This window comes from Cydia amplana, chromosome 14, assembly GCF_948474715.1.
Source record: "Cydia amplana chromosome 14, ilCydAmpl1.1, whole genome shotgun sequence".
Taxonomy (NCBI): Eukaryota; Metazoa; Arthropoda; class Insecta; order Lepidoptera; family Tortricidae; genus Cydia; species Cydia amplana.
The window spans coordinates 5,650,070-5,722,158 of record NC_086082.1 but is presented as its reverse complement, the minus strand read 5'-3'; the positions used below and the strand labels follow the sequence as shown (position 1 = coordinate 5,722,158).

General features: G+C 36.2%; 2 protein-coding genes across 2 annotated transcripts; one reads left to right on the top strand and one right to left on the bottom strand.

The window, feature by feature from the left end:
- Nucleotides 1–39,398: 39,398 nt before the first annotated feature.
- On the bottom strand, nt 39,399–41,633 carry LOC134653976 (uncharacterized). Its single transcript, XM_063509344.1, has 2 exons — nt 41,012–41,633; nt 39,399–40,869 (listed from the first exon to the last, which is right to left on the bottom strand). Exons 1-2 carry the CDS (start codon nt 41,093–41,095, stop codon nt 40,501–40,503), a joined length of 453 nt encoding a protein of 150 aa, XP_063365414.1. The 5' UTR covers nt 41,096–41,633; the 3' UTR covers nt 39,399–40,500.
- Nucleotides 41,634–60,061: 18,428 nt separating this feature from the next.
- Nucleotides 60,062–61,510, top strand: LOC134654276 (uncharacterized). Its single transcript, XM_063509742.1, has one exon. The coding sequence runs from the start codon at nt 60,062–60,064 to the stop codon at nt 61,247–61,249; it is 1,188 nt and encodes a 395-aa protein (XP_063365812.1). The 3' UTR covers nt 61,250–61,510.
- Nucleotides 61,511–72,089: the final 10,579 nt, after the last annotated feature.

The window sequence follows — 72,089 nt, the reverse complement described above, 5'->3', positions numbered from 1 at the left end:
TGTTTAATAGCCTTGAGGTATTGTTTAGTTTTACTAGGAATGCAAAATTCAATAACTAGTATATTTTTATGTTGGAAATTATTTTGCTAGTCATAGTCGTCGTCAGAATTTCAGTATAGAAAGACGACCCAAGACATAATCAATCTTTTTTTTACAACTTTAGATATGTTATCTTCCATTGTAAAATCTTATTGTATTTAATTTTGAGCCTTCCTATTACATATACCGGGTATTGGATTTTACAAAAACACAAAGTAAACCATCATTCCCTTGGACAACCATATTTGCACAATATCATAATCACATCACGCTACACTTGACACCAATACTATCTTGTAGTTTTGAAACGTCATAAGTTACGTATAATATCTACTGCATATACAACATTTTGGGTATAGGGATGCCCTTGCGCATTGACGGAGGATTACGCGATGTTTATCTGCGAAGTTTCAATCTCATCGTTCACCGGACTCTCGCGACAGAAAGTCCAATATAACATGAGCCCTATTTACTCATATTTGTTACAGATTTAAAACACAGCTATACTGGTACTTTCCAGGTTACCTCGGTAAGTGTTACGAGAATCAATCGATCCTGTAAATATTTGTCGAATTGCAGATCAGCGGTGTGACATGCCGTGACAATGACGGCATAATATTTTGCATTGTTGGTGAAGCATCGGAGTATAATCTAATGCATTGTGCAAGGTTTATTGTGATAACAGATTGTATTTTTTTGAGAACCTTATGTAGTTGCTGCGTCATATTTAGTGGGTGTGTGGTAGTTTAGAAAATATATGTATTACCGCGTGGATAAGAATTGTAATGCATATTTTTTGATTTTAATACGTATATGAAGGTCAAAATATTTTAGCACTGAATATTATTACTTATTTAGTGTTAAATGCGTAGGTACCTATGCTATGCACATCATGATCATGTTATCATGTGCTTGCGCGTTTAGCATGGTTTGCTGCTATAATACTAAATTTACTTGCTACGGCGTAGGCCGTAGCACTTCGTAGTTAAGCTGCGCATAGTTTTTTTAATACTAAATTTTTTATAGTTTCATGCTATGTAACTGATAAACTAACAGCAACTAAATTATTTATTTAGTAAACTTATTCGTAGGTATTTATTTTACTCAATACCTTTACATAGCACGACAGCTTATATTTTTATCCTATTGACATCTACACAAAACTTCCAAAAACCATTTCTATTACCAAACATTTATACAACCTTTATACAGACTAAATAGAAGCAGCAAACCTCACCCAATGGGGCGAGTCCTAAATCCTCCTTATCGCGCGCAGAGAGCCTGGTGTAGAGTTACAATGAGACAAACTACCAAGAATAGGAATTCAGAACCAACAATACCCGTTCCATTTGACCCTTAGAAGAGAAATTCACGCGTGACTTAATTTTCTTAACAGAAAATGCGAAATTGAATCTTTTGTGCCCCCAGATAATATCTGCTGGATGTTTTAATAATAAAGTTGTAGTAAAAAGTTTTAAATCGCAACGTAGTGTGAAGATGTAATTATTTGGTTATGTGTTTAAGATGTTACGGGATGGTTGGTTAGATTTCTTTTAAACTAAGCTGATAGTTTTTGTTGTAATAGCAAATAAGAAGGTTTATAATTGGTTTTATTCGGGACATATGTTGCTCTTATTAATTTAGCATTGTTGTTCAGGAAGCGTATTCGGATCGTGAAAATTCATAACCTAACCTGTTATTGCAACCAGAATACGCCTCCTTATGATACCTAAGGCCTTTTCTCTAAACAAGCAGATCTATCTTCACATGATTTTCAGCGATTCATGAAAAAGTATCCTTATCGGAAACAGTTCATCATAAGCCAAACTGTAAGCGTAGCGTAGCTAATAAAATTCGGGTCGATTTTCAAGAAAAAAAAACATCGCAATATGAACATCTCAAAGCACTTTTTGCGAAGAATGCTCCATCTTAGTGTTGGAGTGAATTCCGGTATATCTTCGATAACTTATGAATAGCACAAAGTTGTAAGTGACTGAGTATCTACTTATAACATGTGCTTATTGTGCAACATGCATCGGTGGCGGTGGCGGCCCTTCGACGGTCGGGCGGGCGGCTTCACTTACAAATATTTTGGAAATATTTCTATAACTTGTCGGCATTTTATCTACCGCTTCTTTCCGTTTAGTTGCCTGTTGCATACTGTATAAGTATGTCAGGATTTTTAACACAACTTCGCCTTTATAAACATACAAATTTAAACTAAACTGGTTGATGTTTAAGGTTTGATTCTGCTCAAAACAGATATGACTTTATAACGTTTTAAATAGAGTTGATAGTTATTATCTAACTGTGAGATATTTACAAAAAAAGTAAAAATAGATGCGCGCAAAAACGCACGATGCCGATTTAGAATTAGGGATGTCAATAAATTAAAAGTTAATAGGGTTTAATTCATGTTTTGATATTATTATGTGAATTAAATTAGCAATAATCGTTTCCGTTTAATTCTTTTTAGTGAAGTATTTTACCGAATATTAGCATTTTAATGAAAATTCTTAATAATCAGGATATTTTCAATACCCGTTAGATTTTTAGTTTTTGATTAGTTATATTACATTACTTATTTTAAATCTATAGACAGAACTACTGATTGTATCTCAGCAGCAACCGTCATAATTTTTACAGTAGGTACATATGGTTCTAATTTACCGCCCTAGTGCGGTAACTAGCACTATACGTGCGTACGAGTATGTCGAAAATTTAAAGGGCCATATGTACTGTAAAACGTTGTACAATACACGTGCGAAAATGTAATTCACATTTCCTACTTTTCCCACTTGTATCCAAATGTACCATTTATTAAGTGCGTGTTTATTTGAATGTTAGCATTCAAATGAAAGAAAATAATATAGCGTAAGAGTAGCAACCCTGGCGTCTATCTTCCTCCGTTCTCTGTAATTTGACACTTTTCTTTGACAAGGCCCACATTTGCTCGACACTGCCCGACCTACGAACCGCGCAAAAACCCCCGAACATCTACAAAAAGCAATTAGGGTTTTTTGCGTGACTTCGTTTAAATTAATATTTAGAGGAATTTGTAGAAAAAAGAAGGTTCAGCACGTGTTAACCGAGAATATGTGGACTGTAAACTATGTCTTATTTTTCATAATTAGGCCGTGAAGTTTTGAGGATGTTGGGTTTTGTTTGAGAGAGGGTATTTGGGGCATTCTGGAGTGTGCTGGGGTGGTCCGTGTGTGATGGCATGCGTGACGGACATAAGGGTTTTTATTGACTTCATGACGTCCAGTCACGATTCTGAGGGTTGAAAGGCGAGGGTTCAGACCCTTTTCAGAAGCATTTGATTAGATGATGATAAAGTCGTCACGGTGTCAGATAAAGAGTTTATTTTAGCGGCATAAAAAGTAATTGTTTCTGACCTTGGTCAATTTTACCTTTTCGTGCGTTGGCAAATGGCCTTTTCAACTGCTCATAGGCATTTATTTAATAACATAAATATCCTCGTTTCCATAGTAAATAAATAAATAAAAATAAATATATAAAGCATGGTTCGTAAAATTAGTAGCACTAGTAATCTAAGATCGATCCCTTATTCTGGTTTGATGAAATTAGGCAATAAGGTTACACCCATATAACCTTATTGGCTACTGCCCCAGCAAGAGAAACACTTTTAGGGAATCCTCATACTGTTTCTCTTAACCGGGAAAAAATAAACTAAATATGGGCCCAATTCCGATTTTGAACTAGATATCTATTAAACATCACCAAGATATGTCAGTGTCAAACAAGTGTCAAAAGTAACATGTTTGTTTGAAGAAACGTCACTATTGACACTTGTTTGACATGACATAATAATTATCCAATCCATATCGTTTCAATATCTAGTATTTGACGTATCTTAAAGTTCGAATATGGCTGTTTTTCTTACCCCACAGGCCTTATACTGAATGTGAGGTCACTGAAATCGCCATCACTGTAGAACTTTCCTTCTTTGTATTTATATCTAAGGCTCTGCAAATACATTGTATATTACCAATATACCCTAGTACCATCAATACACTCATATTTTATGTCATGTATTCATTCAACGCATTAGAATATTACACCGTAACATAATCAATCAAACTCGCGAATTCGATTGCAGATACAAAAACATGTCTCCGGGCGAGATCCGTATCTCATAATCCGAACAGGAAACTCATTGTACATCATACTACTGCCCCATTTAAAACAGATACAAGTACATTTAGACTGTTCTGCAGATAAGCCATTTTTACAATAGTACAATAACACTGTGGAGTACCAGATGCGAAATTCCGATCTGCCGTAATTGTCAGATTGAATAGTGCACTTGTGGGCGTGGTCGGATTGCATTCGGAATATCTAGTTTCGATTATAAATTGAATTTTCTTAGTCATTGTTGGGGAGATAAATAGGTGGAGAAAGGTTTTTTGCAGTTTATATATGCTTTTTATTTGTAAAGATATAACGGTGGTGCTCAAAGGGACGCAATTTTAATTCCTGCAGCTCAAATGTAACATGCAATCTTTCGCAATAACTCGGTAGTTACTATTCACTATTGTGTCATAGTTCGCTATTAATCTCTAAATAGTTATGTATTATATAACTTATATACATTGGTGGCCGTAGGCACAACATATGAAGCAATTTACTATTCTCATTATTCCTCAAAAAATAAACCTTTCATGATATGCGCGGTAGGTTGTAGTAAAGCCTTTTTTATTTGCCGTGTTTTCTATTTATTTTGCCATAATAGCTGGCAAAGATGCCGATACACTCCTTTCATTCCGATTATAAAAAGCCGGCAAATTATAAAAAAGTTATAAAACACGATTCAATATCCAAAAAAGGAACTAGAACGGAATAAGTCAGGCGTCAAATTGGTAACCAAAGGATTTCCTAATACTGTTTTGAAAATAGAACGTGCAAGGCGGTGGTGTTTGAGAAGGATTAGGCCGGGGCACCCGGTTGTCTTTTATACGGATTGTTTTTACAGCTTTGTGGAACCTTTTGTCGGTTTTGCGGACTTACGTAGTATTGAGGCAGAGCATAATGCGTCGGTTAACGTGTAGTCCTTTAATAGAAGAGGTATTTTACGGTTCTTGAATGGTTCTGGCCCTTTGACGCTGAATCTACGTGACGGTGAATAGTCTTGTTTCTGTTTCATGCTTGAGCCCTCAATGGGGCTGAAAGGTTTCCTATTAGTCGCGCTACCTACCTTTGTGAGCCAGGAAATGGTTAACGCAACTTTAGTTAGCCATTGAAATCGTCGGGTTAAAATCGCTTTGGCGGTTTTGAGAGTTATTCTACGAATTCGAATTTCTTGGTAAAGCAAGATGTTTATTGGCTACCTACTTTTCGCAGGGAAGTGCAATAATTATCACCTTATCTAAGCCATCACTACTCTTACAAGATGATTCCCCAAGATGCCAAAACATATTAACTAAAACATGATAAAAACATAGGGTTGTAAAAAATGTCAAGTTTTTTCCAAATCTTTTAGCATAACCCACTCGAAATAGCCGGAAGCCATGTGTACAAATATTTAAAAGTGGTCTGCCTGCGGACATTTTTTTGTCTAAATCTATTTAATGGTTACTAAGTATAGGAATCAGACCCTTTTCCGTTTGACAAAGATTTTTGGGCCCAAAAAGATTAGCGTCAGCATTGTGAGCCATTTTTTGGGCACGCTTTTTGTCATATTCCTGACAGCGATTTTAATAAATAACAAATAGTCTAATAAGGATGCAAAAAATGTTTCCATTTTAATACAACTCTTATAGCGGAGCTCGGAGGCTTTTGTCATGGCCGTGACTTTGGGTTATTGGATATTTATGCAAATAATATTTGGATTAGAAAAAAGTTTTTTGAAATTTTCATATTTTTAGAATTTGCTTCACCTGTTTGTTATGCGATGTACCTATACTAACTACCTATAAACCATCCCCAATTATTAAATAGATGACTCATTTCGGACACTACCACAAAAATGCATGTTTGGTAAATTAAAATTACTATAAAATCAGGATTTTAAGAGTTGATTTTTCCTGGACAACTAATCGTAACACTAGCAATGAGGCCAATGAGTGACACCAAAAAACGTAATTTACCCATTTACTTTCACTTTTAAAACGATTCACTTTTGACTTACGTAGCTCGTGTTTCAATGTGAGTTTTTACCATCTCATAGCAAGGCTCTCATCCAGAAATGTAAATATTTTCACAGACAATTGAACGTCTTTGCGGTAGACAACACAGAAACTAGCCACCAATTTCAAAAACTCCAAACATTTGTCACAGCAGCCCAAGTTATATTTCCGTAACAATAATCCTAGATCAATTGTGAAGAAATATTCTGATTGATGATATACCGAAGGTACAATTTAGTACTGCGATACAATACCTTCCATTGGCCCCAAATGCGCCTTCCGAGTGTGTGCTATAAATAATACATTATACACCTCATTGTTGTCAAACTGAATGTAAAGCCTTAAGGGTGGATGATCTCTTAAAATAACAAGTGTTTGCTTCAATGATTATTAACAATACAGATACCTTTAGCTGCCTATGAAAGCCTTAAAGTCGCTTGAGCATATAAACGTCCTAACCTCCACAACTGTTATAATTAATATATACCTTATGATAGGAACTTTAGAGTTGCAAATGACTAGCTTTTAACTTCACAGCTCTTGCGTTTAAATTTAATCTTTACTCCGAGGAGACAAAGTTTATATTAGGCTATAGAATTATTTCTGATATTTATAAAATTGGTTTCAAAATAAAATGTGCGTGAAACATCACGGCCAAGTTGGTTCACCATAACACAATGCAACATTCATCCATTGATACTTACTATTTAAATGGTTTTACACATTTATAATATGAGTTACGGTAAATAGGGGCCTTTGTGATCGGAGTTCTTATTTTGTGCCGAACTTATTGTATGAAAATAATGCATTAATTCTATTTCAATATTTGAACGATAGGTTTGGAGATGCTTGTAGATGTATAATTAGGATCACAAGTGTCAAGTGTTTACAGATTATAAGTTTAACGAGAAGGTCGTCTTTGAAAGTAACCTGAGTCTCTAAAGTTTAAATTCATTTTTGCACAAAATGACACCTTTGTTATATGGGATTATGTACTTTGAAACATAATTTGGTTGGTAATATGTAATTGTAATTCAATAACTTAAATTAAATCCCGGAATGGAGTTACCGTAAGGCGCGAGTAGGGTCCAACCTGAAATAAGCGGCAGATTCCTGCAGCCGACCTGCCTCCACACGTATTGGCTCGCCTTTCCTGTGGGTTAAGTTAAGACAGTGAAGCCGAGAGGGTAATGCAGGTGCTGGGCATCCCTGCGTTTCCTTAATTCCGTCCCAGGCGGTGTTAAGTCTGGAGAGATCATTGTCTCTCTGATTTGCACCATAAATCGTCTGCAATAGACGCAAAAGGCCAATGGGGGGAATTCAATAACAGTAGCCTAATTTACTAATACTTCATATTCTTAAATAAACTTTAGTAGAGTAGGGAATATACAGCAATAAACTGTAGTTTTGAGACATGTTAATTGTTAGAGTAGACATATTTTATACACGTAGATACCTATAATGCTGTAGATAACACCCTGCTTATGAATATTTATTTACTAAGTAAATGTCTGCGGTAGTTCTTTCACACAATCTGTGAACAATGAGTTGCTTGTTACAGTTACATAGTTGTTCCCCGTTCCACAAAACAGTTAAAATTCTCTCAAGTGTCTAATTATGGATCGTTATAACGTACGAGGTCATTCATTTAATAATGTTTTAGAGTTCCGGAAAAATGTTATGGGCCGTTACGAAATTTTTGTTTACAAAGTTGTCTTTTAACGACTTTACCAGGGTCCTTCTTAGCGACCAAAGTTATTGCAAAAGAATTGCTAAATAATGTGGTGACACACCATTGTCTAAATTATCAATATCCTAAGAAAGCCCCGAGCAATAATCTAAAATTGTGTCTGTTTGTATCAATCACTCTTCCTGAAATAGGTACTACAAAAATAGCTAACAATTTCAGAGCACCTACATTTATTTGTTATAGTTATCACAATTTTAACAAACAAAACACAGCATGGAGCCTGTTAATTTGACTGGGTTTTTCAAATAAATATCCATTAAGCACTAACTATATTTGAGAAAAGGTAATTAATTCTCCTTAATCAGTCCAGCTGCATAAGAACCACGCCTAATATTAGTAACATGAAATTGGCTTTTGCCGGCTTATATGGACTTGTATGTGTACGGGCCATTGAATGGTCTCCGCCCTCAGCCGGTGCCCGCCCAAATGACGCCCGGTGCTTGTTAGTTTGAGGCGTTATTGAAATTTTATGATGGTTCTAAGAATTTGCCAATTGGCAAAAAGTTAGTTAGCAAAACTGAAACGATTAGATTTAATTACTGGTTGTAAAACGAATAACGTTTGCTATATCAATATTTTTTGAATGACCATTAAAATATGTACCTATTCAAAAATTTAACAATGAACAGACTGCAATGAAATTGGATTTCAATTTGATTTCACTGGGTTATACTGTGGTTTATAATCACACATTTCAAAATTTGGGCAGAAGAGCAATTTAAATAGCAGGATCTGAGGGTTAATCAATATATACCTAATGTAGGTAATAGTAAACACGTGACGTCGCACCACCAAAACAGGGCTTAGAGTATACAGGGTGATTCACGAGACGTGAGCAGGATCAAGCCTACGCATACAGTAAGTTATAAACAACTGTTTAGTACCAGTATTTGTGAGATTAACTTTAATTTATTTTATACTGTTTAAAAAAATGTTTTAATTTATTTACGACATTCATGGTCACCCTCTTTGTTTTATCCATAACAAGTGCCAAATTGAATGTCATCGGAGTCTGGTTACTTTTGAAAAATCGTATCTCACTCAAGTGTGACATTTTATTTTCTTCATACTGTAAGTGCTGTCATAACCGTTAAAAAGGTTTTATCTTTGTTAATTAAATGTTGTAGGGTATCCATGATTGTAGATAATTAAATTTGTCCTTACCAAAAAGTATAACAACAGAAAAAAGCGTGATTGTTTTACTTAAATATTGTGGTGAACGATTCTTTTACATTTACTGATTGTGTCGGCTTAGTCCTGCTCACGTCTCATGAATCACCCTGTATACCCATGTATTTCGTTAAAAAGTATAGTCAGTTTGGTATCTTTGGAATTCAAGAAATCTTTAAGTAGGTACAGGCAACGGTAGATAACTGCTTATGGTAGTTATGGTTGTCAACAGTTGCTTATAAAATGTTCTTACTTATAAATAGAAGAAGGAGTTAAGCCTCGTTCTTGCACTCTGCTGCTAGATTTAGTTAGATCTGCAGGCAATGCTGATTATTTCGTGTGTCCAATGAAAGCTGCCAACACCTAGCAATTTCAAATTGGCACCATCAACATGACTTAGCACTTTAAAGACATCTGCCTTTCTAAAACCCGCCCATGACATTAATTTCAACAAATTGGCTGCCTCACTAGTTCATTCTCAGAACGAAAAAGGCAAGTGTCCGCCCTTCTGATCTCCTTGAGCGATTCCGCCTTATCCCGCCCGGTGCTAGATTTGATGCTCGACACATCAGTATAAAAAGATCCTTTGTATATTTGGTTTCAAGTATTAAAACTGCCTTTTCTACACTAGGTGCCAAAAGCGGTGTTCTATTAAGGACTTGACATGTAAATTGTTTGGCCAAACGCCTTTGTTGTGTGGAGTATCTTCGAATTCGTGGAAATATTCAAAGAACGGGATGTTTCGTCTAGGAATGGTAAGTTACTAGGTAGGTGTAAATGAGATTCATGAATGGTTTTGGCGAAGTTTTCTGACTAGGTCACTATTTGGCGGTCCTTTTTGAAGTGTTAGGAGTAATATAGGGCGGAGAAGTATTGATCAGCGATAAATCTGAAATATAAAAAAAATATCGACATATTTATGTGTCTGCGATTAACTTAACACTCTAAACTAAATTAATGGTAGGTATTACATATTTATTTTACTGGATTTGAGGTTGATCAAATGCATCTAATTTGACCATAAGCTGATTACCAATTAATCATTTCACATTTTTGATGAAGCGGCGAATACCTTAACTCAGGACAGTCATATTGCTGTAAACCTAAGCAAACTTAACCATAAAATAGTTTTAAAAATAATTTTTTTAGAGAGTGTAAAGGCCATCTGCATAAGATTTTTCATAAGAATAAGGCTCAACACCACTCTATTTCAACTTCAAGAAATACCATTATATTTGCCAATCAGCTGTCTCACTGAAAGCATTACTTATAGAACTTTACTGTCCCGGCGCCTAAGCTCTAGAAAGCCTTATTGTACAAAACAGCACGACGTATTTTCCCCGCACAAATAACTGACCATAGTCTGCAAATACCGTTACAAAACAATTGATTGAAACGTCTGAAACGTCATTTACTACTCTAAAAACAAATGAGCATCAAGTATACAAGTGTTCATACTCATTTTCGACGCTATTATGTTAATAATAGGGATCAAATTGCGACATGCTTGTCGTGAGACATACATCAAATCACTTATATACTTAAATGCTACTTTGTACTTCGATTCACTTGTCTTTTTTGCAGATCTCAATTTTCTTTTACTAAGGAGACTCTTATCGGTTCGATCTTGGATCGCGAGCTGAAAGGGCCGAGATGTTATCAGCGTAGTCTTAAGACCCAGAAGGGCCCTTTAATCCCATAGGGGCCCAAACAATGGGCCGATCACGACACGTGGACCGCTATTCAGACCAAACAAATTGGGCATTATGATATTTTTTTGGATATTGTTTTTTGGAGACTGCTTTTTGGTTGCGTTGGTATTAGGTTTTTATAAGGGTTGAATGTATGTATCATCGCTTAGTTATCTTGAGATAATAAGAATTGGTTGATGACGTTGCAATTGTTTAGGAAAAGGTTAGACTCGTCATCGACGGCTTACAATCTTACATGTAATAAAATAAATCATGTTTCTCAATAAAGTGTGTGTAGTGGGTTAAAATAGGTTAGACTAAAAAAAAGATAGTGAAATCTATACAAAGGAGTGCGCAGAGAATAGTTTTTCTGACTGTACAAGTGTACATGCAAAGGTATACTTGTAAATTATTTATTCTAATTTTCTTTTCAGATGAGATTTTTATTTTGTTTGGCAGGTATTAGTAAAATTATATTTAAAACTTTCGCGTTTTGAACACATATTAACTCACATTTATAGACGGGTATAAATTTCGCGTTAGACCCGTCTATAAATGTGAATTAACAATATTGTTATTAGTAACGAAACCGACGACGTATTCTATGGCGGTTAAAAGGTTAAATTCCCATGCAGTTTCGGGAATTTAACCTTTTAACCGCCATAGAATACGTCATCGATCGTGCTCGTGTCGCCGGGGGGTACGAAGTTACACGAAGTTTTGTCTTATTTATCAGACAGCGGCGACATGAGCCCGATTTTGTATGTCTTATATATCAGTCTACGGCGGTTAAAAGGTTAATTTAAAATATGTGGATTTGCCTACCGCAGGGTTGATTTGGTTGTAATTAGGTATTCTAATGATTTATCTAAAGCTCGTACAATGTAATGCAATATATCTATCTACTTAGTTATATGTATCTGATTTTACGGACGTCAGTTATCTTCACCTTGAGGGTGACTTTGGAGTTTTATTGAACACTAAAATTCCAATAAAACGTGCAGATGTCACTCTCTTAATTCGACAATGTTGTTAGCACGCATCACCTACCATCCACAACATTTTATTACTCATTCCTACCCATTCAAAAGAGCATTTGTTGAAAATCAAAAGGTGTCTAAACGGTCGGTCATTTCTTAATGTATCTTAAAGACGATTAATATGAATATAACCTATATTTTAGAAGAAAATCATTGGAGCACGAATGAGTGAAAAAAATGTGAACCGTCATTTCTTGAGTCTATTATGGATATTATTATGTCTTTTGTTGCTTTTAGTCGCTTGATGTTTCGCTAAACGACTTTAAAATGCGTACAGGGTGTATTTTTACGTATATCCCGTTAAGCGACAATAATGACTACTATGATGGTGATTAAAATGGTGTATATATTACACATGTTTTACTCAATAGTTATGTAAAATTTTGATTATGGGTTTAAAAAAATAGAAAATCGAAACACATGATGGATTAAATTACTGTATCCCGTTATGAATCACTTGTATGTTTGCCCTTTTATAATTATAGTTCTATCTTTAAAACTCTTCATTCCGCCACGCAGTACAAGTACTATTTACCTAAATTAGCTCTTTTGACTAGTTGGTAGTACTCCTGCCTTAGTTAGTGTAAGGCCTGAGTGGACGCTCGAAGCGGAGCGTTCGGCGGGGCGTGCAGCGTGGCGTCGGGCTTCCAAGTGATTTGAACAGCGTGCACTAAGGCCGCTCCTATACGCTTGCATTTGTTTAACATGCACGCCGCCCGCCCCGCCCCGCTGCACGCTCAACTCGAGCGTCCACTCAGGCCGACACTGAAGCTGATGGTTGGAATCCTAGTTAGATAAACATGAACGTTTATTCCTGAGTTTGAGGTGGTTTTATGTTGCTATTTAAGTATGTACGTATTACCTAATTTATATCGCCCTATCTCTCTCTCGGTCCGATCCCTCATGTCTGAGGATCGTGGTCAGTATCAGGGTTGCATCTGGATCGGTAGGTATTAATCTATCATATGTGGACGTACTTAATCACTACATAGTATAAAACAAAGTCGCTTTCCGCTGTCTGCATGTCCCTAATGTATGCTTAGATCTTTAAAACTATGCAAAGAATTTTGATGTGTTTTTTTTAATAGAGTGATTCAAGAGGAAGCCGTGGCGGGTCGCTAGTATCCTTTACAAATAAGTCTTCCTTATTTTAAGAGTAGATATTTCATGGACAAAATAAACCCGTAAACTACCTATTTTACCTGATATCACTCTCCTAGCTCATCCTGTACCTGAAATCGATTGTAGTCGCAGTCAACTACAAATCAATAGCGAACAAAGCACCATTAAACGGCCCTTTAGCGCCTAATATGGAGACAAATTCACTTTAAAAGCCAATCCCGATGCAGTCGCGGGAAATAATAGTTTATTGTTAAACCATTGTTGTTTAACATTGTTATTGCATGATATAAACACGTGCAAGATATGGGGTAACTATTTTTATTTATGTTTTAATAGTTCTATGATTCTTGTACACTGGCGGGAATTTCTTAGCTGAAATGTGTTGCAGCGTTAAACATCTGATATTGGCACTAGGTACCTAAAATATACAGAATCCCTTGAGGGTGAACATTGAAATGAATTAATTTTCCAAAATAACTATGAATTTAGTTATTTTTTAAATATTTAGTTTGTATTTATAGTTACGTCAATAAAACAAACTATGAAATAAAAATAAAAACCTCAACGCAATGCTCTATCTCTATGCCAAAAAAATCCATTTTGTGCCAAAAATGTATTAGATTATTTTTGAAAAGAGCTGATACCCATCAAACTGCTGAATTGATTTCCATGAAACATAGCTAAAAACTACCGCAAGATAACTCAATTTTACGTAAAAAAAACCGCATCGAATTCGGCCCGTCCGTTGGAGAGCTACGATGCCACAGACAGACAGACAGAAAGACAGACATTGGTGTCAAACAGACTTTGGATAATTATAAATTTTATTGTGACATAAAAATACAAACTAAACTAAGTACATGCATTATAAAACTAAAAATAATCTTAGAAATAAACTTATAAATAAACTTATAAATAAACTTAAAAATAAACTTATAAATAAAAAATGCTCCCTAGTTCGCTGTCCTGAGTTATGGTGCCCAGAAGACTGGCAGCGTTACCTCTTTGAATGGCCAGACTTAGTCTCTGGCCGAAGTAGCTGCCAGCCCTCTGAGGGCCTACCGCGAACCACGTTCGACGTGTTGCGTCCCTGTCACACTTATGTACGAATTTACAAGTGCGACAGAGAGCCAACACGTCGAACGTGGTTCGCGGTAGGCCCTCTGGTCACCAGACGCATCTACGAGACGCTCGGAAATCTCTTTGTATAAAGATTTCGCACTGGGCCCCAGAGTTTCGACTCCGAACGGCGCAAATATGTAACCCTCGCCGAGGACAGCATATTTGCGCCGCTTGTTTAGTTCCGCTGTTGTGGCCGCAGCCCCCGCCTTGATGGAGGTCGCCTGTAGGTGGGACGGCGCGAGACTTTTGCGTCGGGGGTTACAAAACCAAATGTTTCAGATCTCATCAATATCTATTCATTAAATTGAAAGTTCAAATAGGATTACCTACCTCTACTGAGATAAGTGGCCGCTATAGTCTTACGGTGCATTTAGAACTTACCGTACCGTATGCTCTGCCTATGTTACTTATCTATAATACGGAGTGAAAGGATTAAACCTAATTTATTAACCTGATCGCCTTATAAGTGCACCTTGCGTTAACATAAGGAACACAAATTCAATTGACATTTAATTTTAAGCCGCTTTATCGTCATTACAAGAGATTCCATGGATTATTGACAACGATAATAATGACTTGAAATTACGCCGCCTATTCACGATCTTAATAAAACTGTGTAGTATAAGATCAGACATTATATTCACATGTTACTTTGCTCTACTAAAACTACAATGACTTTATTCCTTGTTCAAATCTGTCTGGGCACTGCCTGGATTCAAGTCTTAACAGTTATTTTTAGACAACCTGAGCCTTTTGACTTAAGACTTAAGAGTTATTTTTGATAACACATGTTGCCTCCAATAGAGCGAATGAAACTATAATCTCATTAAGGAATAATCATTAATATCTGCATTATCTATTATGAACCGATTTGTTCCTGCCCGATTACCCCGTCGTCTTATCACTTAATAGCATTACTTAATGCAAATCGTAGGATTTAGCAGATGCTGTAGCACTGAAGCGTACAAAGTTCCTAATTGTTCGTTTTAATATAATATACTTATTTTTATAACTGCGTTTTACCTCTTGACTATGGGAAGAGGTGTTAAGTTGTGAGAAGTAGTCCGATCAAGCCCTGCTACTTACTACCTATGTATTTATCGCCCTGCAAAATATACATCCGGCATAATTTTTATGATCATTAAAATAGATTGCAAATACATAGGCACCTTATTGACTTATATTATATATATGTCACCGTAAAATTGTAAACACTCGTCAGATTGTAATCTCGCTTATTAAATTATAAACTGACGGTAGGGAGATTATAAACTAACCTAACCTACGTTAGATTATAAACTAACGGGTTCACAACCTTACGGTGTTATATATAAATTTCAGCAGCTAATTTCTTCAGTAGCCATGACCGTGTAATGCAGTAATAAAACTAGGGTTATATTTAAAGAAAAACCAACTTCAACAAGATTGATATATAATATATAGTAATACATACTTAGGTACATATATGCGCCAGCAACCCAACAACCAGAGGAGTTCTCTCAAATCGTCATGAATCTCATCATCAGAACTGGGTTTTGACAAAATGGGACCAACTTTAAATAAAATAAAAAAATAGATGAATCCATATCATATTGTCATGTACCTATGTTCGTAAAAAGTATGCCTTTGTAGTAATATTACCTTGCATTACTTCATTCCACGTTTCTAAATTAATCCCCTTAACATATGCTTACATGTTTACAAGCTGAGATAACATTTCTTGACATCATTTGACGTCAAAACCTTTCCGGCTAATATCCTTCGTCCTTTTAATTATTGTCAGCGCATGCCCGCTTCGGCGATTCTTCGCAAAATATAGAAATTCCTTTCGCTCAATGCACTAAACTGAATAGATTGAACGTAAGAATGAGATCGCCTTTTGGAGGCAATTCGCTGACAAAAGGCGACGGGATAAAGCATCATATTTATTTCATAATAAATGACAATTATCGTAAATTGATTTTCGGGCCGACAATACACGATGCAGCTAACCAAACATTGGCCAGAAAGGATCGGTCGATGTCATTGTGGAGTGATCCAGAAAAAATGTTGCGAGCTCGAAATCTTAAGAAACGGTTTGTATTTATTGTTAGGTAAGGCAACAAATATTATGTAGGTATTATATTTCTGTTATTCGAGTAAATATATTCATGGTTAGTTAAGATAAATAAGCTATCGAGGGATCAAAATAGCATTTTATAAGAGTGCATTAGAAAAGTTATTTAAGGTTAAGTTCCTGGCAAACAAATACAGAAATGAAAATGATACGTTTCTACTCTAGAGCACTGTACTTTCTAAGTACGTTTTTCTCTTTTTTTACGATATGCAATTAAAAATTTGGTTTAAAATGGATTTGTTGTACAATTTCCATTCTGATAATTAACTCAGAGGAGACTGAAGAAGAGGAGAAGGTAACTCATACTTACTCCACCGACAGGTCGATTCTAATTTAACAATTTTTTATGGTTTTGCGCGCATCTCACGCACGACTTTTACTACATTTTGCATGCACCAATCAGCGTGAGCGATCTACAAGGTCGTATCAAAATAAGATCAAAACCGTAATGAATTGTTTTATCTGAATTGGGCTTCGGGATTAATATAATATTTACACTAAACTAATCTTGGGATAACCTGGATACTAACATAATTAATTTCTTAAAATTTAGTAGTTGTAAGGTAAATATCAGTGGTATAATATCCTAAACAAAACATCCAAGTTCTTAGATAGCTATTTAACCAACACCACCTGCCTATAGTGCTCACCCACTCCACAATTTCCATTTCCCGATGTTCGCGACTTTGTACCACAAGTGGTTATCAATTAACCACCGACAGCTCCATTGCCCCAAAATATGTCGTCTCCGCTAAAAACTATATAAAAGCCCAGGTGTGTAGACAATTAGAGTATAATCAGTGCGTTTGGAGAGCTGTCACGATTCGAGGAAGTGGTCTACCGGGGTGATATAAAAATGGCGGAGTTTGATGGAGTTTTCAATGGCGCATAGGTTGTTTTGGAGTTGAGATGAGCTTTGTTGGTAGCCACCCAGAGTGTTTGCTGTGAGATGAATGCGCGCGTAATATTTGCCTTACGAATGAAGGAAACAATGCGGTGGGACAGTTAGCGTTTTCTTGTGATTCATGGGGACAATGTTAGGGTTTGGTTTCTTTGGCGCGACAGTTGCATTTTGTTTATTGAGTTTTAAAATAACCTAATCTAAGTTATGTAAAATTTGAAGCACGATTGACTAAAAGTTTTGGAAAATCATTGAAGTCGCTGTACTCGACCCTCATAGAATTGGCCATACTTAATATAAATCGTTTGTTAAAGGTTTGACCCTGCTAGCTGCTTATGACTGAGAATGCTGGCCGCGTAGCCGACGTGCCAATCTTGTTAACGCTCTGTAGCGTATCGTTGTCATCTCTCTGTATCACTCTTCTGTATTAGTGCGACAGTGACAGTTGCGTTTCGTTCGCTACGGAGTTGCGTTGGCTACGCACTCTGAGATGTTAGTCTGCTGAAACCGTCCTAAAGTCGAAAATAAAGATTTTTTCAATTAAAAACTACAAGAATACTGTTATCACTTTATCAGATACATTTGATGAGACACTCAGAAACAAGGTGTAACTTAAACTACGTTCCAGAGAAACCGCACCCTAAACCTTTGCGATTCTGTTGTCATCCGTGTTGGCACGTCGCACGCCGCGGGAGGCTCGACCACCTCAGCTCTTTGTCACATCTATTTATTTACCTTTCCTATTTTTCTAACCAGCACGTGATTGCTGGCCCCGTGGTCACTAAAAGCTCCAAGTCTCTTAGCTTTACTAAGGTTTGTACGACTTTTTCGAATGAGCCTTCTAAATCTGCAATTCAAATGACAAAGACGTTGACTTGGCAAGACTCAATTGTTGATTTTGGATTTATTTGTTAACCACGTATGACTTTGTTGGTAAAATATGCATTCGTCCTATAGTTTTTTTGGTTAAATGTGGTGCCAACATTGTCCACTTAAATCTTTAATAATGGAATTGAGTTACAAAGTAAGGACAATTCTGTGAAACTGTAAATGGGTTACGAAATCTCCTTGTATATTCACATTAAGTTCTTAGTTCTCATTGTAACACGTTAAGTATATGGTTCACACCACACCTGGCGGTCTAGCATGAGTGGCATTCTCGCGCGCGACTCCATACATCTAGCGCGACTTCAAGTATGGACTCGCGCGCGAGAACGCAACTCATGCTAGACTGCCTGATGGATATATACGCACGTTCTTACTCTTGAGCTTTATGTAAATACTAATTACAGTCAGAATGTCAGAAAAAGAGTGGTGGGCATGCAATTCTGCGTAGAAATCCACGCAAAGGGGTAAAACTTCTACAATCGTACATGTGATGTGTGTCTGTGAGCTTTTAAGGACCTTTGATACATACTGTTTACTCGAAAGCTTTCAACAAGCTGCTTGTCAACAAAAAAGATACCAGCTTAAGCTAAGACATTATAGGCCAAAATTGACACTCTCGTAGTTTGTTTATTTAAATCATTAGGTTAAAATATATTCTTTTAATTTCATTTCAACATTCAATAAAAAGAAACAATGAATTTATTATTGTCGATCGACAACAACAACTGGGTAAACAGTAAGTGACCCTACTATGTATATGATGAGAAGCTACATAAGGTAAATGTGGCTAAGACCGTCTATAAGGGAAACCGTCTACAAGCTCTTTCGTCGCTTTTAACTCTTGCGTGTGTGCCAATAGTTACGTACTCCACTTACAGAAGGTCGGAAGAGCAGAAAGAGTGAAGCTTTTCCTTGGTTAGATATCAGTCGCTTCTCAAAAACTAGAGCCTATGTCAATTCTTGGGATTAGGCCCACTGAGCCATAGCAAAATGCCGGGACAACGCTAGGAGGAGGATGATGATAAAAAAATTAATATGGTAAATTACCATTGGTAATTAGCCACTTTACGTGTTTAGCAGTAACACTATGAATTACTGCGACATAAACGCATATTGTGTCAGCGCAACGCAACGTCTGTATAATAGGCAGGTAAACTAATTTTTTTTTAATTTTTTTCGAAGCTTAATAGGCAGGTATTTAGAGAATATACGTTCTTATACTATCAAACAATAAGGTGTTGCATTCAATACATACTCCCTCCCTCTGCTCGAAACGATATAACAAGTTCACATCGTGTTATTTGATGGTTATAATATAACAAGTACCAAACTAAAATATTTTTTTGGCAAAAATTTCATTTTTGGTACAAGCTTTTATCGAGACAATTCTAAAAACCCCTAACACAATTAGGTTGCGTTGTTTCATCACAGAGTTCCTATGGCCACCTCCTGTCTCCATCATCAGATCAGCTCGATGGTACCATAATATTGCATTGTCACCTGACTTACATGTGTATGCAAAATTTCAGCGCAATCGGAAACTGGGAAGTGGATCAAATTTAACTTGCAAGATTCCATTACATAGTTACATACAGGGGCCTATTTCTCAAACGGTATTAGTCTAATATTATTAGTGTGTTGCCATAGTAACCCATACGATTTGACAGTTGGTGGACTAATAATATTAGTCTAATACCGTTCGAGAAATAGGCCCCAGGTCGACCTAATAAAAGCTTGTTAATATAATAATTTATCATTGGCTAGTGTCTATTATATGTAGTTATTCAGCCACATTCAATCACCATCATAACAAATGCATTCCAGAACACTTACATAGTCCTTCAATACACTTTAAACTCCATACTTCTTGCATAGGTACATGCATCACCGTCTAATCACTTCGATACGCACCTCAATAATTTACAGTGAATCGTTAAGAAGGCTACTAAAGCGGTAAAGAAAACACATTAACCAAAAAGCCTCATACCGAGTTATTATACCTTACAAACCATCACACCTATACACATTCACCAAAACCAAAGTATCAATTATTTTATCTACCAAAATCAAAAAGGCGTACGCACATTAAAATCAGACGGAGATACGATGTTTTGTTATGAATTGCAAAGGACATACGTTCATTTGTTCCTAAAGGATTGCATGCAGAGTCCTGTGACACTATTGTGAAATTTCTCACTTCGGACGCCCGCAGTGCTTCGAGCATTGTAAGAACACGTGCGCTCTGAATGGACCCTTATACCCCGTAAAATAGAACACTTTCTGACAATGACTTTAATACAACTGACTAAGAGTCATAGTCGAATGGCGAGAGGATGTTAAAGTTTAAAGATTATGGACAGTCTTGGATTGACGACCCATTTGTGTGAGACATAATTGAATTATAGGGCCCATATTAATGCGGGATGGGCTTGTTGTAGTATTTAATTAATGTGTGATCCCATGGTTCAAAGTGTCACAATTTATCATAACTTAGACTGGATTAGCCATAGTACTCGTAGGAGGTTGACTAATACGTCTTGTTGCGGGATTCTATTAAGTTTCATGGGTAAAAAAGAAAATTCCATAACTTATTATTAAATTGGTTCACTGCAACACCCGTGCCATGTTCGGTATCCGAGGACCTAGCCTAGAATCACTATAGTACGCTAATGGGAAAAAAATGTATGGAAATTGTAGCTTTATAAATTGAAATAGATGTCATTGATGAAATAGATGAATGGGTGCGACTAAGTACATAAAAAGCATAAATCAAAATATTCAATAAAATACATATATGTAATTTGATTTGTTCCCTAAGTGGCTTTATATCCGCGTCTCGATTGGCGTTTATCTATAAACGATTATGATCTTGGCAACGGCCCCTTATTTAACCCCCTTATACCCTTATAACTACAAGCATACATCGTTCAATGTTGGCTGAACATAAAATACTTATTGAGCTTTGTTTACGTTCCTGTAACATGGAGTGAATTTCGATTTCAGCAGCCTTTGCACAAGGTTCACACTCAGTTTACATAAGGTTCATAGTACCCATCTAGAATTTCATAATAATCATCACTACATAGTATAAAACAAAGTCGCTTCGCGCTGTCTGTCTGTCCCTATGTATGCTAAGATCTTTAAAACTACGCAACGGCTTTGATGCGGTTTTTTTTAATAGATAGAGTCATTCAAGAGGAAGGTTTATGTATAATTTGTTAACATGTGCGAAGCCGGGGTTGCGCTAGTAATAAATAATACAAAAAGTGTCGTCATTGCGACGTTTGTCACCAATTTAAGGAACTAAAGCGAAAACTGACTTTCTAACGGACGGGCCGAGGAAAACTCACTCGCTAGAGTCTGAGCGGAAAGAGAAGAGTCGTGGAATGTATGGGGCCCAATACAATCCACGACTCTTCTCTTTCCGCACAGACTCTAACGCGTTGAACTCTGTAGAGTGTACCGTGGACACGGAAAATTGGCATCGCTGCAATATTTCCATATTGTCGCCCATAACTCTTGCGATGTTATCTTAATAAAATAACAATAAATTATGGCACGCCTTATTTATGGCCTGCTAGCTCAAGGATCGTGTTTACGATAAACATGCAATGACGCGAATGTTACTTGCGAAACTGGTAAAACATTTTATGCCTAATAGCTTTTTTTTCTATTTATACATAATTAACATAGAGTGTCATTCTATAGAACTTGCTAACTATATAAACAAACCGCCATGTTGAAAATTGTCTCTAAATGTCATTTTACTAGTGATTTTTGTTTACATAGTTAGCAAGTTCTATAGAATTACACTTTTATTTTATAAAAAATGGCACTGCGGTAATACTTGACATCCACTGAGCAGCAATGACAACCACGTTAATATCCTCTTAAACTTCATTCACACAGCGATTTTACGCAACGTATTATGGACAGCATGTCCCTCTCAAGGATGCACGCTTGGGCGAGCTTATGAATGAACAGCAATCGATTACATAACTCACGCAGTCATATATTATCATTCGCTAATTTCTTATCAACTGTACCCATCCCTTGTATAACGTGATCTCGAAACTAACAATAACTACGCGTAAACAGAGATCAAACTACACAGGTCCAACTGAGATCATGAGACTCGCATTTTGCATAACAAGCATCTCTAAGGCCTCCCGCAAACCCGTGAAGTATGTGAAATCATTCATTCACTGATTCATTCACTCACCGTGAAAAGTATTTCCTTATTATCTTCCATATCAATGGACAATTTATACATGCCTGTATGTATGTTACTTTTGATTTTGAACTGTAACTTAATGAAAACAAGTCTGTATTTCCAACAACTGAAATGTAGACTTACAATTTGGGAAGGTAACCGTTTGATGTACTCTTTGTAAATGCCTTGTATATTTGAGTTGAAGTGATTTGATGCGGCTGTTTCGAGGATTTTTAGAATCTACTTTGTGTAGTGTCATCAAATCGTGTCAGTGTCACTGGTGCCATTTAAAACGTTCGCCAGTGAGCTATTCAGGAACACCCTTGACAAAAGTCATCTATTTGTGGTACCAACGCATATAAAATTCGTAACTCTATTGTTACAATTTTAAATCCAAGATAATTATATTTTTAACTGCAGACCTTTTATAAGAGCTGAACTCGTCTTGTTGATTTTTGTTCAGTCATTTTTTATGCAGGTACCCACAGTAAGTGTAGTACAGTACCTACCCATACATATGTAAATACATACATACGAAGATAGCTTAAATAGATACAATATGAATATGAATGTTAATTCATCATGTAGTTAAAGATTATTCCATTTATTTTGATATGAATTTGAAACAGATACACTATACATACTCATAGTGTATCTGTTACTGTCCTACTAATGTCGTACGAGTAAAAATAGTGTTACCAAAGTTAATAAGTAACAGTAATATTTTTCGAAAGATTATAAGATATAAAGATCAATAATTGTCTTCCTTTACCCACATCAATAACTAATAATAGATACTTACAAAAATACTAAATTTTATATTGACAAATTCACCCTAAACTTCCTTCTTAAAACATTAAAGTTACCCCACTTTGCCGCCATTTTGAAGCAAACAACCGAGCTAGCCCCCGCACTTGTTTGCGGAGATAACAGTCAGCCCTCGAGCCAGTTGAACCAAAACAAATATGTGCTCAGCTCTCAAGGACGCTGCAATCTTATTGAGATTAGGGTAGGGTTGTCAAACGTCAGATTTGAAAAAAAAAACCAAAATGTTTATGTATTTTTTAAGACTAGAAAAACTTGGATATTAGAAAAACCTGGAAAAAAATGAATTAGCATCCATTTCCAAGGATTAAAATGTTTAATACTTGTTATATTTATTGATACATATTAATAATAAACAAATGATAAGAGTTAAATAAATCGTAAAGCGTGGTGAGTGACAACCTTGCTTTGGCTACCTACCTATCTTACTTAGCTAAAGGGCTGACTTTTAAGCAAACTGAAGATGCTTTCCTTCCAAAATTACAAAATAGACGAGATAAATACATATAAAAAAGGGTAGGGGAGGCAATCTGATGGTAGTGACTTTAAACAGAAGGTTTACTTACACCTAGGCACATGATTGTGTGTAGATAATATGTAGGTACTTACCTACGTAAGGTAAGTACAGTCGCGTCAAATATATATTTAGTATATATTTTACACTTGTATTATATTTGCACCTTATTCACTTGTAATGGCGAGAATCGTAAACATAATTATACGTCACTAAAAGCACCAAATAAGTTATTCATAAAATTCATACAAATATTAATTCATAAAATTATTTTGCAATTGGCCATTTATCTTTTTTTCCGTCGTATCAAGATTTTAGGACATGACAATCGTCTTCAAATTATCGAAAGCATAATTATAAAAAAAAAGCTAGAAATGTCCGTGATTTCAGAAAAAAAAAACTAAAATTATCGTTTCTATAATAAGCCCCTATACGTCAGGACCAGGACCCATGCTGGGAGAAGGGCCGAAATTCAATCAATAGAAATTTATTGCCCAGATTCGCGAAGATTCCTTTGAAGCTTCGATTGTGAGGCGGGCTACTTTTTCTATTATTTTTTTTCATTTTTTTTCTCTAATAAAATGGCGATGGCGCGAGCGCCCGCCGGCTATTGTGCACTAGGGCAGAAATGACAGTCAAAGTTACGCCCACTCTTTTTAAGCTTTTTGTCCGAGTTTGAAAAGTTTTTAAAGATTATAGAATAAGGTAAGGTTCGGTTACCGGTTAGTTTGGTTGGGAGAGAGTGGATGCAAAAATATTTATTATAACTTGATCAAATTAGTGCGCAATGAAAAAAATGATTTTGATAACAAAATTAGGAAATGATGAATATTTATGACTACTTTTTGAAGACCTAGTGATTTTTCCCGGTGTCCATATCAACACTAAGTTTAGAATAATTGTGACTTTATGACATACGATTGATACGATCCTTCAAACAAATGACAGAGAAAAACCTGCCTTTCTTACTCTGAACTATACCTAGAATCTTTCCTATTTTAAAACATATCTAATTTGTGTCGTAATTTTTTTTGGAATAATCTAACTTTATCAACTACCTATCCAAATATCTTTAGGTTACCTACCTAATTATCAAACTACATATTATAAGTTTTCATGAATTGAATTATAGAATCCAAGCACTCCCACAGCGTGATAACACCGTCATTATCGGAGATAAACAAGCTCGAATGCCTCTAGTGGCCATCTAAACACGTGTTCAGACTATATTGTTACATCACCACCCAATCCGTAAAGTTACATCTACTCATTAACACACCAAGCTGAATTAAACTTTAAGTAAATGATATAAAGTTCCATTTCGATTATTAACTTAGACTAAGTTTGGTTGAACTTCAGTTGGAAATTGCATCAACGAATCGTGTAATTTTGAATTATATTTCTGACGCCATACGGTTGCATTTTCTTTGCGTTAGTAAGTTAGCCGTAATAGCCGTAAAAGTGAAAAATATCACTTGATTTTTAAGGGGCACTTTAAGGCTCTCCTTAGTTCTCTCGTAGCGAATGATTGTGTTAAGGCGATCCATCAAATCGAAGACGTTCCGAAGGCTTCTATTGAGGTTTTTGCCGCTCACTCATTTCCTGTACCGGGGCTAAGGTTTCGGCTAAATTTTTGCGAACACAATTAGATTTTTTGAAACGTGTTTTCGATTGGGTCAGTGTTATATTACCGGTTGGATGAAAATGTGGACTTTTTAGGTTGAAAGGTACCTATGGTCGGATTTTTACCGAATCTTTTTGGAATTTCGTTTTTTTTTCTTGACAATAGGCATGGCTATTGGACGGGTTTTGGCCAAGCTGGATTTTAACCCAAAAAAGTAGACCATGTGTGCGCCACAATTCACGTTTTTTTTCCAAGATTTATGTCAGAGCTTCACCTAATTCTAGCGCATCGTAAAAACTGTAGGCAACCTTTTTGTCGTCACCCAAAAATTCGCAGTTTCCGGCTAAAAAAGGAATGTGGTAATGTGAGCCTGCAGCGAATTGCCAGTTACACACGTGCAGATAAGTGTATTTTTTCCACTTGTTACTATATTTTGAGAAAACAAACTGGAGCTGCAGCTTTTTAGGGATCCCTTAAGTTACGTGAATGTTTTGTTAGGGCATTCAAAAATAAATGTGTTTGTTTTCACAAGATGCCCCTTTTCTCATGAATACTAAAGCAATTAAGGGTCTTTATAAAAATTAACGAATCTCAGTAATTTATACATACAACAAAATAAATATCATACCATCAGATCCACAGCGCAGGCCTCGTACCTATTACCTACCCCTTTTAGTGGAGTCAATATAAAGTTAAAGTTACATTAATTGCACAGTCAAATGTTTCTACACGGGTGAATTATATATCATATTGAATACCCGGCTGCGAATTAACAACTTGATATCTGTTCCCGTTTTTGAGAAATAACATTTTTTTTATTTTATATTTTATACTACCTAAACAGTAATTTCACACTAGAGATTTTTTGAAGAATGGGCTATGAAGCTTACACGACTACACGGTCAGAATTTCTCCCGGCAATAATATTAATTATAGATTTAATGAAAAAAACAATAACTTTGTAAGTATTTCATGACCGAGAATATCCCACACTGAGAGAAAAGTTTACTATTGTGGTTAATAGTGTTTGTTTCGATCATGTTTAATTTATCTGCCTGAGGAACTGCTATATTCGCAGAATAGCAGCATGATATTGGAAACAAACAGCAAATAATGTTCTACACAATTAATGGACACTTCTAGTTTTTTGACAGTAAGTGTACAAGTTATTGAAGAATAACATACTTATTTTTCTCGCAATTATTAAATCAATTTCCAGCATAAAAAGTCAATGAAGTATGCTGTATTTCCAGGCTTCCACAGAGGCCAAGTCAAACTTTGTTTAAGATGTCAAAAAGATATCATTTTGTTATCATTCGCCCAACCGTCTCGCTCGCACCAATACATATTTCATCTAGTACGAGTGAAATGCACGCGCGAATGATATAAAATGACATCTTTTATAACAAAGTTCGAATTAGCATCAAGGTATATTAGGAAAATATACCTTATGACTTATGGCATTGCGTTAAGGTTTAATAATTCAATGCATAAAGTGTCTGTGTTTATGTGAAAAATGATAGGTGTCAATTTTTATATCTATTCACAAAACGTTTAGAATACAGGATGCACAGTCAGATATAAATAGACCCTTGAAGTCTTACAACTATCTATGATACTGGATCTCAAGCTTATTTGGTTAGTAAGTACCGTCCACCAAGTTATACTTCGAATAGCCACCCGGACAAATTCCAAAGCTAATTTCGAATTTTAAAATTTGACAATTCACGAGAAGAGTAACGTAACGTCAAAGGATATGTTTGTCCCTTTTCAACGATCCTGTCATCAGATGCTTGAGTAGAGTGAAACTAAAAGAAGCAAATGTCAGCAATTCGTAACGCTTAGTTTTTGTTAGCGTTAGCGCATCGCGACATGAGAACTAGTATGAGCCTGGCCCTCGATTACGTATAATTGTAAGGAAACTTGGGATCAAGTTATCTTAGTCAATTTAGAGCAGTTGGAATTCAACTCATTGTGAAATTTTTGAACGTTTTCAAATAATTTGTTGGATTAAGAAGTAAAAGTGTTACAGTGTGTTATATATTTGTGATCTACTTACAAGGCCCTTTCATTTGGTACCCCACATGGTATGTTTAAAAGAAAAATGGTAAAAACTTTGCGTCATAGCAACTACCCTCACCACTTTCGCGCTTGTCATCTCATATATTTGTGTTCAGGTAATTATACTGAATGCACTGATACCAAATATACTCATATCCGAGACGACATGAGCGTATTTTTTTCTAGAAGACTTTTCGAGAAAAGGCCAGGCTACAATATCTTTACAGGTTGATTGATACTGAGTGTATTAACACCATGTTCACCCATATCCAAGACGATATGAACGAAAAGTAACCTAAAGCCACCCTACCAACATTTTCGTAACAATGAGAGATTATTTCTTGGAAATAATGTTGTAATATAAACTCCTTGTAGAGCACCTACCTGCGAAGAGATCGTGCTGTCAAAGTTGTTAATGATTTAATATAATATTGTTAATTAAATAAAGTTTTATTAATGCATCATTTCATTTTATACACCGCGGGATTTAATAACCCGAAAGATTTAAATCACGTATTTTTGACGACAGTACGAGTAAATAATGTTATATCAACATGGGTCTAATTATATATTTTAATTAAACTACTATTTCAGTACAAATTAAATCATATTAATTTACCGCTTCTTTGTGAACAAACCTTTATTCAGAGAGTGAGCGAGTTTAATTAATCTCAAGTAGAGAAACAGAGAGCGAGCATGACATTTCATGAATCACTCCGATATCATACGATGCACGGCGAATGCAGTGACATGTGTTCCATGACAAGAAGTGTCAAGTTATGTCTAGGATCATGTTTACGTTGAAATTATTTCAATTGATTGGCACCTCAAAATACCACAAATTGTATCAAAAGTTTATTAATTACTACAACAGTAGGTATAGTGCAGTTATTATTGTTGAAATTTTGCGATAAAATCTTTTCCTTTGAGTGAGGTAACCAAAGCCATTAACCATGATTATATCCGAAAGAAATCATGCCTCTTATTGTTTTAACTCATACTACAGCTGGAAAGGGATGATTACTTGAATGACCTTTTGTTAAAATATCGATCATGCTTATCAGTACGTATTTTAAATTCTCGATGTGTTGATTTATACTGAGTAAAGTAAAATAAACAACTATGTTAAACAATTACGCTTTTTTATTAATTTAATGAATTAGGTTTTCGAAGTGTGTACCACCGTTTTCAGCACAAAGATTTAATTTTAAACGGATTTCATTATTTAGGTTTACAAAAGTGTTCTTTATTTCTTCGGAAGCCGTTCGAATTTTTATTCATAATTCTTCTCCAGAGTTCACTGGTGTTGAGTATTCCTTCCTTATCTTTCAGAGTTCCCCATAGAAAAAAACCAATGGCGTTAAGTCGGGTGACCGGGCGGGCCAGGTTAGGACGTTGCTTCCACGGCCAATCCACCTCTCAGGGTATTGTTCGTCTAGCCAATTTACGAACTTCTAGGCTGAAGTGGGTCCGTCGTGCCGGAAGCACATAGTTCTTCGGGTTTCCAAATCCGTACACAAAGTGAATATCCGCTAAATGAATTTTATTTATTACAGTCAATCAAATTTAAAGATTTTATCTTGCGCATATCTTGTGTGACATATGAAATATGTCATTTTATTGACATCAATTTCGTCATTTTCGTCAAACTGGCCAGTTATCGTAAAGGTAAATAGTTTGTACTCTCGTGATTGAGAACAGAACAAAATTTCGGTAGTGAAACCTTTTGTAGGATATCAAACTTAATTAAGTGAAACTGGCTAATAACCATGTAGTTAGTGCGTCTGCGTGTAAAATTAGTTGGTGGCTACGTCACGCATAAGGGTGTGTTAGAATTGAGATTTTTTTACTTGTGATTTGTTTTAAATAATTAATATCTCTTAAATTAAGGGTTTTTGGACTATGTGTTATATAACTTTATATACTCTAATTAGGCTCTAAAATCGTTGGTTTAAATCTTTCGGGTTATTAAATCCCGCGGTGTATATAACCCTATTACCCTTTGAATGACCTTTTTCACGTTTTCTACAGCAATGCAGTCGACTGCAGCAATTTTGAAGCGCGACATTGCTACCGACTGCATTACTGTGGTAAATGTCAAAATCGAAGTTCCTGTCTGGATTTTGGCGTCCATTAAAAATAAATAATCAAAGGAGGTCATCGATCAAATGGGCCGGAGGACAAGCCATCGTTAACTGGTAGAGAATGCCTTATGGCATTAAGTCCGCCTCTTGTACTATAAGGTTTTTCTTTTGTGTAATAAAGATTAACCACTTTATTCATAAACTTTACGGGCCTGATTTAGTTCAATTATGTTTATCCCTTACTTACAAATACATAAGTTAAAGTGACAGATAAGGACAAACGATTATTACTATTATTAGCTAATTGAGGTTTGTAGCGCGTTTATGAATAACGGGGGTTAAAGAAATAAAATAAATACAGATGATGACAGTAATTATATACGCATTTTATTACGGAAAAAGATTTAATATTGGGTGTAAATGAAACGGGAATTGGAAATATAAAATAAAATGATATTATATTATTCATTTCCGTAAGTCAAACCATCATCTTTATTAGCATTGACATAACGCTCAACTTCGCACAAACCGTATGGTTTTTCACTAAGGAGTGATATATTCTCTTTACGCTAAACTTTATGGTGGGTTGACAAGTCTGTATACTTCTTTGGAACTAACTGCCACAGTCTGTCATAGCCATGTCATAGCCTCATAGCTGACATATGTGACGTATAGGAGATACCGCAATGCATGCATGCATTGCGCGTTTTATAGGAGCTTGGCCTGAGGTGTGTTAAGTAAGCGCGCAACGCATACCGATGAAACTGGGTAAGATAGTCATGGGAGAATTAACGGTCGACCGGATCGCGAACTCTCGGCTGTTGAAGCGGAACAATCGTCTGCCGCGAACATTGAAGTGAGACGGAGATATGGAAGTCGATAAAACGTTCTCTACAGTGAATCAGTACCCGCCATTTAGGGTAATTTAAATAGCTTGGATGATTTAATAATGGTTTTATTCCATACAATATTACATATACGTGGGAGATTTTTTGTTGTTACACTAACATGAGAAAGAGATTTGAGAAAGTGAAAAACAAACCCACTGTCCATTTTCTCGAAGCAACGAAAACATTTTCAAAACAAAAATGGTTAATAGTAATTAAATGGATTAATTTACGTGAGAGATTTTTTTGTAGGATATAGTAAATATACAGAGCTTAATTAACATGTAATTGTTATGTACACATAGTTGTTATTTTTATATAAAAAAATATTTTTAATAAAGAAAATTATTGGGAGCTGGTTTTGGTGTCAAGCTGGGAGAAAATATAAATACATAATGAGTATATGTTTGAGAACTGCATATTAAAAAATCTCGAGTGTCGGATTCATGTTTTGATATATTTTTTCTATTTTAATAATAGTTTGGATTTATTAAAACCATGTGACATATTTTGTGGAGATTTTTTTTTAAATATAGTATTTGCAACATAGGTTATCACATCTCAAAAAATCTCTAGTGTGAGAATTCATGTAGAGCTCTCATACATTATGAACTGTGCTGACCCGTTGTTGCTAATGGCGCGTGTTTTGGCGCTTCCTCTGCCGCCTCAACGCCAACGCCAACGCGGCTGCGTCAAAATCGGCGTGGGCGCAAGTAACCATGGTTTGCAAGCTATGAGGACTTGTGTCTAATGTAGAGAGTCTCTATAGGTAACGGATAGCGACTTTTTTACCACTGTGGATTTTTCAGCAGATATAAAAAAAATAAAGCTGCCATTTTTTGAAAGACCAGAAACTTGAAACTAATCGTATTGTTATGTTTTATTACGTAACATACTTAATATTAATATAATTTGATGGAATAATGTGAATTGTCTTCAATGTGATGAACTATTACGCGTGAACAATATGTATTGAATCTTATGAATCTACAACAAACCTTAATTTAGGTACTTCAATCGTAGTAGGCAGGTGTTCCTGAAATTAAAAGTAAAATATAAATTGACACAATTGATTGATTATTTATTTATTAATTAGCGACCCACCCGGCTTCGCACGGGTTTACAAATTATACATAAACCTTCCTCTTGGGTCACTCTATCTATTAAAAAAACCTCATCACAATCCGTTGCGTAGTTATAAAGATCTAAGTATACATAGGGACAGACAGACAGCGGGAAGCGAGTTTGTTTTATACTATGTAGTGATTTACAAATTGGTCTTAAAACTAATAAAATATATTCACCCTACATCAAATCGGAAGTGGCTAAGTGTCACACAGCGGCACCTAATTATGGCCCCGAACCCGTAATGGTTTCCTGGCACTTTTCCCTTGCGAAAGTCAACAAGTGCCACAAGTGCCTTAATGTGTCTTTCATGTCACTTGCCCGGCCAACAATGGGCAGGAAATCGGTACGGTGACGACAATAATTAGTCCTCAATTTGCTCTTTAAGCGGATCACATAAGGGATAATTTTCCGTGGTGCGTTGTACTTAAAGGGTGTTGCGGTCAACAAAAACGCCGTTAAAATTAACACTTGAAGGTTTTGAGAGGGTAAAGATTGTGGTAAAAAGTTGCGAAGCGTGTTGTTCGGCCGTTTCCTGTGTGAAGGATTTGGGATAAAAAAAGGTGTAGAAAACCACACCGGCCCTGAACGATTCGAATGCACTGAAATACTGTTGAGAATTTGAGAGTTATGGGCCATTAATGGCCTACTTATCTGTTAAAAGTATTGTGTTTAAAGACAAATTAAGTAGACACATCGATGGTTAATTTCGTAATGTCATCGAGAGGTTATAAAATTAGCAATATATAAAGCTGCTATTAAAATATCGAATCTAAACCTATTACAATACAATACTCTTGCACTGCGTACCTCACACCGTTTAGAATAAGTTTAGAAATGACGTAAACCTTAGGTAGGTATGATGCGGAAACAAAGTCATTCTTCATTTTTTTTAAAGAACAATAGAACTACCTACATACATTACATTTAACGAATAACGGGTCAAAAGCACCAGGCCCCGTAGCCAACATGCCAATCGCTAACGCTCCGTATCGAACGAAACGCAACTGTCACTGTCACACAAATATGGAAGAGTGATAAAGAGACACGGGGTTATTAGTCGACCGCCATTTTGGTAACATCGCCTCGTGATTCATTTCTTTGTTTTTGCTTATTAATATTGTTTAAAGTGTAATATTGATAGCGTATTATGCAGTAAACTAATGTGGAAGTGTGCAGATAATGAAAAAATAATCATGAAACGCGTTTAACCACCATTCTGGCGTCAACGCCGGGTAGCCCACGCGGGTTCTTGTAAAGTCCAGCTATCGCCTTACAAGAACTGAGAACCCCAACTACCGAACAACGTCGTGCTCTAAAGCATTTATTTTGATATTTCTACCTCTAACCGTGGCTGGCTAGAGCCCTAGAGGCCATAATTTTATACTTTTATACCGTACACTGTCTGAATTTTATTACAAATAATATTAATTAGATCCCATGTGGGATCCACTTTGATGTTGGCGAAATCATCGACAGTATCGATGGAGCCATATTACCCAAAGATTGAATTGAATTGATAAAGAGACACGAAGCGATTCGATGGCGAAGCGATATTAAGCGATTGTCACCTTGGCTAGGCCGCCAGGCATTTATCTACCTACAGCGATCTTCTCAAATTTGGATGCAAGTAATTTATAAATACATATATAATATATACATCGCCTTCCTCGGTCACTTACTTATTTAAAATCGTCACACCTTATAAAGGCCGCATCGATTCCTCCCGACACTTGCGATATAACACCAAAATCACCTGACACAAAACACTTATTAACAGGGACCAACATGGGCTTCGATCGAGAACGAAAACGGTAAGAATATTTCAGATTCATATCTTCTTGCAATCTTAAAAGACAAAATAATAATAAAGATTGCTCATTGACGTGACTTCAAGTACCTAACTGGTAAAGCTGTAATGAGTTATCGTTAAGGATTACAATCGTGTTTACAGTGCTGATCAGAGATCAGAACGCCATCCAAAAATGTATGGTATGTAAGTGAGAAAACACCATGAACGAATCAGGATATTCCCACTCTGAGTTGGAAAATGGCTGTCGTATTAGTAAGGCCTCGTGCCTGTCTTAGGTCAGCTCTGTTCAATTTCCGACTCTGATGGTAGGTATTGCAAACAGGGAAGCGGTATGAACCCAATCGAACTAAGGCGTAAACAAGCAATGGGGAGTATGGGGATTACACGTCCTTATAATATACTTCTCTCTGTTGTCTTGGTAGGTCTGTAAATCTGTAAACACCACACGTGATGTTATGTGTTAGAAAGACATAAGTCCGCACTATTATATGAGACATAAGCCGTTTATAATAACGAAGGTAGTGTGTCGATAAGCTGTGTTTGGCATACAGGGAATTTATTCCAATTGCTAGAAGAGACGTTGTTCCAAAGACTAGGAAAGTCGAACCAGAAACCGACTACGAAAGTTATTATGGATTTTGCGAGAGGAAATTTCTCTAAATAAATGTCATATACTAAGAAAAAGCCAGCCTGGGGCACCGGAGGCCTTGGTCACTTTTTCTTAGTATATGACATTTATTTAAAGTTTATAATGTATATAGTAGTTGTCTACTTGAAATAAAAAACAAATTAAAATATTTTCTGAAAATAATTTAATTTGTTCTAATACACAGAAAATTTCTCAGAAAGATCCTTGGTCCAAGTTCCAAATTAACCACCGAATAAAAGCTGTAGATTAAAAACTTGATGAGAGAAGACTTGCTGTTAGATACTACAAGTACGAGTAAGTACCTATATATCTAGTTGAACCTAATATCAATATGTTATTTCTTTTAGTAATTTCGGCTTAGTAATTTTCAGATAATAGATGAATGTTGGAAAGTGAAGAGGACATACCATGGCCATCAAACAATGCCAGGGCATAGCTACTACTAGGAAGATATCGCTTGAGCTTTACGTTGTAAACTCAAACTTTAATTCGTCTAGTAAAAAAATAATCATGTTTCAGGTTAGTTCTTCATTTTGCCGGCGAGCCAATGTAAATTACGGACCACGAGGTCGTATTATACTAGTCCATCTGACAACTCCACTCGCCAACGTTCGCGCAACAATGACAACGCACAAACAGCACGATGGCGATTGCATTGTCGCACCTCTTTGAGACGCCGCCGGCGGCGCGTTTGTCTGCTCGGTGGTAGGTGCAGATGTGTGGCCGAAAAAATGCTGCGTGACACGAATATGTGGAGCTCAGGTCCGTTTTGTTGGCACATGCGTGAACCGATTTATACATTGTTGATACTATGTACTCGTAACATTGATTTACTGATTTTTGTTTTAAAATTAAGCGCGACGAAATATAGGTATCATTTTATTCATGAAAGGTTTCTTGCACAAAAGTTTTGTAGATTCATTTAGGTGTCATGCCTTCGACACGAATTTCCACTTTTTAATAAATGGTTCGAATATGTTCGTTATAGTTTAATATGTAGAAATACAGTATTACTAAAGTGTCATTCAGTAGAACTTGCTAACTATGTAAACAAAGCGCCATACTAAATTGACACTAAATGTCAATTTACTAGTAACTTTTGTTTACATAGTTAGCAAGTTCTATTGAATGACACTTTACACAGGCAGTATATAATATGAAAAGGCAAACATTATCAACATTAAACTAGCGGTGCATTTATGACAGGTAAACTGAAGACATTATTAACACCACTGCTGCTTTACAATGTATGTATTTATTTAACGCCATAATCTTGTATGTAAATATTTCTCATAATAAATGGAGGGAATTCATATATCGAATAAGTATAGCCAGTTTCTCAAATTCTTCAGACATTCTTCAGCAAAATGTTCTTCTTGTACAAAGATATGCAACTGAAAGTGAAGTGAGTGCAAGTGATGAAGGACACTTCCAGTTACCTATGTTAAAGCTTTTCAAAGAACAGGCCGTAAACTTTATTCGGCCACTAAATTGAAGCATCTTTCAACAGCGGCTTCCACCGAATGAGCTAATTCTTGTTGTTCGCAACCTGTGAAAACTAACACGACTCGCTGCCCGTCTTGTTAAAATTCACGACTCAAACACCTTTGTCCTGACCGAGTAGAACAAATAAGTCTCGCGTGAAATCCGGATCGTTATATTGGCACAAGAGTGCAGCCATAAAAACCAGCATACTCATTAGCAGACTTTATAGTTACAGCAATAAGGATGTAAATCTAAAGGCTGCTATCAATTGACTGCATTTGCTTTCCAATTTTATGATAAATGCAGCATCACTGTTAAATCAAAAATACAAGCCCACTTTCATTGTATAAGCCACGGCCTTAAAGTTTCGAATGATTCCAAATTCTGACTGTAAAAGAATAAGGTTTGTCCTTCTGATAAAGAGTTCACGCATCGATATACTATCAACAGCAAAGCTGGTGCGTTTAACAAGTTCTTTCGTGATTGCGTTGTTAAAGTTCGTTGAGGTGCGAAGACTCGGAGGCTTGTGTAAGTTATTCAAAACACGCAACATACCGTGATAGCGGCCGTAAAAGGAGTATGGGTGCGGAATAACTATAGGTTAGAATAACTTCTTTAAAACCACCCTACCTTGTTAAGCTTTGAATCTTTTCGTTCGAGCTTTGGCCACTTTCAATTATCGGGCATCTACTGGTAGTTATTTTCTATTTATAGTACAGACCAAGTCTTGCTTGCATTACGTACCTTTTAAATTTACAAAAAGGTACGACATGACATGTATATATAATATATTCGACGATATTTACTTACAACAGTGGATAAAGATGAAATATATTCTTTTATACATCTCGTTACAATGAGGAGTTATTGTAACTGAATGTTATGTTCAAGGAATAATCAGAATAGTAGCTATAACGACAATGATAAAGTATCATGGATTTTCCCTTTGACAAAATAAACGATGGACACTAAAGATTCTTAAGATCTCATGGCAATGTCATCCCATAAAATTCATAACTAGCAGCTGTGACGGAAGGTAAGTCAACATCAATGTAACGCATAGCTCGCCGTGAAATCTGTCGCGAAATCTAAAAGCCGTTGCTGATCTTTGAATGCCGAACGAGCCTAAATCAAAGCACATGTGTTTGTAATGCTGACACCCGTTCAGCGCGTCGAATCGGCGAAGAAAGCCCGTACAAATCCCTAAGAAATAACCGAAAAACCGAAATTTTTCTGCGATTCGTCACAGCGCTGCGATTTCATGGGTCCCTATTGCCGTATCCTTCTATACGTTCGTATAAAACTACCTTTATCACAGTAAGGTGTCGCATACTTTTGTGATCCCGATATCGTCGGGTCGGAACGAATCGGGCTTAGAAATGTGGCCGATTTATCATTCTTAAACGTTGCCCGAACTTTACATGATAGGTATCCAATAAATGGACATCCGCTGCGTTTACGAAATGTCACGTTTCAGAACGGTTTTTTGACACGTACTGACATTTATTTTCGTAGAACACGTAGGGGTCCAAGAAACTGTAAATTTTACACAAAACGCATACATGGAATCTGTTTCTTTCAGCATGTGCAATTTCAATATTAACTTACAAAAACCTCTGAAGTTAAAATAAATTATTAAATACAAACCTGAACTATAGATACTTTATCGAATTTAAACTGTTGTGGGACATACTAGCATTGAATAATTTTATGGTTTGGACTCACTTGTTTGTCGCGCGAGTGACAAAAACAAGTGAGTCCAACAAAACAAGTTCGGAAAACAAGATCCGTTCTAGAGAAGAGAACGATACGATATGTACTAGATACCTGGCAGTTTTGATTTCAACTAGATATCTTTTGCAACTCAATTCTGGCAACTAATGTCACTTTTAGGTTAAATTGTCGTATTAAGATCATTTCAAAATCCTTTTGAGATCTAAAAATACATAACGAGACGTTTTAGACATTGTGGAAATCGTTCAAGAGTAATAACTCCAGAATCGCGGAAATGTCAAATTTGACAGGCTAGATCTTAAGGGTAACATTCCATTTCAGACCGCAGCTGCACTACTAGTACTGAACGCGTCGCTGTTACTGTTACTGTCAAATAAACTGTGTCGGTTTGTCAAAATTTCCATAGTAAAATGAACAGTAGTGCAGCTGCGGTTGGAAATGGACTGTCACCTTAAGAATATCGTTATCGTATCTTGGAGATGTCTAATAGATATGTAATAGATGTCTGAACTCGCTAAATTGCATGTTACTACCTAATTTCTGTACCTATCACATTTCTAGCAAATAAATTTCTATTTCTATTTATTTCTAGTTCAAAATCCGAATCGGGCCCCAAACCGTAGACTTATTCAATATTGATACTACAAATATTCTGCTAGTGCAATGAATTTACTTTTATACTTAGGTACCTAATCAGTGAAAAACATACCACGTGAAAAAAAACCTTGCAGGCATTAACATCCACATCGCGTAAAAGTATCATAAGTATTGATATACTCACACTTATGTAAATTAATTTCGCTACATCCAATTATTCCAAGAACACCGTGTAGAAAATTGTAAGCATACGCCAGTCCCATGATTATTTTGATTAAAACTTTTTGCCTAAGTGCTTTTTTGTTATAAACGCAACCTGGGCACGGTTATTATGTAAGTATTTTGACAAAATTTGATTCGGAGAAGTTCATTAACATATAAAATGTAAAAAAATACTATTCTCTTGCCTTTTCGAGTAAAAGTTAACTTCACTTCTTATTATAAGTCAAGAGTCTTGTCTTTGTGATACTATTATTTTTAGTTTAAAGTTGATTCTAAGAACTTACGTAATTCTATACCTCATACGTTCGATAAATCTATACCCACAATACTTTACATGTTTTTGTGATCTGTAAATAAACAAATTTAAAAAAAAACTTACAAAACCAGACAAAAAATTACAAAATGTAAGTATATTTATGCATGTCGAGAACGAAAATTCGTAATTTTTTTAGGCTACAGCCTAACAAAACCTGCAAACTTATTGCACCAGCTTGACTACTCTAAATGTCATAGTATTTTTACTTCAAGAAAACCTTTATTTTTTTGACCCCGTAGCCTTTACTACAGATATTAGGTGTTGAATTGAAACATTTTATAAAAACATAATATACTTAAACAGTCTCCATAGCCTATGAAGCTGGGCAAACCCGGATTCGAATTCGATTCCAAATAAGGATTTGGTTTTTCAATTGTGATGGTAGATTATGGACAATTTGTATGTATATTATGTAAGCAAAAGCATGTTTATCTTGGTCTAGTATCCAGCTTTGCTTAATTGTGTGACTGTGTAAGATTGTGTAAAAAAAACGTCAAAGTAGGTGTTTTTGTTAATGAAGACTGATTTGCGATTGTTAATAAATCATTTTATTTCATAATTAGACTTCTTAGCCGATTTGTTTTCTTTCTCTAAATTTATTTATGAAGTAGGTAAAGCAGCTATTTTCAAAAGCACATAGAGTTAGACCAATGCAACGATTTTGATAGCACACGCAGTGCATGTGTTACTCGTATTTATACGTCATAATTTAATAGAAGTTTGACAATCAAAATCATTGCAGACTTATCTTGGTTTAGCATAATAATATTAGGTAATACCTATACCTAAGTATCGAGTTTCTATATTTATCTACTTCTAATTCTAAACCTATGTACAAGACTTAATAGTCTTAATATAATCTAGATGCTATCAAATAAATTGCTATAGGCATAATTTCTTGCCAGATATCATCGCTACTGTTCACGGCCAGCAATTAATTATTTAGTAATTACTCGGTTGGAACGGGTATCGTTATGTAAGTGGAGCTCGTGGTCTCTTCTGGATATTCAGGTTTATGTTGTGCGTGTGTGCGTGTGTGTGTAATTTGATCAACTTGTTGTGTGTGGTTGCTATGAGGGTGTCAGATTATGAGTAATTTTGTTGTCTAATTAATTTCTGCTATCTTAGATACAAAAAATACTGTGTACATATTGATTCGTAAGTATATTTTCAAGTAATTTTTATTAAATACCTATAGCAAACACACATTTGTGTTTTAATAGGTTTGGTTTTGGCGGGAAAGTAGAATGAAAGAAATAAGTATTTGAATAAGTTGATATTTATTAAGACTGGGAGATCAAACGAAAGTCTTGAAATTCCTTAAAAAATATTATACCTACTAAAACTTAATCTAATGCCAAAAAGAGAAATTGAATGGTAAATTTAGAAGGACAATTATAAACTTAAGTAATTGACACATAAGGAAGAATTCATTAAGTAAATTCAAATAAACTAAAAACTAAAGATGCAATACATCAAAATAAAATGAAACTTATAGCTACTTTAAGAAATTTCTAAATTACAGTCTAAATAATTGACATATTCGGCCCGTTTTAGATTATACAAACTTAATTACATAATAATGAACACTTGAATAATTTCGTTCAATCAGTAATGTACAAACTTAAAAACTATTAAAGCTTTTGTCATTGATATGTATTATCTCATACCAAAAACTACCTTATATAAGCACTTAACTAAACACTGGATTTGATACCTATTAAGTATACGTACATTACTAACATTCCCGAACACTCAATATCAACATTAAAAACTAGACTAATACAACTTAATTATTACCTTCAAATAATCATTTTTACTTAACCTAATTAAAGCTTCGTTTACTCATAAACATTTTGTATCACAGACAACAAATAATATAACTCTCTTACAACTAATGGAAGACCTTGGACACAGATAAACAGACAAAACTAAGCAGAAACTGCTAAGATCAAGAATTTGAGAAGATAGCCTGAAACTGGTGCGTTGATAATTACAGTGCAGTTTGTCGTTAAAGCTGTCTACCAAAACTTGAATGGACAATTTTATACTGTTACATTACATCGAAACTAATTTATAGCGAGTGATGTTACACCGCGTTCGCTCAGAGGCATCTATAACGCTAGAGATCACAGTTAAAGGACACCTAAAATCACATTTAAACTCTAAGCCGAAAGCGTTGTAGCAGCAACTCACTGCACTAAGTCTAATGGAAGACATGGACTGCCCGCGAACTGCGAGCTACTAAATCTACTTGTTGGAAGACAAGATTTTGTTTTCACTGTATCTTTACCGAAAATTTAAAACATTTAATCTGAAGAGAAAAATGGAAGACAGTACGATTGAGAAAATCTTGCGTTAGATTAATAACAAATCTTACATACGAAACAGTTGTGCTTGTTGGCGGCGTAGCAGATTTCCCGTACTTCATTGGCCATGTTGTCGTTGATTTCGGAATCATCGGAAATCAGCTCGAACCGACTCGTGTTGACGATGTTCTGGTTCTCAGCGTTGTCGTCGTCTTCCACTGGCGCCGGTTTGACCGGGTCCAAGGGATAGAAAAAGTCGGAGAAAGGCACTATAATAGCTTCCTCAGGATATGCAGTCTTTTGTGATGGCAGGTCAGCGCGCGGCGAATTGTTGGAGATGAGCTCTCCAAGCTTCGACCAGCACTTGTTAAGATTCACACGCGTAGAGCTCGCCACTTTACGAGGAAGCCTCGGTTTGGAGTTCTGTAATAGAAGTAAACATAAATAAGTCTCAAGTATTAATCGATTGAAGCACAAGAGGTTCTGAAAAGTGCGCGAAAATTTTATGGGAAGATAACACTTGATTCAAAGTTCGAGGATTTGTTAAGACGAATGAATTACATACCTGTCGGTTCAGAAGCTTTGCCCAAGGCGACCTTGGAGGCGACACCTCCTTTTGCGGTGAATTCTCTTCCTTAGCTAAACACATCTTAACTAACGTTAATGCTACGAACTTATTACGAACTATCACTACGATAGAGAGAGCGACATGCGCGCACGGAGCGTCAGAAGGGAATGAGTGAATCAGGAAGGGCGGCTCGGCTTATATAGCAGGGGGAGGCTTAGCGCGCGCGCGGGCGCGCGTGCGTCGGGAGCGGGGCGCGCGCGCAGCACGAGCGGTAGCGCGCGTTCAGACTGGTTTTTACGGACAACTTCTACGAAGAAAAGCTTTGACGTGCCGCGACTTAGAATAGTTACTCGTACCGAATAGATTGCGCTCGTAAAGATTTATTGATGACGAGCTCTCAGATGATTCCTTGATGAGTTTGCTTTTGTTTTTTTGTTTGTGAGGTTTTTCGTTAGCTCATCAGTTTACATATGAAAGTTGGACATCAAGAGTATCAGATGCTTATCGGGAAGGGTGATTAGTCCGTTCGAGCTCGATTACTTTGTGATTCAATGTGCATTGTTCTTATCAAAGCTTTCGTTCGTGCTCGCACCCACTGTCCGTTTTCCGTCACTCCGTGGGCGATTTTCTAGCAAAATACAGCGCTATCGTAAGCACTATGAATCACTGGCAGCTGAGGCTTAGAGCTGGATAGATAAGTTCCTTTACAGATTTATCATAGCACGACGGTGTCGCTTCCTGCGATTAAATCGGTGCGCCTGCGGCTGCAAATCACGTACTGCGCCCTGATAAATCATTTCCTCCGGTCAGCCTAGCGTATACATGGCGGTTAGCGATGCTAGCGCACCTAGATATCTATCACACGCTAGAACATAGGCCTCCATATTCTCTGCTATAAATTATACTGTTATAGGCCTGCCTATGAATCTTTTCTTTTATTCACACAGCTCTTTTAAAGGATGTCCTCGAGGCGATTACATTAGGCACCTAATGACTTTGTCAGTAGAAACGGAGTACTATTTAGATCTGACATGTAACTTTTAAGTTTAGACCTTTCACAAGTTCATTTTTTTTCTGTTCATAATTAGTCTAATTGTTTAAGTAGATATTACTTATACATATGTACATGCATATTGTATAAATCAATTCAATAGCGGTTCCTAGTTTACCGTTGCTTTTAATACGAATCGTTTTTTTTTTCTGAGATATAAAATATTTCACTAAATCTGATATAACAACGATGCGCCTATCGAGCAAGAGATGTCGATGTTATCAAAAGTCTTAATAATTTAAACAATGTAGTGAATATTAAAATTTATTGGAAATATTGTTTAATCACGTCCATTAATCGCCTCGATATTATCTTAAGTGCTTGTTTTCAACATTTACTTGGGCCCGTCTGTAGATAAACCAACAACAAATGTAACCTGAACCTGATACGCCCGAGCGAAGAAAAATCGGATAATTAACTTAAACATTGTATAGAAATATCCACCTTCCTAATCAATAGCCATATTAACACTTTAACATCTATTGTAAATCGGAAAATCGTTCTTACAAGACAACCGTTATTCACATTCCAAATCCAATTAATGCTTTTTTATCTGAACTGAGACAGGTACTTCAATTTACATTTGAACTCAATTTAAACTTCAGGTATTTAAAACGTCTTATCTTTTAAAGCATTTTTAATGCTCAGTTTATATATGAACAAATTTTAATTAGGTACGATTTTGGTTAAAAAAACTACTGAAAGGATTTTCCTTAAAAAGCGAACATAACCTCTAATGGGGTTAACATTTAAATTGAATATATTTAAAATCAGAATAAAATGCAAGCGAATGTCATTACAGTTTTATAGTTTGAGCCCGGGACACATTACCATTACCACATCTTTTGATGTGTAATCTTTAGTGCTGTATTTTTAATTTCACCCTGCAGAAAAATTAGGAATCAGTGTCCGTGGAAAAATAAATATTTCTTGATTTCATACTCCTAAAATACTTAACTTTCAGAATTCAAATGAGTAATTATTATCACACTAGCATCTGCGTTATTTAGGACTCGTATTAAAGTCCATAACTCACCTTACTTATTTTAGATAACACCTATGTAGGTGTGTGTTTGCGATTAGATGCGTAACTAAAGTTTGCTCGATTTTGCAATAAACTATTTCCAGTTATTTACCAAAGGCTTTCCATAAATACTTTAAATACCTACCAACTTATTTTATTGATAAGTAGATAGAACATTTTTTGTAATTTGTATACTCATGCAAAATATTTTTGCTCCAGATTGACTCATAATGGTGCTTTAAACGATCACATTAATTGTATTTGTGCGAAGCAATTTACTGCAGTCGTATCTGATATCACAAGATCGGTCTAATTAAGAACGTTAAGATGACGCGTTTCCAAAAAACCGTCTTCGTTAAATGCCTAATTGACAAAATCTTGTTACTTATCGAGTCAGATGGCATAAAGTTTATTTTTATGATCGTTCTCTGAAACAATTAATTCGGAAACGTTAAAAGAATCGTGGGAAAGCATTTTGACACAGCTAATCGAACAATCATATGTATTTTAGCGCTTCGAACATTAATACCAATTGGTTTTGATATTTTTCTTATGAATTCTTACCAGAGTTGAAATATCTTATAAGAAAATATTTTAAGGAACGGCGTTACCTTACAGGTACCTTACCTGTACAGATGAAGTTAAAACATATTCTGTTATTTGCATATGAGAAAGTCTTGAAGGAAATCTACCACTGAAATGCAGTTTGATTTACTAGCGGATACGATTCAAGACGCTGCGTGTGGCGTCTTATCAACGGATAAATAATTATTTACCTAAGAAGAAAAACGAAACATGTGTTACAGTAATGTATATAAGTGTGACATTATTCTTTCAAACACCGAATTTGTCGTCAATACGCAACCAGTTGAACCGGCTAATTAAGATTCAACTCATCAGTTCCAACCCATGCTGGCATTGAAAGCCGTCGTAACTGACACCAACCAATGCCAGAGGATTTTTCACAACATAATACTTTCATCAAAAGAAAAAAACCTAGACCACAAATCGACCACGTGCAGCCTTGCCTTTGAAAAAAGAAAGAAAATCTTCACTTTTTTGCCCCGTCCCCAGAGTGGGTAGGGTTACAACAAATGGGACTTTGTATAATGTGTACGTTAACGTATCAAACTACTCTTTCGAGTGCATTCAATGCGTGTGTGCGTGTTGTGTGTTTGTGTGCGCGGAACGTGCTGTACACACGCCTAACACACTCCCGTATTGTTGACTTGGTTTAAAAGGATTTTCGGTCGTCAGTTTATATGGAGTTATTTATTTGTTGTCTGTTTAGGAGTCAGGGTTCTACATATTAGTTTTTTCCTCTTTTTTGGTCATTCTGAATCATCAAAACTAAAATGAATAATCATAATCGTTTATTGAAGCTATGGTATTACAAGATGTTATTTTAGTAAATTTAGACGCAGTGTTTAAATCAATTTATTTTAGTTTTGATTATTTAATCTTATAAATTCACTTATTTATTACGTACATAGGATACATATTTATGTATATCGTCGCCTAATAGTACGCATAGTTAGGTAGTAACGACCTTTGCTTAATCTGTAGCTAGGTTGATCTGTCCGTCCTGTCCCCATATACATTTTTTTTGGAACCAACCACATCACTATGCTGATATATGAAATTCAATCTAATTATTATCAGATCTGTCTGACCCCATGTTAAAAAGATCTCGTAAATACCATGAACCATCTACAGGTGATCCATATTGGTTAACATTTTCACGGTGAACTCATTTTCGTACCCTAAAAAAAATCATTGCCCATTTTGCTTAATTCTAAATCGCATGACCCTTATAGGGACCCGACCCCACGTATAAATGTACATTTAGGGTTGTCAGTAAAACAATCACGCATGGCACGCCACGCGACAATGACATTCCAACGCATGCGGGCTTGCGCGCACGCACGCGGGCGGTCAGCGGGGGTCGCGCTCAATTGTTTTCATTACCTAGCATATTTGATTGTGGAGGGTTGGGTTATTAAATATTTGACAATGATTAAAAGGCACTTTTGAAAACTTCAACCATAATTTTGTAGGTTTTTTAATAATTTTGAAACCTAAACAGTGTTTCTTTATTTGCAAATTTATTATTTCCCTACAAAAATCCAAATCCAAATTAGATTTGAAGAAGAAACGTGGTGGGTAGGTGGTAATTAAGGGTAAGAGTCTCTCATCATCTTAATGTATGTATCTATGAATAAAAGTAGGTACGTATTAGAGTCAAACTAACGTGAAAACGGATTCTTAACACATTTCATTGATACTTTATAATCTGTATTTCCCGATATCGCTAATTTATGCGATAGTAATCCTTTGATATAAAATATCTATGAATCAATAGCACCTGGAATGTCGATGTATTCATTCAATAATCATTTCCTTTAGCATCCTAGCTAGTCACCATACTCCATTAGTATGCGTTCCCAACAGGAAGACCTAATGTATATTGATTAGTTTATACTGACACTGTGCATAAATAAGTACGGTATTTGTATACATTTATCGCGTTTGTTTTGATTCTAAATAATAATTACAATATTGGATGAAAATTAGAAATTGTTTCGTGATTTTACTCTACCAGACAAGTTTAATGTATCTAGTAAAGTTTTGGTCAGAGTTTGCCCTTAAAAATGGAATCTAATTTCCGTATAAATTTGTCATGGCTTTTTCCCTTGATTAATACGTGTAATAATTCAATATAAAAGCTACAATTTGCGTTAGCTCCCTATTACATAAAAACAAAAATGAATTTGAATCAAATTACTACCTCGCGTATTAAAGTTGTATTAATTGTATACGTGAATTATATATGTACTCGTATACCACCTTATGTTTTCTATTATGTATTTACAGCACTCAATGAGTAAATAAACCGAGGTAACCATTTTTTTCTGTAAAATTACATAGCGCAAATTACCCACGTTATTACTATTATACGTTACAAAGGGGTGTTTACCATGTAAATTTGTTTTGGCGAGATAACATACCATCTTCCCAGAGTAACTAATGCGATGCGAGTTTAATAACGTGTGTTAGGATATCTAACTACCCACATACAAAAATCAAACTAACTGAGGGAATTGTACCATAACACCTTATAAAGCCTTTACACATTGCCGTTTTATTTCAGTATTATTCATAATTATCTTTTTTAATTCATATAGGTGCCAGTGTATCTATAAATCTCACCACTTAATCCATATTGAAACCGATTGTCGATAATACTGCTGTATAAAATACCTATCTAATTAAAACCCCGAGGATGCGGGTAATAAATGAAGTCTCGTAAATAGAAAAGCCGAGCAAAATGTAACAGCCGTATAGTTATCATAAAATTAACATGGTATGAATAAATCTAGCGCACATTCTGGTGGGTGTAGAAGGATATAATCAGAGCTGAGTTGACTGGGACTGTCTACAACCGTGATTATGATTCTGGGTTATCTATTGTTCCCAATAGTTGCACTTTAGATTTAGTATCAGTGTGGTTTTCTAGAAAACCTAGGTTCACCTTTGCCTATGGAGTACCTAGTCTTGTAGGTATTACGTTTGAGCGATCAGTCAAGTCGTATGGTATATCATAACTTGCTTATGTAATTACCCTGAAAAAACGCACATACAGGTATCATCTGCAAGGCGAGGCTTTAATAATTTCCCACTGAAAAGATCAGAAATCCCTCATGTAATTGAAGAATCCTTATTTTTATAGGATTCCGAGCTACCGTTAAGTTTTCTTTATCATTTGATAGCTAAAGCAAATGATAGCTCCCGAACACTCCTTTCCGATATCAACTCATCGCGCACACACGCAGCACGTGGCGGCGTTTGTGCGCTCCCTTTTAAGATATACATAACATTATCTAAACTCACCTAACAATTGATTATGCATTGTGTGAAGTGCTTAGGAAACATCAAATGTTCAAACTTAAAGTTAACATCTTCCGATTCGAGCTCATCCTCACACACACGCGAGTGCGCGTGTCGGCGTGTGCAAGCTCCCCGTTAAGGGCGCAAGCAGGTGTGCCCCGCTGAATGACGCCGTGGGAACAGCTCGCTACCCCCTGTTCCCACACCACCCACCTGCCGTAGTACGCATAATTCGCCGAGTAAGTGAACGGTAGTGACCACGTGTGCCTTTTTTTCTGACGCGGAAGACTGGAAGGTAAATTAATTCGAGCTTAATGGGGGTTTGATTTTTTACCTGGTTCGCTGGTAGATTGATAGTCGAAAGGTCAGAAAAGTCGATTTTGTTAAGGGGCAAGAAGACGGAAATTAAAGATTAAACAGCCGCACTCGCAGAAAATGGCCCTGTTCTGTACTTGTACGAGTAACTTATTTTATTATTATTGACATGTGATGTTTCTTAAAAATTATTCCTGAAACATTCGCTACCCAGAAATATAGATGGATATATTTTATATGAGATCTGAGGAGCTTTAGCAATAAAAGTACATTACAGATAACTGCAATAGTTCACAATCTCTTATTCAATTGTCATTGAATAGCTTATAGTAGTTTATGCAACAGTGATATAATAAGGGTTCTTAAAATTCAAGAGTCGAAGTTACAAAACGAGACGTAGTCGAGTTTTGTAAAAAAAGACCCGAGAATTTTAAGAACCAATTATGAGCTGTTGCATACATTACTTTTTCTATGACAGCTGCAGCAAAAAAAAAAGAGTTATTATTAAAAAAAAAGAGTTATTATTTAAAAAAAATTGAGTTATTATTTAAAAAAAAAAGAGTTATTATTGTAAATGAAAACATACCTCTTTCAATCAAGATGATCGGAACTTGTATCTTTAAAAAAAATAAAGCAGTTGTATTATACTCATAAGATGACTGCTAGCAGTCATCTTATGAGCCTATAGACAAATCATTCAAATGACATTGCTTTAGATATCACTGTCAGTCATTTAATTGACACATTTAAGTGCTGGAGTAGAAAAAAAATTTTATATTTCATCAAATAGTAGGTCGTCTTCAATTTTGTTGTAATTCCATTTTTAACATTTTGTATAAATTGCACATTGTTTATTAAATGTAACCTATCTCCAATTCAATTAGACGACATAATATTTACGTGAACCCTCTTGTCAGCCGTTACAAAGATGGCCGACAACAATGCGTCGGCACAACGGAACAAGTGAACTTGTTCCGGAACAAGTGCAGTTCCGAGTCAGTGCGCTATGGCGGTTACTGTGCCGTTTATGGTAATTGTTGTCAGTTGCATCAATTACACGCTTTTTATAAAAAAGAAACGGGGATTAAATCATTAGCGTGACCTTAGGTATACTCATAAAATAATCACAAGTTTGAGTCTCGCCCGAAATAGTATCGCCGTATTTTTTACTTTTCCTTTATAAGCATTGACTGTTGTATCGTTTGCAGACGTATTTGCTTAATAAAAAAATTATTTTCTTAATTAATGGTTACATTAATTCATATTACAAATGGCGATTTGTCCTTGTCCTTGACAAATATTGTAAATTTCGGTTCAACTATTGTCAAGTAAACTAATAGAAACAAGGCACCTGTTACCCATGTTCCGCTTTAGTGCTCTATGGCAGTTATTCAGTTACCCATCATTATAACCTTAGTATCATGTTACTAAAGGGTCTTAGTAGTAGTCACTATTATTAGATTCCTCATGGTAACCGTAACGAATGGAATAATGGGAGCAAAAACAGAAGGCGTGCGGTGTGCGGTATGCGACCGTTGACCATTTTTCAATAATTATTAATCTTAATTGATTCGATGTTTTACTTTACTTTTTATTTACAGGTTAAAATAAATAAAAATGAAGAGAAATATACAAGCTTTTTAACTAGGTATGTACTTAAATGAAATTTTATGTAATTATTCTTAATGTAAGTGTAAATAAAATACTTACGAGTATTTATTTACTTAACTAAAGTGTGATGATTATTATGTATAAACTTATTATTCTTATTATAACCATAATTATCCATACTTTATAGGATAAACCTAAGCCACAAAATTATAATATGTTAAAGTTGAATTTAAGTATGATAGAAAGTAGGTAGAATAAAAAGTTAAAGACTACAATATCTATGATATTTTTTACAAAAAAAAGGTTATATGCCAAGAAAATACTTCAATATGCATTGCTACAGTTTAATGTAAAATAAATTGAAATAGCACGATAATTGCATTTGAAACTTCTTCATTATCAGGTCACGAATATATAATTATGTAATTTCACCAATCAATTAACCTGTTTTACCCGGGTATGACATTTTCACTGCCATGTAATTACGTGAAAGAGCCACCGCTGCCGAGCACGTAAATTATTTCACTTCAAAATAGCATAAATTACTATAAAAGCTACAGCTATTTTCAACTTAACACAGTTGACAATACAGTTGATTTTGTTTTGTTTTCATATTCCATTCGATATCCTCTTTGTGAAGTACGCGAGATACAAGACCGCCAACTTATTTTTTATTTAACCTAGTTCCTATATCAATACATTAGAGTATATTATCCGTTGTTGGAATGCACATTTAAGTTGTATAACCGGAGCAGAGCTGCCTGCGGCTGTAAAATAATGGCTGATAGTTTGCCACTCATAATTTAGCTACTGGATTTGATTGAAACAGTTTTGACGTTTTTGCTAGAATTATTATTGCACTAATAATAGGACTAGCCATAGCCTCCTAAGACCCAGAAGCATTTGTTTTGTTTTTGAATTTGGAACCCTTAGTTACTCAATGAAAGTTCAAAATATTTTTGGAATATGTACAAAAAATTGTACGCAGGGACTTAGGAGGATAATTTGCAAATCTGTACCTATTCGACATGATTGTCATGGAGCCCCCATCTCTATCTATTATGACGTCAAAATATGGCAAACTTTAAAGCATAAAAAAAACTTCCAACAGGCATATCCTACATATAATTATTGTAATAGGAAGAAATCGTTCAAATATTGTGTTGTATATATTTTGCAAAAAGTTCCAACTCATATACATTATAAACTGAAACTCTTATAAACATACACTAAAGAAAATGCTTTTCTTTAGTGTATGATATATATTTCAGTTTATACTATATCTTGTGTATTTTTTGCTCTTATTTGCTTACTTTTATCACTAAATAAAACGTTGATTAAAAAAACTTCTAGTTTGTTTTGAGTAAAACTAATATTGTTCTCTTGTAATGGTTGTGTTTACGACCAGAGGAATATTATTATATGTTTCTAAAATCTATTATGTCTACATCCGCTATAAAAAAAAGAATTTACAGCAAATGACCCATCTGTGTAAGTTTAATTAAATGTTTTACTGTCTCTTGACTATAATTTCTGAAACCATAGGCTACGTTTTTTAAATCTTAAATATGTCAATTATGCATCATTATGTCTCGCGGACGTAATTTTAGCTGCACAGTAATTCTGGCATTGCTGGCCTACTCTTCTTGCCTTATAGTGAAAATACTGAAACTAATAAGGCCGTCATAATAACTTAAAAGGGATATGATATGTCCTGGGACGAAAAAATCACTAAAATTGCACGTAATTATAAAAATCATATCATTTTTTACAAAACTTTTGTTATTAGTGGTCATTTGAACACCTAGCTGTCGGTAGTTAAGGGCTAAATAGGTATTATCATGCATCATGCAGTATTTTTAAAACAATTTCTGAGAAGGTGATTTGTACAAATTGACTTCTAGTTATCTTACGCGTATACGTACAGATATTGTACTAGTCAATTCAATACATTGTTATGAGTAAGAAAAGAGACATGTAAGTAACATAGAATGTTCAAAGGTGGCGCCCGAAGCGCCCCTAGGTCGAGAGGTCGTCAATAATAAAAGTGCCACGCTGTCGCTATCTAAAAATTGTAACACTTTCACAGATCGCTCACTAGATGGCGTTGTGTTATTATTTCTACAGGCCAGTTTAGACGAGACCACGACGAGACAATGGAATTGACCATTTTATCAGAAATTAAATTGGCGTCAATCTCATCTAGCGTTCACACGTAATCTTATTTAATCACCAATTTTCGATTTATGGTAAATCGAAATGAAAGAAAATTGCTCTAAAGCTCGCATACTAGCACTGAAAGTTTGCTTATGCGTCTGCACCTCCTGATTTGATCAGCCACAATCCTACAATCGAATCAAGAGGGATAGGCAAGACAGTCTCATTTTTGCGACCACACCACACATTTAAATTGACATATTAACATTTTAACCAAATTGTGCGAAAAAATGTCCCATCTGGATACCCACTACACGCGGCATCTACAACAATATAGAATCACGAAATCGATTACTTTGTATGATAAACAATCTTAATTATTTACTTATCTCGGTTACGGGGAAAGATCAGTAAGAACGGATGTTATTCTGAAATCGTATAAACACAGCCTCCAGCTCGGTAATTGCGAGGAAATTGTTACTGCGAGGCGTTGGAGTATTTATTTGTACTCAAATTACGTGTAAACAATACATGAGTATGGTTTCACCCGGGGTGCCGTAGAGTCATAAAAAATGTACCTTATTACATATTTATTATTTTTTTAATTTTCTATGATCTGATACCTGATATTGAAATTACTATCATGAATTTCATCCCTGTATATACTTACCTACAAATCTCGTCTTTTAGCTAGTGCAAATTATATTTACAAGAAGGATACTTAAATGAACTATGAAGAAGAATCGTGAATTCAAAGTAAAATAAATATTATTACGAATACATGTCATTCATATATCAACGGATTTTTCATCTTGATTCGACTCGCCCTGTGATCCAATTCGCCTCGGTCTACTGTAAAGTTCCTAGTTTCCTTCTAATTACCTACTCTTCGTGAAATTTCAGGAAAAAGAAGTTAAATGTAACTAGACAAATTACGTATAAGTACCTACTTCATTATACCGGAAAAACAAGAGTCCGCCCTTGATTGCTCGCTTTGCCGAGCTAGCGAAGCGATATACATACCTACATTACAGCTATGGCAAAATGCTTTCTATGTCTGTTTGGATTTCTCCTGTACAGGCCAAATCTAAACCGATTCTCTTGAATTATAAACTGGAATAGATGTCATATATTAAAGAAAAAGTGACAAAGCCCTCCAGTGGTGAAGGCCGGATTCGAACCGGCGTTTTTAGCAATCCGGGCTAACGCCTTGAACCCCTTGGCCACCCCGCCAACTTTCTTCTCTTGAACTTTATCCAGCTGATTAGATAATTAGAATTACGTTTTTTTATAAATGCTGGAATGGAGAATATAACCGAAGCTGCTGTTTTTGTTCTAAAGATCTTCTAACACTAAATTAACATCTTCCTGAAGGAACCCTTCTTTTTTCTTATCAGAAGACATTTTTGATAAAATAAGCCTTTCTAGAAAATATTTTGGATTTGAAATACCTTCCATATATATGAAAAACTATTTTTTTTATAGTGTAATAGAGGAAATTGATTTAACAATTAATAGGTAACAAAATTAAGAATAGGTAGCTACCTAAAAAATAGGAAAATTCTTAAATAATTCCAACTGCGTTCATGATTTTCCTTTGTGGGTGAAAATATGTATTTGTGAAAGATAATATACTCCTCGTAGTATTATGCGATTATATTAAAATAATTTTACTATGAACGTCTGTACCTAATTTTAAAAAAAACAGCCACGGTTTAAAAATCGGCATTAAATATTTAATTAGGTACCTATTTACTTTGAGATATATACGTATTCAGTGAGTTATAAACTCATTTTTTATGCTATCCTAACTAGGCCTATAAAAATATCAACCACAAATTTTCTTTCACGTAGCGCTTTAAACGTAGTAAATTAACAATTACATAGGGTAATTCCGGGGTAGATGGCCATAAGGGGGAGATTGCCCATCCAAATATATCATGGTTCTGATGGCTGGATGTCGCTAGTTCTTGTTTAGTACGCTTCACGTCATGCTTGGGAGCAAAGATATGGCCAAAATTTGGGGGAAAAACTTGTAAAAGTACGTAAAATGCTTGTTGATTGTTTTGACTAGTGCAAATATTACTTAGAGGGTTCATATTTTACATGGTGGTGATGCTAGTGTCTTATTCTAATGGTGTTATTTGCTTTTGGTGCAAAGTATACGGTTGTAGTTACGTTCTAACCTAAATAAGAATGAAGCTCGATCGAGTCTCAAATCGTTTTGATTTTAGGCGTGGTCTTCTCTCCCGGACGAAAAGGAGAGATGGCCAGTTCAAGTTGGGGTATTATGGCCATATGACCGTGAAGGCACACAGTGATGAAGATGTGTCTATCACGAATTAGGTATCCCAAAGGTTATCAGATATTAGTGACAATGTCCCCCTATGCATGATAACGATTAAAAAAGGAAAATGGAGTTCATTTAGAAAGATAACTATTGCAGGTGTGGGAAAAAATATCACGTGCCTTTTAAAACTCCTCCATAATTGCGTTGAGTGCGCTGTTCGCTGGTATTAGGTGGCCTAAACGAGGTCTTGAGAAGAAAAGGGACTTGGGGAATAAAAATGAAAAATAAATTATACTCAAATAAAGAGTTATGTTATGGCCATCTCTCCTGAAATGGTATGATCATCACTCCCGGATACCTCGGGAGAGATGGCCAATTATAATTTTTTTTAAACATTTTTTCAAGCTGTTTGCAATATAAATATTTTATTGTTTCTTTCATTTTCGAAAGTCAATTAATCAAAGTTTATGAAGAAGTAAATATTTCTTTAATTAAATGTAAACTAATTTTTTTATCGAGTCCTAAAAAACTATGCCCAACTACTCCGGAATTACCCTACCTATTTTCATTCAATCCCATGAATACTTAATTGCTCCACTTGGCGGGGGCACTACCGTGCCCTCAGATGTAAACCAGACCTAGTAATAATGGTCTACAAATTGCGTATGCTATCAAACCCCGCGGAGATGAAAAGGTCACGCATCGATCTTTACGAGCACACTTCATTTACCGCCAATTAAGGGTGACTCAATAAATTTAAACTAAAAATAAACCGCAAAAAACCCTGTCGTCTGATAACCGACCCACACCAAAAAAGTAAGCAGTATCATTAAACACACAAAATATGTTTTCCATTTAAACAGACGCTTCGAGGCGGTTATAATTTTGTATACGCTGAGTGTTTCTGTTTACTCAGTAAGAAGTGCTTCGGATCGGTAACACCTGCCGCATTTTCCCACGAAGCTCTCGGGCGTGTTCGGGCGTCTTCGGCGGCGCTCGGGTGCGCGAGCGCTGCTTGCATACAGATTACTCGGGTATTAATAACGTACGCGCACTCTCGTCACGCGACATAGACGTCAAACGACCCCTTTTTAGAGCCATGGTCGTCAATTTAATTAGACGAGCATGTTATTGACGTTCGGTAAGAGGCACATAATGAAACCTGTCATTACATTGATTAGACGCGTTCAACTCTTTTATATAGGTAACGTCGATTAAGCTTTGCAAACTTACATTCAACTCCTAAAATGCGAATTAACTATGATTTTGCGACATTAAGCACTGGACTATGTTTTTTTAAATACTATATATGTACATATGTAGATTCATATCGAACACGCTTGTAAGTATTAGTTCAAAATTGTATAGGTACATAATATGTATGTAAGTACATACAATGTGTTTGGACAGCTAATGTGAAGCCGTTAAACACCTATAGTAGGTATGATACTATAAATCACCATCCATACCTATTTTTTTACCTCAACCATTTTTAAATTGCACCCCTTTAAAGTTTGATGGCACCAAACAAGGGCGTACCTGTACTTGGAAAATTACCTAACCATTATTTCAGACCTAACCAGGGCTATAACCGCGAAAATCGATGTTCGCTAATTGCGGGCATGTTTCTCTTTCACTCTAATTCCACCTTCATTGGAGTAAAAGAGAAAGATCCCCGCAATTTGCGAATTTCGGTTTTCGCGGTAGCCCCTCAGATATATCGATCGCACGTGTGTTAAAGAGGTGTCATTCGGTTTAAACTCGTGTAACTTGTATAATGATTTCGCTTGCGCTATTTTGCTTTAGTCGAATATTTTGTAGTAGGTATTTGTTAATAATGAGGAATAAGTTTTTGGCAAAAAAATCATTTTTGGTACAAGCTTTTATCGCTGACAGTACTTTTCTTACGACAGACAACCAATACTCATCGAGACCATTCTAAAAACCCCTAACACAATTAGGTTGCGTTGTTTCATCACAGAGTTCCTATGGCCACCTCCTGTCTCCATCATCAGATCAGTTCGACAGTACCATATTATTGTATTGTGATGACAAACTACATACAGCTGCCAATTTTCATGACGCTACGATCCTTGGAAGATGGTTAAATTAGTTACCTTAGATTCCATTACATAGTTACATCGTCGACCTAATAAAAGCTTGTTAAAAAGTACATCGGTTTTGAAAAAAAAAAAATACACATTTTATTCTCATTCATTACTAATTTTAAAGTAGTTGAGGAAACTTCTCTATATCATTTTAAAATTACGTCTTTTACACATACATATACCGATATATACCGGCAGAGATGTGAAAAATACTTTATAAAAAGTATTTAAATACAAAATACAAATACTTCCTTGATATACTATTTCAAATGCAAAATACAAAATAGTTTTTGAATTTGTATTTAAAATACAAAATACGAAATAGGTATTTTCAAAATACTTTTTTTCTACTCCAGCACTTAAATGTGTCAATTAAATGACTGACAGTGATATCTAAAGCAATGTCATTTGAATGCTTTGTCTATAGGCTCATAAGATGACTGCTAGCAGTCATCTTATGAGTATAATACAACTGCTTTATTTTTTTTAAAGATACAAGTTCCGATCATCTTGATTGAAAGAGGTATGTTTTCATTTACAATAATAACTCTTTTTTTTTTTTAATAATAACTCAATTTTTTTTAAATAATAACTCTTTTTTTTTTAATAATAACTCTTTTTTTTAATAATAACTTTTTTTTTTTTTTTTTTTTTTTTTTTTTTTTTTTTTTTTTTTTTGCTGCAGCTGTCATAGAAAAAGTAATGTATGCAACAGCTCATAATTGGTTCTTAAAATTCTCGGGTCTTTTTTTACAAAACTCGACTACGTCTCGTTTTGTAACTTCGACCCTTGAATTTTAAGAACCCTTATTATATCACTGTTGCATAAACTACTATTAAAAATACAAATACTTTGCGATAAAAGGTACTCTGAATAGTGAATACCTAGTCTGAATTAAAAAGTATTACTCAGAATATCCGAATTGAAAAGACTCTCTTCATTCTTTGAAAACAGTGTGTCAATCAGTCCTCTATATAAAGTGCAAATTTCTAGTTGTTTGCTCACATTAACCGGAAGGATGGATGGATGATGGTTTATAACGGACAATTTTTAAAAGTATTAATTTAGATTTGTAATGTTTTACAGCTAGTATAATGCCTCTAGTATAATGAAAACGTCTCGTTTGTGCAGAAAAGTTTCATCAGGGCAGAAAAGTTTGTTCTCCTCTCGTACCTTGAAACCCTCGCAACACTCAAGATTCCACTTTTTTAACCACTCGCTACGCTTGTGGTCATGTGCGACGTTACTAAACAGATTCAACAGTATGAGAGAGTTGCCAGGATTGTAACATCAGAAGAGATTGTAACTCCTACCTACATTACCTACTATAAAGTATTTTGTATTTTGAAAATAGAAAATAGGTCCCAAAAACTATTTCAAATAAAATACAAAATAGTTTTCTTCAAAAGGTATTTAAATACAAAATACAAAATAGGTATTTTGCATTTAGTATTTGCATTTTAAATACAAGTATTTCAAATAAGTCACATCTCTGTATACCGGTATATACCGATATTGGAACAGATACATAATGGTCAATTTACCAAGTACGCTCGTGTTTGACGACATAAAACTTTATAGGAGTGCAATTTTAATATAGTTGAAAAAAAAAATTGGTGACGGGGGACGTTATACGTGGACTCCTCCATAGCTGTTTAAATATATCATTGCAATTACATAGTTGATAGAACAATACGAATAAAAATACGCGATATGTAGGTAGGTACTAATACTAATGCCTTACATATTTTTTTTTATATTTGGTCATGCAGATAATTATCCCTTGCGACTCTAAACAATACAAATTATTGTTTAAGTCATCGTATACCTATCATTAAAACAACTCTAACCAATAAGTAAATATTAAAAATAAAATTGTAAATTAAGAAAGCCAATGCCTTTTTTAAATCTTCTTTTCCATTGATTTATAAAATCCTTAAATGTGTCTTCCAGACTTCATTAGAGAGTATTGAAAGCACATCACTACCATTTGAAAAGCTTTTTTTTTAAGTGCTGTGCTTGAAGCAATCAGAGAGTTTAAATGGTTATATAGCATAATTTCTAAAATCACATTTCCTAAGTTCGAAATTCCTTAAACAGAACATCGAAAATCATAATGTTTAATGTACGAAATACCTAAAGACGCAAGTCCTAAAACACTTTTAATCGAACGATCTCATTTTCGAAAATCAATATTCCTTTGTACACAATACCTAAGGACAATACTTTGAAAGTCAATATGTCTAGTGCTCAAAATAGCTACGTTCAAAAAGCCTAATGACAATATATTGAAAATCAATATTTCCGAGAACATTTCCTTCTTACCCTAAGTTGACGGAGCCCCGCTACGCGGGCTCCTATTTCTGGGCGGTTTGCCCTTCGGGCATCTGAAGCTACCTAACGAACCTAACCTACCTACCTATTGATTTAGTTTAGTGTGACGTCCGTGAAAACAGTACATTTTGGGGGAGCAAAGCGTAGGGGTAGGTAAAGTGTCATTCAATAGAACTTGCTAACTATGTAAACAAAAGTTACTAGTAAATTGACATTTAGTGTCAATTTTAGTATGGCGGCTTGTTTACATAGTTAGCAAGTTCTATTGAATGACATTTTAGGTTAGGTTCGTTAGGTAGCTTTAGATGCCCGAAGGGCAAACCACCCAGAAATAGGAGCCCTGCGAAGCGGGGCTCCGTCTAGTTAAGTTGTAAATTGTCATTCAATAGAACTTGCTAGCTATGTAAACAAAAGTTACTAGTAAATTGACATTCAGTGTCAATTTTAGTATGGCGGTTTGTTTACATAGTTAGCAAGTTCTATTGAATGACACTTTAAAGGAAGTTTTTTGAAAATAAAGTTGCGTACGTTTGACTCTTTAAGCTAAGGTCAGCTAAACGTAGGACAAATGTCGTTAGAAATTTTGCAGTTTATACATTTTAAACTTAGGTCAACTGAACGTAGGAACAAAACCGTAGGACGTATCTTTAGGAATTTCGTACATTAGACATTTTAATTTTCGATGTTCTGTCTTTAGGAATTACGTACTTAGGAAATTTGATTTTAGAAATTATGCTACATAACCGTTTAAATTGGCACCTATCCATAAATAAAATAAAAAACTCGATAAAATAGTGATTAAGAATTATACCGTAGGCACAAAACTTACAGTAAACACCATTATTTATAAATAAACATAAATGAGCTACTATTTTTATCTTATTCCACAAGCAAGCTTAACGACAACATAGTGCGAATGTGCATTTATAAAAAGGTTACAGTTACATTAAAAAGAGAACATGTTTTACGCTCGGCTAGCGTACAAACAACTAACAAAAGGTACCTACCACAGACAAGACATCCTCTAGACTGAGCATAGTAACGCTACCCCCTCTGCCACTATATACGGTAGTTTTACTCCATCTTCGAGTTAAAGTGTCAGAATCCCGTGCCGTGATAGGTCCGTGTCTTTGAACGGACCAATCACGGCACGGGATTCGCTCACCTCGTCCCCCCGCACCCCCGTATTTTTGGCAGCATCGGTTTCATGAAATAATTGCTCTAAACTCCGTCTAGAGGATTCCTAGTCTACGGTACCTACAAATAAAGGACAATTGACGAGCGGCCAGACCTGTCCAGACCTGCTAGCAATTACTAGGCTAAATAAAGTAAAACGAGGTAACGGTGCCCGTTACCAGATCCGCGGCGGACAATATTGTGACAAATCGTCGGCTCTGGAAGTCCCGTGCAGCGCAGGCGGCGCTCACACTACTTTGTTTTACAATGTTGGTAAATAATGGAATAATGAGCTTTGTTTTGTAAGTAGGCCACAAGGGCACTTTTATTTGTCATCTCATCTGTTTAACAGTATTTCTTTAAGAGGAGACGAATTGTCACTGTCGAGGTTAATTGTAATGAAGGCAAGATGAAAGCATCCAGCAGTCCGTATTTTTTTCGGAGAAGAATACGTTTATTCATTTTATTATTTGCTCTTTTGCCTATTTAACTTTCGTGTTTCGTGTATGAAGTAACTAAATTGTATCTTCAATATTAAAGTTAAATACATGTTTTTATGCTGAAAGATAACAACTATGTAAAGAAAACTTTAAACTCAATCTAATTAAGTAGAGCGCTACTTACATACATATAATTATAGTCAACACTTCTTGGATAAGAACTTATAAATGAAGAAAAAATCATTTAAATTCTGATACTCTATGCACCATGGGTTGATTATCGGAGTGAAGAATATACCTAATAATAGTATGTAACCTACCTCACTCCGATAATCTAGCCATATTAAAACAAGTTTAATTTTATTGTGGTCCCTTCGTCCTCTCCGGTGTTGTGAGAGCGTTTATTGGGTTTTTGATGAATATTTGCCTCAAATAGCCCATCTGATGACTCCTTCCTGCAGTGACGTCACTTCCCCTGCAACAAATTTCACAGCCGGCGCCAAATAACTGGTTCTTTTACCGCCATTCAACAGGGCTCGGTTCGATTCGAGCGATTATTCGTCATTGCGTTTTGGATTTTTGGTGAGGCTGGTTGTGCCTCAAAGTAGATTGTGTGTTATATACGTTTGAAATTTAAGTAGTATTAATTAAGATGGGAAGCCCATCTGAATGTCAAGATCACAACTATCACAAAAGACGGCGTAAGTCGTCTACATCCTCGGTGGAGGAGGGTCCTTCAACGAAGAGGACACGTGGTCGGGAGGAACGACCATCTCGACCCAGGCAAAGGCAGCCAACTAGACGAAAGCGGCGCCCTCGTTCTGCTAGCAGCAGTGAAGGCAGCGGTGGCCGCCATAAGGATTTTGAAGCGAGGTTTGACCAACTCTCGTACCAGGTGAACGCTATTACTGATTTTATTCAACGTTCTATGCATCCGGAAACCCAATCCCAGAATCGATCGGAATCTTCTTCAGACGACGAAGCGCCGTTAGAAAGTGTGACTTTTAAAGACTTTAATACTACTTTAAAGGACAAAGGTTTTGGAAAAACTGAAGAAGCAAAGTTTGAGTTATTGAAGAATTTGCAACGATTCGATTCTCGGGAATGGGCTGACATATCTTTCTTTGATATTCAAAAGAGTTTCCTAGCGGTTCCAGGTTTCAAAGAATTGGAAACGAATGACGAATTGCGTCATTATGATAAGTCGAAATATTTAGCATCATTTGAAAAGACATTAGCTTCTTTAACTCATGCATTTCTTCTTCATCGCGATCATACGCAGACGTGTTTGCAAAATATTTTGAAGTGGGCAGGACAGTGTGAAAATATTACTGCTGTGTCTTTGAAAGATAAAATAACAGATTTATTTATCGAGGACGATAAATACAACAAGAGCACTAATGATATTTTGCAAATTCTTTGCGGAAAACGGGCTGATGTTGTTTTGAATCGTAGAAGTGAGATTTTAAAGAATGTAACGGATACTGTGACCGCGGCTGGTTTTCGAAAGATACCCCCTTCTTACGAGAATCTTTTTCAGGCGGATAAGCTAAAAGAATTTCTTAAAAATGAGGGTGGTTTGAATAAAGTATTCCCCGCTCAGAACAAACCGCGTAAAAACCAGAAATTCCCTAGATTTTCGGCCGCCAACAGAGGTTATTTCCAACCTTCGGTACCTCCTTTCCGATTTAATTTTCGATCGAAGCCAACATTCCCCAGTTTCCCTGCGTACGACTTCAACCAGTCCCGTGCCCCTAGAGTCGATAGGCAAGAACCTAGACGTGGACAGCTACGGCGATCAGGCTACCACGATCGAAACAAGCGATTCCGAGAGTTCTGACTCGGGGGCGTTCAGGGCAGGGTGTCTGACGTTATATCGTCGTCGTTGGGAAATGATAGGAGCAAATCGAACAATTCTAAAAATTATTTCAGGCGTACGTCTTCCATTTTACCGAAAGCCTCCGTTGGTTTGGCCGAGTTCCAATATAGTAAAGAAGTTCGAAATCCAGCCGTCGTCAGACATGACAGAGGAAATAACAAAAATGTTAACAGACCGAGTAATAGAACCTGTACCTCATTCGCCAAGTTATTTGTCAAAAATATTCCTAGAGTTAAGGAACGCTTCCCACGTATCCCCGACCTCCAGCAACACACCGACGGCAAGACATTAAAGATTATCTTCAGCGTCGATAGAAGGAATGCAGACGCACCTAATGGGATAAACAAACGCACCCTTTGATACAAGTACAGGCGCATGTAATGCATCACCTATTTTATGGCGGTTGTCAATTAATGCCGGTCCCACGGGATCGACTCTTCATTATCTTAATGGCAGCGACAGCATAAACGCTCCAGAAACTTCTCATGGCCTACGTGACTCCAGACAACGCATCCCCACGGTTTCGGGATGAATATAAGCGGCCATCCCGACCAGCGGAAGACAGTTCTCATCGAGTTCTCATCGAGTCCTCATCTAGTTCGCATCCAGCGACCAGGCTACACGTGAGCTCCGAATCGCTCGGTGTACCGGTACACCCTCGCGCTTCTAAACTATATTGAATTAAACTCGTAATTGTAAAATCAAATAAAGTAAATACCTCCTCATCGGTGTTTTATAAGAAGACCTCCGTTCTCTCAAGACACTTAACTGGTGACAGCGACGGGCGAGTCTCCCAGCGAGCAGCGGCTACACATCGTCGGCGCGAACTGGAAGGTTTCAACCTGAAGAGATTCGACCACTGCCTTATGAAGACCACAGTACTCATCGCACTGGCGGCTACCCTGTGAGTTTTCCTATATTTTCCTTTCATTTTCCTAATTATTTTGTACGCATTTCCACCATTTTTTTTTCTTAAAAAAAAAAAAAGAAGAGTTCCATTCTGTATTTCATATTTGATAGGATTTAATTAATTTTATATCAAAATGGCTCTGAATCATACTACGATCGAAAAATATTTGCCCAAATATGAAGGTGATAGACAAACTTTAGATTTCTTTTTAAATCAAGTTACTATGTTAGCTAGAGCAGCAGACGCTGACGCAAGGGCCCTGTTTCCAATTATATTAAAAAGCAAGTTACGCGGGGAAGCAATTAAAGCAATTGCTCACATGCCAAACAACACGGTAGAAGAAATTGTAAATTCCTTAAGGTCTAAATTTGGTGACACTAGAAGTATAGAACAAATTCTTTCTGAAATCACTCGCATTAAACGGTTCCCTAACGAAAGTGCTCTAGGATTTGCTGATAAAATAAAAGAACTTTTGTACGCAGCGAAAAATAAAGCGGATTCACCGCAAGCAACAGCCATTTTGGAGAACGTTTGCATCGACCAATTATGTAAACACTTGGATATCGCGACTGATCGATTAATCCGTTCCGCGCAACACACCACTTTTGATGACGCGTATAATCAATTAAAACACGAGTTAGAAGTCCACCCCGAGTACTTCCAGAGAAAACAAGAAAAATCATTTAAATCTAATCCAAGATTTAACTATAATAATAAAAACTATAATCAACATACTATACTAAAACCGAATTTCAATCAAAACCGCGTAAATCAACACCAATCTAACCAATTCGCACAAATATCTTATCCTAATCTGCAGTTAAATAACAACAACAATCAAATGCATTGGGCCAACCAACCGCGACCAACTCCGGAACAATGGCGACAAACATACCCGCCAAAACACCAACCTCAAAGATTAACTGACCATTTAGATAGTGATATTTCAATGAGAACCGCGACTAGTAGGCGACCTGTAAATCGTCCGCCAAGACCGCGACCGGTAGAAGTTTTTAATACACAAATAAATACCAATGAACATAATGGTAATTACGAACATAATTATGACCCCAACACGTATGATGGCGATGATTTTTTTCAAGAAACAGGACCACAAAACGAATTGACGTAAAATTAAATTATTTAGATAAAGATCATCTCCCATATATCACTATAGATGAATGGGGAGGAAAAATCTTAATAGATTCTGGTAGTAATAGGTGCCTTATTGGATCATCAATATTGAAGTCTAATAGGAATTTTAATAATAAAGTTATCGATAAAGAGTTTACAATTACGACTGCTCATAGTAAAACAAAACATCGAGGAGCTATTAATTTAAAATTATACCCGTTAGGCGAAGACATAGAACATGAATTTTTGATCTATGACTTTGACCCCAAATATGCGGGAATGATAGGATGGGACCTGATTTTAAAGCTTAACGCAATAATTCATCCAAAAAAGTGTGAACTTATCATGCCAAACAAAATAATTCCAATTAGCATAGACTATCCGGAGAAAATCTCAAAAATCGATCCGCTCTCGGATAATCTAATTACATGTGTATCTAACAAACCGGACGGCGAATACTTTATCCCTGAAATCGGGACAAACACCGTCCTCATTAATTGTGCATTAGTGTCAGTGATAGATGGCAAATATAGATTAGGTGTCACAAACCTAAGTCCTAGGCCCCAAAAATTCAAAAATAATTTTGATAATTTCTTACAATCAATACCGAATGGATTAAAATCTGTATCGGAAGTATTACACAATGTTAAAATAAACAAAACGGAAGCTAGTAAATTAACGATTCGAACGGATCACATGAATATGGAAGAAAAAGCTAAAATTACCAAGTTAGTACACGAATTTAAAGACGTGTTTCATACGGGTCAAGAGCCACTTACCTTTACCCATACAGTTAAACATAAATTACGTTTGACAGATGATACACCCATTTATGTGCGCAATTACAGGAAACCACCAAAACAACAAGAGGAAATAGACAAACAAGTTAACGAGTTACTTAAAAATGACATTATTCGTGAGTCTAATTCCCCTTGGAGTTGTCCTGTTCACATTGTACCTAAAAAACCTGACGCATCCGGTAAGGTTAAATGGCGCATGGTCATAGACTATAGGCAATTAAATGCAAAGACAATCGAAGATAAATATCCTCTGCCAAATATAGAGGAAATATTGGATAAATTAGGTAGAGCTCAGTACTTCACTACGCTAGACCTCGCGAGTGGGTACCATCAGATAGAAATGCACGAGGAAGATATCGAAAAAACTGCGTTTTCAACTAATCACGGACATTGGGAATTTTTACGCATGCCTTTTGGTTTAAAAAACGCTCCGGCTACATTTCAACGATTAATGGATTTAATATTACGCGACCTCTTATATAATACATGCCTCGTATATCTAGACGATATAATCATTTACTCAACTTCGTTGGACGAGCACATACAAAAATTACGAAAAGTATTTGAACGCTTGCGACAACATAATTTAAAAATACAACCAGATAAATCTGAGTTTCTTCAAAAACATGTAGAGTACTTAGGACACGAGTTAACACCTAACGGTCTAACACCTAACCAACGCAAAGTACAAGACATAGTTAATTTCCCAGTACCAAAAACCGAAAAAGAAATACGATCCTTTTTGGGATTGACAGGCTATTATAGGAGATTCATTAATAACTATGCTCAAATAACAAAACCATTGACTAAATGCTTAAAAAAACGCGCCAAGATTATAATAGATGATGAGTTTTTAAAGTCAGTACAGAAGCTAAAAGAATTAATTACCAACGAACCTATTTTAAAGTATCCAGATTTTGATCAACAATTTATTGTTACCACAGACGCTAGTGACATAGCGTTAGGAGCGGTTTTGTCTCAGAAAGAAGATAATGTCGAAAAACCAATCGCTTATGCATCTAGAACTTTATCTGATACAGAATCTAAATATTCTACAACTGAAAAAGAGCTACTTGCGATAGTTTGGGCTTGCAAACACTTTAGACCGTACTTATATGGTCGTAAGTTCATCATTTACACCGATCATAAACCTTTAACTTGGTTAATGTCTTTAAAAGACCCCAATTCTAGGTTAACTAGGTGGAGACTTCGACTAGCTGAATTCGACTTCGAAATAAAATACAAACAAGGCTCTATTAACTCGAACGCAGATGCTTTGTCACGGGTAAAAATTAATTTTAACGATAATGAATCAATATTAGCTCAGAACGGTAGCGACATGGATGAACAAATTAACTACAATGATAACCGCGAAGAAATCCAAACACAGCACTCACAAGATGACAACATACACCAGGGAATTCCTATTATGAATGATGTCATAAATAAAAAGCCACATCAAATTTATTTTAAACTACACAATAAATTAGATAATATAAACGTGCGAAAGGAAGACGGTAACGAAATCATAGAAGTTAGCCTGTATACATCTAAACGACCAGGAGAAGCACTCAGGAAACTTGCACGCGAGTATTTAAAACCAGGTATTCACTATTACGCTTTCTTTTACGTAGATGAATTATATCAAGAAATGGTAAAGATCCTCACTAAAGAACATAATCCTCAAATTCGTATAACTCGTTGTACTGAAATAGTGGAAACCGTAGTTGAAAAGGAAAAGCAAATCGATATCATAAAAAGTTATCACGAAGGAAAAACGAATCATCGCGGTATTACCGAAACTTTAATGCATATTAGTAGGAAATATTGGTGGAAAAATATTATGTCCGATATCCGCGAATATATTAATAACTGCTCTATTTGTAAGGCAGGCAAATACGAACGGCATCCAATGCGTCCACCAATGTTATTGCCACCAATAGCTTTGCGACCACTTAATCATATTTTTTGCGATGTTGTTGATATTGAAGGCAAGCTTTACTTATCTATAGTAGACGGATTCTCTCGTTTCGCAGTAGTTAAAAGATTAAAAGATAAAAATAGCTCAACAGTTATGTCAAAACTTCTTTCTTACTTTGCACACTATGGTGTCCCTGCAGAAATAACGACTGACGCAGGAAAAGAATTCGCACTACTTAAGGAATTAGTTAATTTATATCACATTAAGATTAATTTCACTACGCCTTATAATCCAGCATCACACGGGATCGTCGAAAGATTCCACTCAACTTTGAGAGAACATTGTCGATTGCTTAGTGAACAATATAAAAATAAACTACCGCACGATGACAAAATGAAACTCGCATTAATAGCATACAACAGCTCGATACAATCAGACACAAAATTAACTCCACATGAAATCTTATTTGGACATATTGAAACGGAACCTTTGTTTAACTTTCTCCATGATTCACAGTTGTTAAATACTCTATTGGAAAAACATAGAGAACATTTAAAAACGGTTTACGATTATATATACAAAATAAAACGGGATGCTCAAATAAAAAGAACAGACGAATATAATAAGAATACCGAATTACCAGCCCCAATAGTCGAAACTCACGAAAAACTCCCAACCACTAATAAACAAGCTAACGTATTTTGTACTCGCCGAAAAACCTACATTCGCGACACAAAAGCCCCAAAAATATATTTGGATAGTCGAGGTAAACGACGAGCAGCAAATAAATTGAGGCCTGTTGTTGTTACAGGTTCCTCCAAGTCCAGGGTAGTCAACCCTACCAAATCAAGAAGTTAGAAAATCCCAATGGCATATACCTCGAAAAAATAGGACCAATTGCAGAAATAGAAGGCTACAGATATCTAACCAAAAGATGTAATCTAACCGAAATCCTTAACATCCTTAACAAATTAATGTCTAATAGAGTTCAAACTGATAATTACCACATTAACAGTCTTTATACCCATTTATTAGGAAGATTAAAAGGATTAATGAACCAAAACGTTGGTCGATCCAAACGCGGCCTTATTGATGGTCTTGGAACAATTGTTAAATTTATAGCTGGAAACCCTGATGCGAATGATTTAAAAGAAATTAATAACAATATTCAAACCCTTACAAATAACCAAGAAACATTACTTAACAACTTAAACGAAACTATTAACAAAGTTGACTTAAGGCTTAAAAGCATTACAAAACGTTTAAACACTATGTACGAAGTAAGTTTTACTAATAAGGCAAATATTGATATTTTAACTACTTTTATATTAATGGAAGATATAATTAATATCTTAGAGTTAGGCATAACATTAGCTAAGCCAGGAATACCTTGTAAAGACATTTTTGAGGAGGCAAACAATGTAGAAGTCGATCGTATTATGGTTTACACTGTTAGTAATGTCATACACTTTGTTGCAAAAATAGCGGAAATTAAAACCAAAAGTGGTAATGCATACAACCTCATCCCTTTCCCGACTCATGATGGTCTAATCCTCGAAATCCAAAAACCTTCAATCCTCATTAAAAACTCATGGTACGCCTACCCAAGTGCTGAACAATGCAAAGCTAAGAAAACCATGATGGTCTGCAAACACGTTTGGTGGAAGGACTCCAATAAAACACCTGACTGCATCCATCAAGCTCTGCTTCTCAAAAACAACCACACGTGCCTTACGACGAAACTAGAAGAAGAGGAAGCTATCACAACAATAAACGACGGCAATTTCCTGTTATACTCAAGAGGACCACAACGAGTAACCATCAATTGCAATGAAACGTTTTACGAAGTCATCCAAGGGCCATATAAACTACACCTTAATCCCGGCTGTGAACTACAGATGGCGAACCTATATACTAAAGTGATCTCGAAAACCAACAATCTATTCAAAGAAGAAGTCCAGCAGATACAGATGCACTTAGAACAAAAAACAGATAAGATCCAATATACGGATGAAGATTTACAAATACACCTGAAGCCATTAGAATCAACAATCAAATCAAACATACATCAACATATTTGGATACCCAGCGTGTGGAGCATAATCATATTTATGTGCCTCATCGGGTGCGCCATATACCTCAAGTGCACCCAACGCCGTAGCAGCATCGAGAACACGGGCGTAACAAGCTACACCCTTAGTTCTCTCTTAAGGGGGGAGGAGTTAAGGAACGCTTCCCACGTATCCCCGACCTCCAGCAACACACCGACGGCAAGACATTAAAGATTATCTTCAGCGTCGATAGAAGGAATGCAGACGCACCTAATGGGATAAACAAACGCACCCTTTGATACAAGTACAGGCGCATGTAATGCATCACCTATTTTATGGCGGTTGTCAATTAATGCCGGTCCCACGGGATCGACTCTTCATTATCTTAATGGCAGCGACAGCATAAACGCTCCAGAAACTTCTCATGGCCTACGTGACTCCAGACAACGCATCCCCACGGTTTCGGGATGAATATAAGCGGCCATCCCGACCAGCGGAAGACAGTTCTCATCGAGTTCTCATCGAGTCCTCATCTAGTTCGCATCCAGCGACCAGGCTACACGTGAGCTCCGAATCGCTCGGTGTACCGGTACACCCTCGCGCTTCTAAACTATATTGAATTAAACTCGTAATTGTAAAATCAAATAAAGTAAATACCTCCTCATCGGTGTTTTATAAGAAGACCTCCGTTCTCTCAAGACACTTAACTCTAGTGAAAAAGGGGAGCGGGGGCAATCGTCCTGTGTTCAATCTCAAAAGTTTAAACGAATACCTAAAAGTAAGTCGCTTCTCCCTAATATCTCATTTCGACATCCCGAATTTTCTGCAGCCAGGAGATTACCTAGCAAAAATAGATCTGAGTCAGGCTTACTTTCACGTGAACATCGCCAATTCTCACCGTCGATTTCTAAGATTGGTATTTCAAGGTCAGATCTTCCAAATGACTTGCTTGCCGTTCGGGGCGGCTTGTGCACCAAAATTGTTTGCCACGTTAACCAATTTCGTCGCAGAGAAGTTACGAAAGAAGGGAATACGCGTAATTGTTTACTTAGACGACTTCCTTATCGCGAACCAGAGCCAGTTCCTACTTCAGTCTCAAATAACCTTCGTTATCGATTTCCTACAATACCTAGGGTGGACATTGAACTTCGAAAAATCAGTACTTGTGCCTTGCAAACACCTCGAGTTTTTAGGAATTTGTTGGAACACGGCGCGCAACAAGAGATTCTTACCGGAGCTGAAAATTTTCAAAATACTGTCAGAAATTCAAAGGCTTTTGAATCGAGGTGTTCGTTCTCCCAGGTGGGTAAAGTCCCTCCTAGGGAGGTTGAATTTCGCGAGCTTTGTAATTCCGTTAGGTCGGTTACACTGCCGCAGGCTTCAAGTTTTAAGTCGCGAGCTTCAGCGGTCAAGTCCCTGTCGCCTCCGACAATTGCCAGGGCCAATAGTGCGAGACTTGGTATGGTGGATAAAGAACGTGAAGAGGCATTCGTTAATTCATCAACCTCTCATAAAGAACTTTCTTACCACGGACGCAGCCGGCTATGGCTGGGGGGCACAGTTAAACGACGTGATCCTCTCAGGTACATGGAGCAGCGAGCAGAGGTTCTGGCACTCAAACCTGAAGGAGCTACATGCAATATACGAAGCAATTCGAGCGAACAGGTACGTATTACGAAATTCCACAATATTAATTCAGTCGGACAATCGCACAGCTCTTGCGTACCTGAAACACGAGGGGGGCACCAGATCGATGGAGTTATTAGAGGAAGCCCGGAAGATCCTTCTTTTTGCGAAAGACCTTCGATTGAGCCTGATAACTCAACATCTACCAGGTATGCTGAATACAGTCGCAGATCGCCTATCTCGCGGTCGACCTCTCCCGGAGTGGCATCTATCGTCGCAGGCTTGTCACAGAATATTTCAAGCGTTCGGCACGCCGTACATAGATCTGTTTGCGTCGCGGAACGCTCATGTAGTCCCGAGGTATGTAAGCCGAGACCCATTGGACCGTCGAGCAGTGTTTTGCAATGCATTCAGCCGACGATGGCATTACGACCTAGCATGGGTGTTCCCGCCACCATCGTTGATGCCTCGAGTCCTAGCACACCTGAACCAATGCCAAGGGAGATACATCATAATAACTCCCAGGTGGGAAAGGACCTTCTGGATGAGCGACTTACGCGCGCGAGCTCTTTGTTATCCGATCAAAATTGTGAACCTATATCACCACCTAGTCGACATGACCACACGACGTCCACCGCCGAACTTAGGGGAACTGGAACTGGAAGCATGGCTAGTTGGGGGTGGGAGTCCCTTCTAACTTCCTGGTCGGAACAGGATCGTTCTTTACTGAAATCAAGCTGGCGCGACTCTACCTTGTCTTCATACCGGCCGGCATGGAATAGGTGGGTTAGGTGGTGTTCAGAGAATAATGTTTCTGTAAATACTCCGAAGGCTGTTGAATTAGCAAAATTTTTATCTGGCTTGAGTACTAAGGAAGGTTTAGCATATAGTACTATTGCTTTGCATAAATCAGTTATCTCTACTTTTTGCGAACCCTACCTAAATAAAAAACTGAGTGAAGATACGATCGTTAAACACGTATTGAAGGCTGTAGCTTTGCTTAAACCTCGTAATCGCAAAGCTCCTATTTGGAACCCTGCCATAGTAGTAGATTGGTTGAAAAACAATATATCAGATCTAGATAATTTGTTCGAGGTCTCTCGTAGATGTGCCACAATATTGTTACTCGCGTCTGGACGTAGGGTTCACGACCTTACACTGTTAGATATTAATTCTAATAATATGATTAATGAAGGATCGGAAATAATTTTTAACCCAATATTTGGGTCTAAGACTGATTCGGCAACCTATCGTCAGTCTGGTTGGAAGCTACTGGATCATCCTGATTTTAGAATAAGTCCTGTCTTTTGGGTTAGAAAATTACTGTCGCTATCTTCTGAGAGACGAGGTACGATTTCTGCTCTATTTGTAACATGTCGAGGTGAAGTTAGAGCCGCGACTCGTACGATGATTAGTAATTGGGTCAAATCTATTTTGCATGAAGCTGGAGTCAACCACTCCGCAGGGAGCACTAGATCAGCAGTGTCTTCTTCCAACTGGATAAATAATTTCCCTATTGATGAAATTCTCTTAAGAGGGAATTGGAGAAGTGAGAATACTTTTCATAATTTTTACAGACGGCAATTTATCGTTAGTAACGATTCAGTAAGCGATACAGCCGTAGCTCGCCTTTTTCAGCCAATTTAATTAATAGATTTTATTCTAGGCTAAAATAAATATTTTGATTTAGGATATGAATTGGTGATGAAATAATTATGTGCCTGTGCTTATGTTAATAAATATAATCATATTCCTAGATGTTTGTTTACATTTAATCTTTATAGCCATTCACCAGGTGATAACAGACAGATCTCACAACACCGGAGAGGACGAAGGGACCACAATAGAAAGATTTTACCTGCCAATAAAATCCATATTGTGGTCCAGAAGTCCTCTCCGGGCCTATTAAGGCCTACCTGGTGAGACGCAATGACGAATAATCGCTCGAATCGAACCGAGCCCTGTTGAATGGCGGTAAAAGAACCAGTTATTTGGCGCCGGCTGTGAAATTTGTTGCAGGGGAAGTGACGTCACTGCAGGAAGGAGTCATCAGATGGGCTATTTGAGGCAAATATTCATCAAAAACCCAATAAACGCTCTCACAACACCGGAGAGGACTTCTGGACCACAATATGGATTTTATTGGCAGGTAAAATCTTTCTATTAAATTTTACAACGAGACTTAATCGCGTTTTTAAGATTTCTTTTTTTTTTAACTTAGATACGCGTTTAAGTCCCGTTGTAAGTACAATTTAATAATGTGTAAAGTTTGATTTTCTTGTGATTTTAAAAGGGAGGGGGGAGGAATACTTAAATTACGAGTAGGTACATAATTATAAGTCTGAACCATAGACAACTA

Excerpts from the sequence above, each read along its gene's own strand:
- LOC134653976 (XM_063509344.1), bottom strand. The coding sequence starts at position 41,095 with ATGTGTTTAGCTAAGGAAGAGAATTCACCGCAAAAGGAGGTGTCGCCT. Across the intron at positions 40,870-41,011 it reads CAAAGCTTCTGAACCGACAG|AACTCCAAACCGAGGCTTCC; the intron begins GTATGTAATTCA and ends CTTCTATTACAG.
- LOC134654276 (XM_063509742.1), top strand. The coding sequence starts at position 60,062 with ATGGGAAGCCCATCTGAATGTCAAGATCACAACTATCACAAAAGACGG.